This window comes from Podarcis liolepis, assembly GCF_965112155.1.
Source record: "Podarcis liolepis genome assembly, chromosome: 17".
Taxonomy (NCBI): domain Eukaryota; kingdom Metazoa; phylum Chordata; class Lepidosauria; order Squamata; family Lacertidae; genus Podarcis; species Podarcis liolepis.
Window position 1 is genome coordinate 14,295,928 of NC_139571.1, and position 71,405 is coordinate 14,367,332.

The 71,405-nt window shown below is 46.5% G+C and overlaps 2 protein-coding genes across 3 annotated transcripts in view; one reads left to right on the top strand and one right to left on the bottom strand.

The window, feature by feature from the left end:
- Positions 1 to 20,145, top strand: part of LOC310697118 (cyclin-dependent kinase 4 inhibitor B-like) — a 20,825-nt gene extending 680 nt beyond the window's left edge. Inside the window, exons 2-3 of one of the 2 annotated variants that reach the window (XM_083483451.1) lie at positions 1 to 1,173; positions 19,758 to 20,145. The exon at positions 1 to 1,173 is cut by the window's left edge and continues 359 nt beyond it. In XM_083483451.1, coding sequence (XP_083339577.1) covers positions 640 to 1,173; positions 19,758 to 20,030 — 807 coding nt within the window. In that variant the 5' untranslated portion in view covers positions 1 to 639 and the 3' untranslated portion in view covers positions 20,031 to 20,145. Of the gene's footprint in view, positions 1,174 to 14,320; positions 14,520 to 19,757 lie in introns of those variants that run through there. The other variant, XM_083483452.1, reaches the window with a different exon arrangement.
- Positions 20,146 to 35,158: 15,013 nt separating this feature from the next.
- MTAP (methylthioadenosine phosphorylase) lies at positions 35,159 to 60,646 on the bottom strand. Its single transcript, XM_083483436.1, has 8 exons — positions 60,531 to 60,646; positions 47,847 to 47,933; positions 47,515 to 47,573; positions 44,463 to 44,630; positions 43,305 to 43,407; positions 41,533 to 41,772; positions 39,199 to 39,321; positions 35,159 to 36,993 (listed from the first exon to the last, which is right to left on the bottom strand). Exons 1-8 carry the CDS (start codon positions 60,564 to 60,566, stop codon positions 36,955 to 36,957), a joined length of 855 nt encoding a protein of 284 aa, XP_083339562.1. The 5' UTR covers positions 60,567 to 60,646; the 3' UTR covers positions 35,159 to 36,954.
- Between the last annotated feature and the right edge of the window lie 10,759 nt (positions 60,647 to 71,405).

Genomic DNA, 71,405 nt, shown 5'->3' on the forward strand with positions numbered 1-71,405 from the left:
ACGTTTAATTCAAGTTGGCGCCCCTGCCCCCCACCACAAGAGATGATCTCACTCTTATCCGACCCGGGGAAGCGAAAGGGGGGCTGTTGCGCCGCGTCTGCCGATCGCCTGACAGCAGCAACGTCTCCCTTCCAAGCGCCGCCCTCAACGCGGAAATGCGCGCAGCGGATACGCGCAAGCGAGCTCTCCTGTTCAGGCTGCGCGCTACTCGCAGCCTTGCCCCGATAGGGCCGCTCTCGGCCCGCCTCCCTTCCCTCCCCTTCACCAGCGGAGACCGGTTTGGGCCGAAAAGAAGTCGCCCGCTCCCTCTGCGCCACGCGCGCCTGTTCCCCGGCAGCGCAGCGGGCCGAAAGCGAAGTGGCTTCAGCTGCAGCCCCGTTTAAAACAAACAAAAACGCCGAGCGGCTTCCTGATTGGCTGCACGGTCGGGTCAGATGGTGGTGCGTGTTTTCCACCTAGCAATTTCTTCTTTGACGTTTCGAATGGAAACAGAAGGGGAGGAGAGACAGTGGCTGGAGGAGGAGAAAAGGGGATGGCCGTGGGGTGTGATGATGATGATGATGATGGGGGGGGGAAGAGTGCAGAGCGATCTCCTTCTAAAGCTCTTTTTTTCCTCTTCCTCCTCCCCTTCACTGAAACATGGTGTGGTCCAAACGAACAGGAGGAGGACATCTACACGGGACGGGAGGGGAGGAACGGAAGGGGAGTAACTTTTTGCGCCTGTGGGGACGCGGGCAACGTGAAACCTCCTTGGCAGAGTGCCAGGGAGCTGAACCTGCTTACATTAGGCTCTGGAGAGAGGAGCTCCCCTCCTCCAGCCACCCTCCCTCTCCGCTCCCCCCCCCCTCGCCACACGCTGCTCTTCTCCCCCGGATGCCAGAGCCAGCCCAACCCCCGGGCGCCAAGGAGAATCCGCGTGCGCTCTCCCTTCCAACGGACCCCTCGCAGCTTCGCCCCCGGAGCGACGGGCCCGATGGGCACCCGCGTCAAATGCACCATCCGCTGCGCCAGGCCCAAGAAGCTGCCGCGTCTCCTCAAGCCCCTTCTGGTGAAGCTCATCCGAGATCTCCTGAGGAGCCCGGGCAGGAGAAGGCCGCTCCACCATTCCTTGGTGCTGATCGTGCGGAAGAAGCCATGCCAGCCCGCCGAGCCTGGAACCTCGGCCCGGAACAGGTAAGGGAATGGCGAAGCCCTTTTAGACGCCCGCCCGCCTGCCTCTCTCTCTCCCTCCCTCCCTCCCTCCCCCCCCCTCTCTCTCTCTGTGTGTGTGTGTGTGTGTGTGTGTTCTATCTATTCTATAGAACTCATTTTCCTAGTGAACAAAAGCCAGGAAAGTTCCATCGGCCAAGTCTCCCCTTCTTCCCCCAAGTGGGGAGCGCACTGTTAGAACTCCTGGAATCTGTTTACGCTGGTTAGGTTTAGAACTGCGGACATCTTTAATTCGAAAGTAACTTCATCATGTCCCTAGTCTGGAGTCCTGAAAGGAGCAGACAGCTCATCCGTAATCGTTCTGTCTTTTGTTGGAGGCTAATTTTACCTTGAAATGCCCCAGAGTATGTATGTATGTGCAGAAAGAGATCTGGAGTATGTTTATTTGTGTGCTTTATAAATGAGAGATTCCATGTGTTTTATGTATGGGGGGGGCTCATTTCGGTGAAAGATGAGACTCGCAGGTAAAACAAACGGCAGAAAGGTAGATGAATGGCATATATCTTTGTACATTAGAAGCAGAACAAATAATTAGTCGGCACATTCAACTGCATAGAAGGCTGCTTAAATGGGGACAAATCATTTTGAGAGAAGAATCTCACAAAAACACCACCAAACATTCATATCGAGAAATCTCCCTAGGGTTGACTAAGGAGTGAAATGAGATTACAGATAATTTGCATAATATTTCAATGCAAAATAAATAGATTGCATTAATAAATAAAAAATAAAAAATAGGCCTCGAAGATCCGGCCTGCTTCTTTGTTTTCTCTTCCTAGATTAGGTAGGCCTATGCACATTAAAGCAGCACTGCACCTTCTGAAATTGTCGGTGGTTGTGGACCACGACATTTAGTCTCTTGAAATAACCACAATCGTTTATATTCTAGGGGGCTCTTTGTAAATTTAGTACTTATTATTTGGCTGTGAGGGCACAAAACGGAGTTACTGAACTGTGCAAAGCTGAAAGTATGTATGTTGCAACTGGTGTGTGTGGAGAAATCTTTTCCAAAATCCAGTATCTATCTTAATTACATTTTATAGGTGCTCAGCTAGGAATAGATCTGAAAATGTCAACTCTTGTCACCCCCTCTGTTCAAATTTGTTGCTATTACGTACAATTGCATGTTTGTTTTCCAAAGAGCTCATTATATTGCATATTGACTTTCACTTTACAAAACTCCTTATTGTACGAAAAATAAAAACTCAATACTGTCCAATGTGGGGGACACTATATAATATTAGAAATGATTTTTTTTAATGGGGCAATATTTATTCCCAATGATATCTGGGCATTAGCTACGCGAATTAATTTCCTAGAAGAGAGCAAAACGTTATCCTCGCCTGGTGTGTGTGGGCTCCTTCGGAGCGTGGCTTCCTTCTGCGAAACAAAGAAACGTGCAATATTTTGAGGTTTATTTCGCTGAAAAGCCGATCTCCGACATTAATTGCCGAAAGCATGAAATTCTGGGATCAAAACAGAAAGGCAAATTGGGAAATGCAGCGGATGAACAGACGCCTTGGAGTCTAATTGACAAGAGTTTAGCACTAACACAGGATATTTTGAAAGGAAACTGTCACAGTTATTTTACACTGATTTTTTTTAATATTACTATTGTACAACTAATAAGTTCAAATATGCACCATAAATATTCCTTGCGCAATAGGAAGATTTATAGATAAGGCAGATGCATTTTACAGTCTCGACCCTCGTTTTTGAAGCCACACTCCTTTTGGGTAGTTTTTCAAGAACTTTCTTGAATTTCGTAAAGTAATGAATTCTCTATTCCACTTTTAATAAACTCTCTCTCTCTCGTGCTTTCACATTAAAAAAAATAGTTGTAATCATTACGATCATTTGCAGAGAATCTCTGGGCAGTTTTTATGGGCCCGAGCCTGCCAAAAGTATATCATGTCGAGCAACACCGTTGGGGCGAGGACAAGGCAAAATTAAGCACTTTGGCCCAGTTTGAATATTAAAAAATAAACGTAAAAATCAACAGGCACCTCCCACGGACTTCACTGTGCTAAAATTGCAAGCTAAAGAGCAAAGCGAAGAGGGAAATGGTTGAGCTAATAACTTGGAATAGCTGCATTGGTTCGTGGTTGCCTGGTTCGCCTTCTGGCAATTGCCGCTTTAGAACAGCAATGCGCATGGTCTGTCTTCAACCCACTCCCCTCTGCAAAATATTTTATTATAATGGAGAACCGTTATTTTCTCAACTCTGACTAGAATTAGAGGTCACCAAAGCAGCAAGTTTGCGGCACAATCCTACGCGCATCTACTCAGAAGTAAGTGGTACTGAATTCATTCGGGTTTTCCTGCGCGGATCATGCTACCAGGCGTTTATTGCACCCCCCCCCCGCACGCTTATGCTGTACCCTATGCATGCAATCCTATGTGCATTTACACGGGAGTAAGCGCTGCTGAATGCCATAGGCCTTCCTTCCGGTTAAGCACATAGGAGCGCAGTAAGCATTTTAGAGTGCTGCGAGATTCTTCGCTGCAGTAAAGGAATTGGGTTTCCCCGTTGGAATCTACTGGATTCCTGTTACAGTTATGTCTCTTCTCAGAATTCCGACGATGGTAACCTCCTCAGAAAAAAAGCTGGAATGCAAACCAGATGCGTTTGCATCCGCTGTAGCTCGGTGCGCTCTGGTCAGACCAGATCTCTACAGATTTAGGCCATCCTTAACGCCCCCCCCCAACTAGGATCTTCGGATCCCGCCCAGTTTGCCCGCCTTACAACGCAATCCTGAGCGACGATCCCAGAGTGTTCAGTGAGAATTACTCCCTCGTAAGCCTGGGTTGGGCCTTTGCAGTCCTGAGAAGTAAGGCTGCAATCTTACTCCCACGTAAATAGAGTTAAAACTGCAGCCTTAGCGCTGCTCACCCAAGAGTAAACCCGCTTTGACTTCAGTAGGACTTACTTCTGAGTAAACATACTTCTGAGCGCAGGACCGGGCTCCACACGCCTGCGTCCCGCAACAATTGAACCAACAGTATAGCTGCTGTTGATCAGCTGGAGCGGCTGGCCCGACGAGCCCTCCTAAGGGTTCCGATCCAAAGTGCGCGCCCAGAGCATCCCGGCACGGAGCGCAAGCGGCGCGTTTGGAGCAAACGCAGTGTCACCCCATTCACTTCTGTAGAGTGCTCTCTGGTGGGGAGGGGGCTCGAGGGGGTCTCGTTGCAGGTGGGAGAGAGGGCTGCGCGGCTCCCTTTGCCAGCCTCGGGAATCTGTCGGAATTTCGGGGAGCGGGGCCCAGCATTTGGGGTGTAGGGAGGCGAGGAGCAAGGACGCCGGCGGGTCTGCACGCAGAACGAGCCACAGGTAAAAGCAGCACGCCTGCGCGCATCCTTCTGGTCATTCCTCTCTAAGGCCTGTGAGAGGCGAAGAGCGGCGCGTGGCCTTGCAGGAGATATTCTGCAGGATCGCGCGCACCCAGGGGACTTAGCAGTCCCCGCCTATCCCCAACCAATCATTCTATGACACCTGTATGGGGAGATGCGGGATTGTTTGGGCACGCAGGCAACCGGCCCTGCCCCTGATTTTTAAGAGGGTTGCTCCTGTTAGCAGAGGAATTGAAAACAGGAACTTGGAGATTTCAGAAATGAAGTCGTTGCTGAACGAGGTAGGCGAGTGAGCTCCTGATAGAACAAACACCACTATCACATACTGTATGTATATATATTTTTCCCCCCAAAAAAGGAAGTTGCGCAATCCTCCCTTGCAAGCAAGATGTCCTCCCTCCTTGCCTTCAGGAGGATCAAAATGGAGCACAGCTCTTCTTTTATTAGAATGGTTTTAATATGAAAAATAAAAGCAAGGTTTTCCAGAGTGGGCCTGGAACAAATCTTGGGACAATAAACTATGAAAAGGCAGGAAAGGGTCCCTTCTTAAACGTACAGGGAGTGGATTATAATTAATTAATTTACTTATTTACTCCTAGAATGCATTAAGCTGTTTGTAGCGGTCTGCCTCAGTTTCCCCGTCTGTCAATGGCGAGAGAGGAAGAGGCCGTATTTCAACGGCGCCTGCGTGAGCTTAAGGAGATGGTCAGCGAAGCCGCCTTTGTCTCGGATCCTGCAATCTCCTCATACACTGAAAAGCAAAGGCTGCTTATTTTACTCTCAAGAGAAGGTGGCAGAGAACTCTGTTCTTGTGAAATTCTTCCCTCCCTGGCTCCCTTTCTCCAGAGTAGTCTCGATAAGGTGAATCGCGAGGTGTGGCTGGGAGAAACACCCTCTTTGAAACCCCGGAGATCTGCTGCCAGTCAGTGTTGGGCAATACTGACCTATATATTGACTACTGGCCTGACTCTGTATGAGGCAGTTTCTGCGTTCCCAGGTGTCTGTCCTCTTTAATTTAAAGCGCAATCCAGCACGGATGGGTAGGTCAGTGATCACTGTACCCTGTGCCCTGACTCTTTACACCCTGATTCAAACCGACACCAGCAGGGCGCTGGGCGACTTGGCTGCGAATGAAGGGCATTTTAAACCAGTGCCGTTCACTGCGGAGCGAACGTGGCCTGGATCCGGCTCTCAGAGTCTTTGCGTTCGCTCTGGTCTCAGCAGCCCCACTGATTTCAATAGGGCTCCTTCTTTTGACCGGCGCGCAGACGACAGATAAACTCTGCCGTCGGAGTAGCTTGACGCGCCAGGATCTCTCTATCTCTACAGTCGCTTTAAACACCATTTTTGTAGGCCCGGAAAGCCTAAACACTTGGCAGGAGTGTTCTTTGGGTGTTCATCCCATTTAATGATAATGATAATAAATTGATAGCAAGGTGGGGGGGGGACCTCAAAGTCACCGTCTTTCCCCCCCTCCCCTGAAGATAATATTTCTCTCTCTATTACAAATTGCATGCTCTTCCTTAAATTTATATACTGTTTTATAATAACAAGCTCTCAGAATATTCCACAATTAAAAAGACTTAATGAAATAAGAATATAAAACATCAAATAATCAAACAGCATTTAGAAAGCAGGCAGTAAATAAAGAACAGTTTGTTTTAAAACATTTCAACAGAGCCTCCACCGTCTTTAGCGCTGCTGTTGAACTTGACCAGGCTTAACGGGTTTGGGGCTCCTATTCCCCTGGCAATTGACAAGGCGGACCATTCTGAATGAAGGCACTTCGGTTGTTTCACATGGGATGCCAGAAGACTTTTCCTTTCCTCTCTCCAAAACCAAGGCTGTGTAGGGAAGCGCTTGTTTTTGCTTTCGTTTTCTTTTTGCCATTTTAATTTTAAGCTCTCAAACTCATTCGGCTTGAGAGAGGCCTACTGCTTCAACTCAAACCTTTCTCTCCAGGGAGGCCTAGGAGCTAAACTACATATCGCACCGCATCCCGGGAGGGCAGTGCCGCGCTCGTTCCCACAACCCCTTTTTGGAATTCGCTGCCAGGCGGTTGGGATGGCGGTTGGGTTAGAGGAAACGGACTGAGACTGGAAAGGCGCGAATTCGTAGGAGACGGGCCTCTTGGCCATGTTTATTTCAATGGCTCCTTTTAGAGAGTTCAAAGGCTGCCGGGCTGCCAGGGGTTGGGACACGCAAATGGCAAAGGATGGATGTTCTTCTTCTTTGGCAATCCCTCCTAGACGTGTTCCATGAACACGGTTTTAACAGTGTCAGTAGGTGACTGTGGAGGCCAGTTCTGGATCCACACGTCCTTCCACAGTGGGGACATATTAGTTTCCGGGCGGGAGTTGATCACGGTGTGGATTTGCCAAGCATGCCTTCCTCTTAGCACATTTTTCCCTTCTGTCCTGAATTCGAGTGTCTTCAAAGTCCATGACACCTTTGGTAAAGGCTGTTCTCCAGTTGGAGCCTTGGCAGGCCAGTGTTTCCCAATTGTTGGTGTTTATACTACTTTTTTTAAAAAAGTGCCTTGGGACAGTCTTTAAACGTCTTTTGTTGACCACCAGCATTACGCTTTCCATTTTTAAGTTTGGAATAGAGTAGTTGCTTTGGAAGATGATAATCAGGCATCCGAACAACATGACCAGTCCAACGAAGTTGAGGTTGAAGAATCATTGCTTCGACACTGGTGATCTTTGCTTCTTCCAGTACACTGACATTAGTTCTAAAGGGTGACTATCGCTTCCCTGACCTGTTGTTGTTTAGTCGTTTAGTCATATCCGACTCTTTGTGACCCCATGGACCACGCCAGGCACTCCTATCGTCCACTGCCTCCCGCAGCATGGTCAAACTCATGTTGGTCTCTTCCAGAACACTGTCCAACCATCTCGTCCTTTGTCGTCCCCTTCTCCTTGTGCCCTCAATCTTTCCCAACATTAGGGTCTTTTCCAGGGAGTCTTCTCATGAGGTGGCCAAAGTCTTGGAGTCTCAGCTTCGGGGTCTATCCTTCCAGTGAGCCTCCCTGACGTATTTGTGGGTTATTCGCTGTTGGAAGCGGATGCCTCTTACTTTAGAGACGCTAAACAGCTCTTCATATATAATTCTTCTTCCATTTGTTGATTGGTTTTTGTTTACTACAACTGCTGACGAAAGTGGGAGTCACCTCGAAATGTTGAAATATGAAATGCACCTCGTGTTCAGTGTGCCAGCTAGCCAGCCCTGCCCTTTTCTAAGGCACGCCATTCCGCCCCCGATCCAGCAATCCTTTTTGCCTTCCCTCGCCCGCCCTTAAAGAAGCGGAAGGCATTCCGTGGCCAATGAGCGTGCATTTTCTTCCTCGGTGTAGATTCCGCTTGAGGGTCCCCCTACAGTCAAAATATTATTTGATTGTTTGTAGCTGTACAAACTTTTGGGTCCCCCCAAGCTTGTTGCTTCCTCTGTCGTGTGTCTGGATGGTGCCCTTTTGGCTAGTGCTGGGAGAACTTGCCTGTTCTTCGTATGCAGGTATGGGCGTTGCCTGGCTTTATGTTGGGGTAGGTGGAGCAGACCCCTTCATGGATCACTGCCTTGTCGTGGCGAAGGGGCTTGAATAACTCAGAGAAGCTATGAGCTCTGCTGTGCAGGGACACCCAAGACGGACAGGTCATAGCCGAAAGTTTAGACTAAATGTGATCCACCTGGAGAAGGAACTGGCAAACCACTCCAGTATTTTGCCAAGAAAACTCCATGGACATAAAAAAGGAGAAGCTTTGAGAAAAAAGTGAGTTTCCAAGGCATGCTCTGGTTCATGGGGTCACGGGGAGTCGAACACGACTAAGACGACTAAACAACAACAACAACAGGTGGAGCAGAACCTCAGTTAAGTATTTTTATTGATTTGCTTGATTTACTTGCACCCCTCGGCTACGCCAAGTATGTTGGGTGATAAAGATCATCATATTCTGCCCACTTCCTCTGGGGAGCTGAAGAGACCTTTCAGGCCTCTCTCATTGGCAGATGAGCGTTTCAGATGCCTTAGGAAATTCCCCAGTAACTGCTGCTGCTTGAGGGTCCCGTCTCAGCTTTAACCATAGAAACCAATAAAATATTTGAGGGGGCCGGCCCACCCCTCTTGTTAATGGGCATTCCCATTCAAATAGTTTCCTTGTGCCATGAGATTGATTATGTGGGGCGCTGTTTACCCGCCCCCCCCCAATATTTTATTGAAGTTGGCACCCCTGGCTATAACTCTGCATTAGTGTGGGGTGTGGGAGTGTGGCTAGGGGGTTGCGAGCGAGGGGGGGTACTTTTTTTCTTTTTTCTTACTGTTGAAGCGCCCGTCTTAAGAACCAAGGTGAAGCGGTTTCAGAAAAGGCAATTGAGAGGTGTCATGGGAGAAGTTTTATGGAGTTCACCGTGGCATGGAAAAGGGGGAAAGAGGAAGGTTTTTTCCCCCTCCCTCTTTTCTTGACACCAGAACTCGTGGACATGAAGCTGAATTTTGGGCGTTTCGGGGCGCATACAGCGCGCGGTCCGACTAGGGAACTGGCTCCCGCAGGAGGCCGTGAGATCGCCACCAACTTTCAAAGACGATTGGGCAAGCCTAGGCAGGAGAGAGCGATGGGTGGCTAGCTGCCACGATGGCTCGGCTCTGCCTCCCTCGTCAGAGGCAACAAAGCTTCGGAAGACCAGTTGTTGGAAAACACAGGAGGGGAGAGGGCTCTGGTACTCAAAACCTGCTTGAGGGTTTCTCATTGGCTGGTCAATGGCCGGGGTGGGACATTGGTCTGATCTAGCCGGCTCTTATGGTGTGTGTGTGTGTGTGTGTGTGTGTGTGTGTGTGTGTGTGTGTTTGTAAGCTACAAGTACAGTGGTACCTCGGGTTAAGAACTTAATTCGTTCTGGAGGTCCATTCTTAACCTGAAACTGTTCTTAACCTGAGATACCACTTTAGCTAATGGGGCCTCCCGCTGCCGCCGCGCGATTTCTGTTCTCATCCTGAAGCAAAGTTCTTAACCCTGGGTACTATTTTCTAGGTTAGCGGAGTCTGTAACTTAAAGCGTCTGTAACCTGAAGCGTCTGTAACCCAAGCTACCACTATATCCCTTGGATAACCCAAGCCACAGGTCCAATGACATGGGCGTAGCCAGGATGTATTTTAAGGGGGCAGGCTTTATGTTGGGAGGGGGGCAGAACCGAGTTATCTGCGATGCAATCGGTCAGCCAGTTAAGTATTTTTATTTACTTACTTGATTTGGGGGAGGCGGGCAGCTTCCCCCTGCACCCCTGGTTATGCCCAAGACCTGTGATCCGCCTGCCAATGGATGTGACCCTCCTCGTCTCCCCTCACCCTACTCTCCACGTGGAGCCCCTGCAAAGTCCTGAAAGATTCCGCCTTCGAGACTGCAGCAGGAGGGTGGGAGCTGTCCGGACGCCGAAGGCGAGCACGATTTCGAAAGGTATTTTCTACTCTTAATATAGGCCTACTTGGAAAAAAAGCTGCAGGATCGTTCTGTCACAACAACACAGTTCTCTTGCAGACACACCATTGTGGGACAAACCAAGTTTGGGAATTACTGATTTAAGAGTATTAACAAAACGCGTGAACGCCACATTAGCCCGAAAGCGAACTCTAGATTCTTTTCCACAGAAGATCTTTGCTGCTGGTGGCAACGTATTTCTAATGCAACCTTTTGAGTAAAAAATGCTAAATTAACGAGGACAAATCATATTTTTTTTGTTGTTGGCTAAGGACTTTGCAAGTTTGCTTTAGGTTTGCATTCAGAACCCGCACCAAATATGTGTGGTAGAGTAGACAATTCATTTTACTTCGGGACAGTTTTGAGAAACTGCATGGTTTATAATTCATCACCTCCCTTCTCTTTCACCCTCGCCCAATCCCCAGAAATGTTCGCAAAGGAAAAATATTAATACGTAGGAGCTTCTCAGAGGTTAAAAAGTGTGATTTCTTCTATCACGCTTGAAATTTGCGTGTGAATTCACAGAACCAGAGAATTCTAAGGTTGGAAAGGACTCTGAGGGTCATATAACCCAACTATCTGAAATGCAGACGGCCGTCCAACCTCTGTTTAAAAACAATCCGATGAAGGAGAGTCCACCACCTTCGGAGGAAGTCCGTTCCGCTGTCCAACAGCTCTTACTGTCGAAAGGTTCTTCCAGATGTTTAGGTAGAATTGTTGTTGTTGTTTAGTCGTTTAGTCGTGTCCGACTCTTCGTTAACCCATGGACCAGAGCATGCCAGGCACTCCTGTCTTCCACTGCCTCCAGCAGTTTAGTCAAACTCATGCTGGTAGCTTCAAGAACACTGTCCAACCCTCTCGTCCTCTGTCGTCCCCTTCTCCTTGTGCCCTCTATCTTTCCCAACATCAGGGTCTTTTCCAGGGAGTCTTCTCTTCTCACGAGGTGGCCAAAGTCTTGGAGCCTCAGCTTCAGGATCTGTCCTTCCAGTGAGCACTCAGGGCTGATTTCCTTCAGAATGGATAGGTTTGATCTTCTTGCAGTCCATGGGACTCTCAAGAGTCTCCTCCAGCACCAGAATTCAAAAGCATCAATTCTTCGTGGATCAGCCTTCTTTATGGTCCAGCTCTCACTTTCATACATCACTACTGGGAAAACCATAGCTTTTACTATACAGACCTTTGTTGGCAAGGTGATGTCTCTGCTTTTTAAGATGCTGCCTAGGTTTGTCATTGCTTTTCTCCCAAGAAGCAGGCGTCTTTTTAATTTCGTGACTGCTGACACCAAATTAAAATTAGGTAGAATTACCTTTCTTGTAATTTGAATCCATTGCTACCCACCTGAGCAGCCGAAAACAAACTTTCTCCATCACCCACGATCTGACAGCCCTTCAGGTATTTGGAGATGGTTATCATATCACCCCTCAAAACGCTTCGAGGTGTGTTATGGAAAGCAATCCAAAATTTGGGATTAAATAAGTAAACACAAACAAAACCTTGAAATCCCCCCTCCAGCCTAAAGCTAAACAACGAAAAAGTCAGGCAATCAGATTTATTTTGGCAAAAATGCAAAAGGGTATTGAGGTACATTTCACCCTAATCGGTCTCTCGCACACGGGACCACATGTTGGGCGATGAAATCTTGTCTCATCCCTTGGGCTCCTGAAGCAAAGCCTGTGCTGGCTTGGTCTGTCCCCGCTCGTCAGCAAATGCCTCGGCTTTCCCTCTGCTCTTCAAGAAAGGAGCTCCAGCGAGTCCACCCTGCGCGATTTTATACACCTCTACTCAGAACTAAGCTCCACTGTGTTCAATGGGACTTACTCCCAGGTAAGTGCGTATAGCATTCAGCCTAAGGAAGTTGCTTTGAAATCACAGCGTGTGGAGAAGCCTGGAGATGCCTTTACCACAAGGAAGCCTTAGAGAGACATTTAAAAAAGAAAGAGAGAGAGAGAAAAAAAACTAGGGAAAGCCACTGAGTACTTGGGGACTTCTGATTCATTTTGTGAACCCTAATAATGGAGCTCTCTAGCAGTCGTCCTTGGTCTTTGCACCATTTCATCCGCAAATAACCCTGCGGGGTAGGCTAGGGTGAAAAGCAGCGGTCAAGCGGTACACACGAATACTGTACACATTAGTAGCAGTAGTCATTATATCCTGCCGTTCTCCGAAGCTGGGATTCAACGTGGTTTTGTGGAGTGGCTTCTTTTCCTCAACCTAGAAGCTCTCTACGCCCCCAGCCGTCAAGGAAAGGAGGGAGGAAAGCAAATGGGGACGCAGTGTGGAAAGAGTAGTGGGAGATTTAGAGAGAGGGGATAGGCACGCTCGTGGAGAGAGAGAAAAAACAGTCCCGTCGAGCTCCATGGAAACCTGAGCGGCCGCCGCCTGTGCGCATCAGGGCTTGGGTCCTGGGACACTGTTGCAGGCTGAAGTCTCCAGGATGAGGGACGGCGCCCTTCCAGATTTGTCTGGACTCATCCAGCATGACCAAGGGACTGGAGAGGGGGGGCGGTACACCTTCAGGATCAAAGGCTGCCCATCCTCGGCCTGCTAAGCAAGTTTACTTCGGAGTAAATATCGCCGAGTTCAGTTCAGGCGCCTTCCTATGGCTCTTAGGCCGTTGCCTTGCGTCTGGTTGATTGGAAAGCGAATCTCGCTGCCTGCTTCCGTGAGATTTCCTCCGACATCATCGCGCATAGAACTATAGCCATGCATATAGGATGTTCTGGACATTGATGCGTCTTTTTCTGAGGTTTCAGTTCTATGCATGGTGCTATTATTATTTAGATTTATAGTCCAGCCCTTCACCCAGAACTCCCCCAGGGTGGTAAACTACAATCCTTTAGAACAGAAGAAATCATTTGAACATAAAATCCTTATAAGGGGGGCGGGAGAGAAACTGACGGCAAAAGAATATGGCTCTTTATATCAGCTGCATAACCTGTACATGATCTGAGAGTAAGCCTCATTGAACTTGCTTCTGCGCAAGCAAACATAAAGATTTAGACCGCTGCTTCACATTGAGGGAGCTCTCCGGGGCAAGGACTCCCAGTTCTAAGACTTGGGTCCAAGTGCATGAGACTATAAGGTGTCTTGTGTCTAAAATGGCTTTGCTTTACCAATGAGCGACTAGAAGCAGGCTCAACACTTCTGGGGGGAGGAAGAGGAAGGGAGTAGAGGAGAATCTGACTTCCATTCATAACTTGATCCCCACCCCTTTCATATCTATATCTATCTATCTATCTATCTATCTATCTATCTATCTATCTATCTATCTATCTATCATCTATCTATCTATCATCTATCTATCTATCATCTATCTATCTATCTATAATCTACCTACATTGTGCAAATCTTTTTAAAAATTATATTTTATTACATTTTCAAAAGTTTAACATATGATCCTCTTGTTAGCTCAGTTGGTTAAAACGAGGTGCTGATGACGTCAAGTTTGCGGGTTCCATCCCCGTATGGGACAGCTGCATATTCCGGCCTTGCAGAGGCTTGGACTAGATGATCCTCAGGGTCCCTTCCTGCTCCACAAATCTATGATTCTGTGATATACACTCCAATACATAATAATTTTTCTTTCTCTTTCGTGGACTACCCACCCCGTTTCCCGTGGTGTTTCTTTTCTATCTTTTATAGCATGACAGCAATACTTTAATCTCTAATTCCTTCTGCTGCTCATAGTTCAAATCCTACTCGCGAGTCCATCCATACAGCCATTCCGCAGTTTCTTTACGGTCTGGAAGGGTTGCAGAAGGAGTGAGATGCCCTGTTCAGGGAGAATTAGGTATTTGCAAGTGAAAGGGCTCTGGGCAGAGAATGAATCGAGACTTCTCTTTTACCCACCGGAAAGGCCACGTGCGCTTTTCGAGCTGATCTCATCTAAGTCAACCCATATCCACAAAGCATTTTCCCCTCGCCTCAATGCATCTAGGCATCTAGAGACAGCAATCTAGGCGCGGCAATGCAAGGAGACTTTTAAAAAGGCTTGAAGCTACAGCTTGCCACTATAGTAAATCTAACGATCCGAACGCTCATGTAACGTGTGTTAACATTTAAGCTCAGGCGAGACGACCCAGTAACTCTCTCTACAAAAAAAACAGCTTGGCAATGCCGCCCGTCTCCCCCTTCCGCCCTCGAGCAGAGCTCTGCAGGCTTTGTGCGGGCCAAGCTGGGCCAAGAGCCACGCCCCCCTCTCGCTGAAAGTGCGCCTGTCATTTGCTGTCCGGGGCGGGGCGGGTGCTGGCATTAAGTTCCTGCACCCAATTGGATCAGCAGTGCGCGCACGGCAGCCGCGCGCGATCGAGGTGGGACCGCATCGCGTCGGCCTGCCTCGTGGACACGCGTGGCGCACTCGGAATGGGGACGCAGCAAGCCAACGCGCTCACTCGCGCGGCCGCCGAAGGGAATTTGGCACAAGCGCGCAGGCTGCTGGACGCGGGAGCGGACCCCAATGGCCTGAACTGCTTTGGCAGAAGCGCGATCCAGGTAGTGGTCAGGGCGGAACGGGCTGCCTGTTTGACAATGAAAGGAAAAAAAAGTGCTCAAACCGCGGCTTTCCGTCCCAAGTGCGGACACGCATCTGGTGCCCAAAGCGCGCTTGGAAACGTTGCAACGGAACCCCGGTGGATGGGTCGGTAATAGGAGAGCGGGAGAGTCGGGGGGGGGGGGGAATCTGCGAGCTTACCTCTGCTGCTGTCAAGAAAGATTTTGGAGAACAGGACAAATAAACTTTCCTTGTCGTTGTCAAGGGGACAGATTTAGGAAATTGCCCATAAAAGGATTTCTCTTCTCTTTCGCACCGTTTTTCTCCGTCTGCAGAAGGGTTTGCACACGCGCCCGCACGCACACTCCTATAACGTTTCTGAGTAGCCTAGCTCTGCTAAGCACCTTCTGAAATATATTTCCGCTTCAAGGGATTTCTCCCTTTTCAAAGTTATATATCTGCTTTCGTTTCTGACGAGAGATATCCTCTCCTCCTCAACGAATCCCCATATTAAATAGCAATTATCATCTTCTCTTAAGGAGTCGTTTAGGACGTGCGCTTTCTCTAACTTACATTGGTCTTCAGCACGTGGCTTTCCGGGGAGGGCACGTACCCAGGAAATAAATAGAATTTCTTAACTGCCGGCGTGAATGGAGCGTCAAACTCCGGTCGCAAACGCGAGGCGATCGCGCCTTTGATCAATCCGGGTTGCCTCGCAGCCGTCCCGACGGACCTCCATTTTAATCTGCATTATTCTACATCTCAGCAAAATGCTCTTGCCCACCTCCCAAAATGGCTGGCTTCTCTGTGGATGGCGACTGTTAGAAACACCCAGGAATTTGTGTGAAACCTATCTTTTTGCAAAGCTGATTTCTGTATTAATTTGTTGGAGGAGGAACAGACACTTTTGCAAAAATAAAATTGAAGGGTGGGGAGCCTCTGAGGCGCAAGACTGCCCGCGAGGTTTCAGCACTGGAGAAAAGTATATATTATATTTCCTTTATAATAATAATCAGAAACCGGAAATGCTCCTAAAAAACATTATAACCAGAAAGGGGAAGGGGGTGTCTAGCTCTCGATCAACGCTTTGCGCAGAAGAGCTGATTCTTAGGCTGCAATCCTGTGCGCACTTAGCTGGAAGTAGGACCCTACTGAATTCGGTAGCACTTGCTTCTGAGTAGACATGGATAGGCATGCGCTATGAATGATCTTTTTCTCGATTTTTTTTGTTTTGTTTTTGTTTTTTAAAAAGACACCTTTAACAACGCGAGTCCGTAGCTGGGAGTCAGCCCTATTGAATTTAATGGTACTTACTCGTGAGCAGGACAGTGCAGGTCAAATTATATGGAACTCAAGTATTTCTGAGAAGATATGGCTAGGCTTGGGCAGGGCTGTAAATTATTTTCCGATTTTTATTTTCATTTTTGCTCCTAACCGTTCTTGGAATTATATAGCTACCGGCGTTGCCGAATGTATCCCACAACTGTTTCCATCTTTCAAATCTGATAAAAGTTCGACCATATAGTCCCATCAGCACGTGTCTCAGTATGGAGAAAGAGTGTCCCTCGGTGGTACAGCACAATATTTGCGTGGCGGGGTTGACTGTCCTGGAGAAATCGCTGGCTCAAACCCTGGAGAGCCGACTCCAAATACACTGCGATCTGCTCACAGTACAGTGGTACCTCGGGTTACATACGCTTCAGGTTACAGACTCCGCTAACCCAGAAATAGTGCTTCAGGTTAAGAACTTTGCTTCAGGATGAGAACAGAAATCGCGCGGCGGCAGCGGGAGGTCCCATTAGCTAAAGTGGTGCTTCAGGTTAAGAACAGTTTCAGGTTAAGTACGGACCTCCGGAACGAATTAAGTACTTAACCCGAGGTACCACTGTATAAAAAACCTGACAGTGGACCAAAGTTGTTGAGCTTTTGTTAGGAAGCCCAAGTTCCCCCCTATTTTTATTGGTGGGGGGGAGATCACTGAGGGACCAAAGATCTACCAGGATCTACCGGTAGATCACGATCATGCCAGGTCAGTGTAAAGAAAGGGTTCGCTAGATGGACCAGAGGTTTGACGGAGGATGGACCAACGCCTAGGCGCGTTCCCAGCAGTGAGTAAGACCAGCACCCTCCGTTTCCTTCTCAAAACAGCGACCCTTGCAAGGCAAACTGCTCCCCCGCTCCTCATCACAATCCATCTGAATTCAGTTGTGGTTTTCAGTTCGATTCCTTTGCGGAGGAGGGTGTAAAACGGAGGCTTGACATCAATAAATCTACTCAATCTAACGTTGAGATTCTCGCGTTAATAAAGTCCCACTAACTGAAACCACTCCTAAGTCAATTATTTCGCATTATAAGTTTTTTTAAAAAATGTGTTACTTATTTAGAGGTACGGGGAAAGGGTCGGCAGGAGCTGCTCTACAGCTGAGCGATCTTAAGCCTCCTCGACTCCGACGGCAGTCGAATCGCCCATTGAGGTTTCCCCGATTGACACAACGGAGAGACAGCGGTGGATGGATGTTGTTTCTTGATTTCAGTTTGATTATCCAGTTAGTACAAGTGATATACCAAAATCACTACCGTAAGAGACACGCGGTGCTTTCAGAATTATCAAATGGAACTGGGCATTTGTTCTTTTTGACAGTGCTCAAGGGCAGAATCCATCTAAGGTTGCGCTAAAGTTGAGAGCCATAGCTGTCAACTTTCCCCCTTTTTAAAGGGAAATTCCCTTATTCCGAATAGGATTCCTCGCAAGAAAAGGGAAAAGTTGACAGCTACGTCCTGAGCCTGTCCACTTAGAAGTAAGACTCGCTAGGTCTCCATTCCCTCGTCCCCGAAATACCTATGCCAAAAGATTCAGGTAGGTAGCCGTGTTGGTCTGACGCAGTAGAAATATATATTTAAAATATTCTAAAATGTCAACAGGTCTACCACACCTATCAGCCAATCACCCATTCCCACCACCCTTCTGAGTAATACCTCTCCCCACCCTCTCACTATATATATTAAGGTCTGGTGACTTCTGTTTCAGTGTATCTGAAGAAGTGGGCATGCACACGAGAGCTCATACCAAGAACAAACTTAGTTGGTCTTTAAGGTGCTACTGGACAATTAAAAAATAAATAAATAAATTCTACGCCAAAAGATTAGTGAAATTTAAGGTTGCAATCCTGCCCTTACAGACCTGAGAATAAGTCCCACTAAATTTAATAGGATTCTGAGTAGAGCTGGTTAGGATTCTGCGGTAAATCTCATTGAACTAGTATGCACTTGCCTGGGAGTAAACACCTTTCTGCTTAATGAGGCTTATTTGGAGAGTGGTTTTCTATTATTATTATTATTATTATTATTATTATTATTATTATTATTATTATTCCACTCTTCATCCGTAGATCTCAGGGCAGTTCACAACATAAAATTACAATATTAAAAACCACAAAGTACAGAATAAAAATAAGAACAGAACATATCGACAATCCCCACTCCCACAATTTACATTTACACCCCAACTTTCCTCAAAGGACCTCAAGGGTGAAGTACATCTCCTCCCTGTGAGGTAGGTTAGGTTGAGAGGGAGTGACATATATGTATAGATATATGTATAGATATATGTATAGATATAGATATAGATATAGATATAGATATAGATATAGATATAGATATAGATATAGATATAGATATAGACACACACACACGTGTGTGTGTGTTCTATCGTGACCCAAGATAATCATTTAATAAAATCACACACACACACTCTGTATATGTGTGTGTGTGTGTGTGTGTATACATATATAAATAAATATATATAAATATATAAAATATATATTTATATTTTATACATATACATAAATACATATATAAAAACATATATATAAAATACGTTTTTATTAAATGGTTTTCTAGGGCCACAATAGAACATACACTTTGTTTTCAGAGACTGATTCAAACAAATCAGTCATATTCATAGTGAGACATTCCTGTTACAGGCAATATGGGCTTGAGGGAAAAGAGAAGAGGGGAGGAAAGAGGAAGGAATTAAAATTTCATTCCTGTACATAGTATATCAGGAAAGCTTTTGTGTCAGTATCACATAAACGCTAACTTTATTTATGGTTGGCTGGGGCGGCGGCGGGGAAACAAGAGGTCCCACGCGTGGTTGGTTTGCCGTGTGCTTTGTTTGGTGTAGGGGTTGCCTTAATGGGGATTTAAGGCCTCGTTTCCCGGATCCTAGCCTAGCACCCTAACCACTACACCACACTACCTCTCTTGCACTGTAGCATTGCACTGTCAATCTGCATCCAACCCCAAGGGCTGAATTATTATTTCACTCTCTCTGTGGCGCTGGGTGAGCTCCCTTCCACCTCTTCAGTCCTGTATTATTATCTCCTGCTATTATTTTGATGCCAAGTCTGGATCCATCCCTTAAGGAGATGAACCCGGAGTAGCTTACAGCAGCCCCTCGGTCGTGGGGGTGCTGTTGTTTTTCAGTCGTTTAGTCGTGTCCGACTCTTCGTTAACCCATGGACCAGAGCACGCCAGGCACTCCTGTCTTCCACTGTCTGCCGCAGTTTGGTCAAGCTCATGTTAGTAGCTTCGAGAACATTGTCCAACCATCTCGTCCTCTGTCGTCCCCTTCTCCTTGTGCCCTCAATCTTTCCCAACATCAGGGTCTTTTCCAGGGAGTCTTCTCTTCTCATGAGGTGGCCAAAGTCTTGGAGCCTCAGCTTCAGGATCTGTCCTTCCAGTGAGTACTCAGGGCTGATTTCCTTAAGAATGGATAGGTTTGATCTTCTTGCAGTCCATGGGACTCTCAAGAGTCTCCTCCAGCACCATAATTCAAAAGCATCAATTTTTCGGTGATCAGCCTTCTTTATGGTCCAGCTCTCACTTCCAGACATCGCTACTGGGAAAACCATAGCTTGAACTATACAGACCTTTGTTGGCAAGGTGATGTCTCCGCTTTTTAAGATGCTGTCTAGGTTTGTCATTGCTTTTCTCCCAAGAAGTAGGCGTCTTTTAATTTCGTGGCTGCTGTCACCATCTGCAGTGATCATGGAGCCCAAGAAAGTAAAATCTCACTGCCTCCATTTCTTCCCCTTCCCGGTCGTGGGGGTACTTCCGCTTTAATTCAGAACACCGAAAATGGAATACGTAGAATCGGACCACGCAGCTAGTGGCAATCCTAGGCGGAGCGCGGCGCTGGCGCCTGACTGACGACGCATCTTTTCTCCTTTGCCTTCCAGGTCATGAGGATGGGGGACCCGCGCGTGGCCGAGCTGCTGCTTCGATGGGGAGCGGATCCCAACGTGCCCGATCCCTCCACCGGCTCCTGCCCCGCGCACGACGCGGCCCGGGAAGGCTTCCTGGACACGCTGCGCGTGCTGCGCTCAGGTGGAGCGCGACTCGACCTGCCCGACCGCAGAGGGCGCCTCCCGGTCGACGTGGCTGAAGAGAATGGGCACCGCCACGTCGTGCGTTATCTGGCCCGGCTGGCGATCGGGGAATCCTGGAGATAATCCAGCAACGATCTAACGCTATGGTCAATGCTGCTTATGCTTATGGTAGCACTTATCCCTTGCATTATTTTGCATGGGTCTTCTTTGTCAAAAAATAAAGTTTTTTTTGCAGTAAGTTGCCTCTTCCTTCCTTCCTTCCTTCCTTCCTTCCTTCCTTCCTTCCTTCCTTCCTTCCTTTCTCAGCAACAGCCGGAGGGTCTACTGTTCCCAATGCTTGTTTCAGAGCAAGACACACATGTAGAGAGGACCCCCCCCCCCATTTAAACGCTGCAAAATATATTTTTGGGGAAAATATCAGGCTCACGCTGTTCATTTGCTCTCCTTTGTGCCTGCAGTTGCGATACAAGGCACACACACAAAAATGAGTTCCAGTTAAGGGGCAGGAAAAAGGAGGAGTTTATAATACTTAAAATAACTCAGTTGGAATATGACGTTTGTTCTCCACACCAAGCCTGACGCGGATTTGAATTGCAGAAAGTAGAGTTTGTAAAATTGCAACCGCATAAGCATTCAGGGGCGAGCAAACTCCTATTGGCAGTCGAAGCGAAGGGCCTTACTTGGGAGTAGACGTGTATAGGATCCAGCAGTGCAAAACACGCTTATCTGGGAATAAACATCTTAGTAGAGAGGATCTCATTGTCTGGCCTTCCAAGGTCCAGATCATGATTAAACGGAGAGGAAATCCAGGCGGTGGGGAATTCGACTCGAATTCCCTGGTGGGAGCATCTCCTTGTGGATTTCCTCTACAAATTTATCTGTGGACGGCTTAGAGAGCTCTTTGCACAAGCGGTTTAGAAATCATCTTAAGGACGTAAATAAAATTAGAGAGGATTTATTTAGAATACAGTATAGTTTCTCCCAGAAAGCCTTTCTTTAGGAGGCACCGCTGATCACGAGTAGAGTGATACATATTTAACACGTGTCGCTCTCCCCTCTCTACTCGCATGGGCCGAAGGCTGCTAACTGTGCTAACCGTAGTCAAAATAGAGGCCACATACAAAACTATGCGCACTTAAAATTTCTATTGAAATAAATGGTTTCAACGCGCATTTCTGAATTATGGCTGTGGCGTGCATGCTATTTCCTCTTTATTTAATTTTTTTAAAAAATGTCTGTACTATGCTATTTCCACTTGATTTACTTAAAAAAAAACCCTCTTTACTGCGTCTCAGGAGCGCAACGCAGAATAAGTGGAGGGGAACTGTCTAAGTATGCTGACATCCGATGTCCTTTTAAATTGAGGGTTGTTCTTGTTCTTATTTTGTATTAGGTATTTTTTATATTGTGAACCGCCCTGAGCTCTGGGGATATACAGCGTTATCTTAAATAATAATAATAATAATAATAATAATAATAATAATAATAATAATTTATTCTCTTAACAACAACAATGTCACACAACCCTCCACCCCGCCGCCTCCCACTCCTCCCTCCTATTGAGCATTCCCACGATATTATTAATTCTAGAGAAGTGCCGTGTAAGGCGAACCAGCAGCAGATGACAGTCGCTGGATGAGCCCCTTCACACGATCAAGGAAAGGAGGAATGATAATTTCACGCTAAGCAGCTAACGTAAACACACACTGTCAGTCTCTAGACTACGGTCAAGTGCAAGAGCGACAAACCGTTGTCGAGAATGAAGCTATTTTGTTACTTATTATCCTTTGGCAGGTGGACTAAAATTAAGTCAATAGCCCCGTCCCTTTTCCAGCCAAAGGACTATCAAGGAATGATTGTTCACGCGCAAGGATCGGGCAAGGGAAAGGATTGATGCCTTTGATCAGCCGGACTTTCAACCAGAGTGGAGTAAAAACAAAAAAGTGGGACTATGCATAGTTCTGATTGTTATGGAAATCTAAACCTCGTTAGGGGCGAAAAAGATAATTATGCCACCACGCTAATTAATTGATCCGGCTTCGAATGGGTTGAAAAAGAAAGAAAGAAAGAAAGAAAGAAAGAAAGAAAGAAAGAAAGAAAGAAAGAAAGAAAGAAAGAAAGAAAGACAGTCAACCGTTTCTTTAGGGAAATACACCTATCTATCATCTATATTATCTATCTATATCTACCTACCTACCATCTCTCTCTCTCTCTCTCTCTCTCTCTCTCTCTCTCGCCAGCCACACACAGATGCATCAGGCAAAAATATCTCACCAATTTTGTTTAACTAAGAAGGCTAACAAAGGCCTGCATTTTTGGCAAATGAATATATGTAGCTCTATAGGTTGACAGGTGTGTTTTGCTATAGGGTGTGAACAAACTAGATGTCTTATTCAGGCGCCTACTTTTCACTAAGCTTTTACCAGAAGACTTGAAAAGGATATTTGCATTCGGAAAGATTATTGGAAACAGAGAAAAAAAATGTCAAAATCTGGTTAAGAGTGTGGTGTTGATAGGGCCAAGGTCGCAGGTTTGATCCTCGTCTGGCACAGCTGCATATTTCTGCATTGCGGGGGGTTAGACTAGATGATTCTTAGGGTCCCTTCCAACTTTACAATTCTATGATCTTGCAGAGAGAGCTCTCATTTTCTCCGTGCTTGGTAAAGGCGTTAAGTTGTGGGTGAACATATCAGACGACACAGCGATTCTTCAAACAGCTCTTGTTTATTCACAGGCCAGAACTGAACTGAACTGAAGGGTTCAGCCAGCCTGCTTATATAGAGCTCCACTAGAACGCAACAGTAACCATTTTCTGTAACTATCCAATCACTGAACGTCACTTTCAATCCCTTATTTGCATATGTGGACCTGAGTGAAAACTATCTACAGTATCCCCCTGCTGGCCCAGGGTGAGAACTTCAGTACATAACAAAAGGAGAATTGATACACACACACACACACAAGCACACACAGGGCCACTGCAGATCTCAATCTTTCTTGTTATCACGCACAGATCTTGCTTCCCATATGTCGTTTCCACACTCATGGATTCCGAACGGAATTTTTAAAACCCCGCAGCCACCAATGACCGTTGTTTCGTTTTGCCTTTCCACCAAAAGGAGCGGCTGCGATTGCCAAGAGGAACGAGGAGGGCTTTGGCACAGACCCTGCGCCTCCTTCCTTCCCAGCCTTTGGGAGACCACGATTCTCTCCTCCTTACTTGGGAGATGCGCTTTTTTTTTAGGCGATACATGTAAACAACAACAACAAAGCAGTGTATGAGGAGGGGCTTCCACAGAGGCCCCGCCCCTTGCCTCTATCTGTGCTCTGGGCGCAAACGTCTGAATGGCGACAGGGCGTCTCCAGGAGGGTCCCTGTCATTGCAAGCGAAGGATCTCTTCCTACTTTGAGATGGCAAGCGGGGAGGGCGGCGGTTACAGGTGCGTCCCCGCCCTCCCGTTCATTTTAACGACACAGAAATAATACCAATAATACAATTGCTAATAATACACGCAAGTCTGAAGAGAGGAAGGCCGGGCTCAGTAGCAGAGGGGAAGGAGGGGGGGGGCTATTTGGCGTCCACTGCCGGGGAAAGGAGGTGGGGGATGCGGAAAAGGGATGCAGGGGCGCAGCCAGGGTGCAGGTGCGCAGCCAGGATTTAATTTGGGGGGGGGGGGGAGGCAGGACACCCTCCTTTCGCCATCATCTGTCTGGCTCTGTGTAGTGGATTTGAAATGAAATGTCTCAACTATAGTGGTTTTACATTACAGTGGTCCCTTGGTTCTCAAACTTAATCCGTTCCGGAAGTCCGTTCCAAAACCAAAGCGTGCCAAAACTCAGCAAAGAGCAGTTAAAAGAGCTGAACATAGCAGACCTAGTAAAAGAGGCACACATATTTTATCCCACCACAAAAAAAGTCTCTGCTGGCCTTTTGCTCAGACATGCACCACTTGTACCATACAGCAGTCATTACGCACCTTCCGGAGAGTAACAACCTGGCTAAGGCTTGACACCATCCAGGAGAAGGAAAACTCTACCCCATAACCTCTGATGCCTTGCAGCTATATTCCTTTGTGAGAAAGCCTTCAGGAGCAAACCCGGAAGAAAAAATTGTACCCCCTGCCTTGTGGGGCATCTTTGGGAGAAGAGGCTAAGGAGGAAACCCAAGACAAATCCCCAGTAGAGTTCCAGATGGTTGGATGGCGTCTTGTATGCCTCCTTCCAGCAACTTCTGCAGCCAAGCTGGTGCCACATGTATTGCTCTGCTTGAGGCTGGGAGGAGGGGCTGGCCAGTGTCAGGCAGTCCCAGATTTACGTATAAGCAGCGGCGTAATGTGGGTTGTCAGCACCCAGGGCAAGGCAAGTAATTTGCGCCCCCTAACCCCTAACCTGCTGCCGCTGCCAGCTTCTTGCTGCTGCCCGGGCTGGTCTGGTGTGGTTCTCTCCCGCGCTCAGTGCTGCGCTGGGCGGCCGCTGCACTGTCCCTCCCCCAGATAGTCCCTCGCTCTCTCTCCGCATTGCACGCCTGGCACCCACCCCCTCCACAGTGGGCGGCAACCCAGCGGCTCGGATCGGATTTGCACAGCCAGCACTGCAGTGAGAGTGAGTGAGTGAGCCAGGTAGGGGCAGAGAGCTGCGAGTGTGAGCGCGCCCCCCCAGATGTTGCACCCGGTGCGGCCGGCCCCCCCTGCACCCCCCCACGCTACGCCACTGCGTATAAGCTAAAGAAGCTATAGCTTAGGGCCCCACTCACTTGCCCCCCCAAATATACTTCTTCTTAATTGTATTTCACCATTAATATACTTCCTCTTAATTGTATTTCAGTTCAACAATTTCTTTGATAAAATACATATTTTGTTATGTGCAAATGGCTTGAGATACCTATGAGGTCCATAAATTACCATACAGCATATATTCAACACAAAAAAACAGTGACCATTTGTTGTTGACAAAGGACAGCTGGACCTATAAAGGGCCCCATTACTTTCAGGAGCTTAAAGGTAAAGGGACCCCTGACCATTAGGTCCAGTCATGGCCGACTCTGGGGTTGCGGCGCTCATCTTGCTTTACTGGCCAAGGGAGCCAGCGTACAGCTTCCGGGTCATGTGGCCAGCATGACTAAGCCGCTTCTGGCAAACCAGAGCAGTGCACGGAAACGCTGTTTACCTTCCCGCCAGAGCGGTACCTATTTATCTACTTGCACTTTGACGTGCTTTCAAACTGCTAGGTTGGCAGGAGCTGGGACCCAGCAATGGGAGCTCACCCCGTCGCGGGGATTCGAACCACTGACGTTCTGATCAGCAAGTCCTAGGCTCAGTGGTTTAACACACAGCACCACCCGCGTCCTCATCAAACCTAAATCCAGCCCTGGTGTCAGGCTTCATGGAATCTCCCTCCCTCACAGCAGGCTGCCAGTAATGGATGGACAAGGAGTTCTTACCAATGTCTTTTATTCAACATTCACAGAGAGAGGATTAGAAATGTCGTCTCTTGGGGTAATGGTGTTGCTCCAAGTAATCTCCTCCCCGCTTCCCTTCTCAGTCGTCAATAGCACCAGCCCCCCTACGAAGGCTGCTGAAGGCCAATTGCCTCTTAGCCCTCTGTTCTCCTTCTTTCACTGTTCACCATGTTCTGGTAGAAGGGAGGTCTGGAATGCTCTCTAGTGATAACATGCCAACCAGCTTCTCCAACTCTGCTCCTCCCCTCTCCTCTTCTCCCATTATTTCCCAGCTTTGCCCCTCTTCTGTCTCTGAGCTGTGACCCTCTGCAAACCAACGTTGTAAATCTATACTGTCCTCCTCTTCTCGGGAAGGTTTCCTTCTCCAATGTCCTGTCCCTGACAGGCAGCCTAGGACCTTTAGGCACACTGCCAGGCTTGCACTCTGGGGAGGTCCCTTCAGCGCAGCTAATGCAGCAGAAACAGGGCGGGAGGCAGTAGTTATGAGTTAGCAGTCTCTGCAGCCACAGCAGGTGCTGTGATTCTCTAGTTTGACTTCATGCCTGGATGCACACTCCATTCTCTCTCAAGACAGATAGATGCCAACAAACAACCTTTAGTACATTTATTTCCTCTTGTTTAGCAAAAATTGGCAGGTGGGTGAGAGATTTTACTTTCTTGGGCTCCATGATCACTGCAGACGGTGACAGCAGTCACGAAATTAAAAGACGCCTGCTTCTGGGGAGAAAAGCGACGACAAACCTAGACAGCATCTTAAAAAGCAGAGACATCACCTTGCCGACAAAGGTCCGTATTGTTAAAGCTATGGTTTTCCCAGTAGTGATGTATGGAAGTGAGAGCTGGACCATAAAGAAGGCTGATCCACGAAGAATTGATGCTTTTGAATTCTGGTGCTGGAGGAGACTCTTGAGAGTCCCATGGACTGCAAGAAGATCAAACCTATTCATTCTGAAGGAAATCAGCCCTGAGTGCTCACTGGAAGGACAGATCCTGAAGCTGAGGCTCCAGTACTTTGGCCACCTCATGAGAAGAGAAGACTCCCTGGAAAAGACCCTGATGTTGGGAAAGATGGAGGGCACAAGGAGAAGGGATAACAGATGACGAGATGGTTCGACAGTGTTCTCGAAGCTACCAGCATGAGTTTGACCAAGCTGCGGGAGGCAGTGGAAGACAGGAGTGCCTGGCGTGCTCTGGTCCATGGGGTCATGAAGAGGCAGACACGACTAAACAACTAAACAACAACAACAAGAGCCAGCCTACCTCCCCCAGACTCGCAACACTCCACCCCCTCCCGCAGAAGAAGACTAAGCAACAACAACAATCACACTGGACGATGAGGGTGAGGAGCCCCTGCTGTTGTGGGTTGCATTATTGGGTCCTATAAATGGTGATGCCAGAGAAGCACAGAGGCAGAGTTGGCACTTGTGTCTGCAAGTACAGCCCAACCCCAACCAAGGAGAAGGAAGTGCTGTGGGAGTTGGAACTTAACTGGTTAAGTTGTTCCCATGGTGCCTCAGCATTCTGACGTCAGCTTTCGAAGCTGGGAGGAGTTTGGGAGGAGTTAGTCAGTCCCACTCTGTACTCTGTGGGGAAAAGACGTAGCCTGTAATGGCGGAGAGGAGCCCAGGAAATCCCTGGGGGAATGTCGGAATAAAAAGCTGTAAATAGACAAACTGGATTCTGTGTGTTTGTCTGGAAGCTGAAACAAGCTGGTGACAGTTCTACACCGCTGTGCGAAACTCTGCTGAGCCGTGACTGAGTGGCGCAGCTGAGGGAAGCGCGCCGGACCGGGCAGCCATAAATCGCTAATCGAGGTTCGTAAATCAATTAGCGGGGGTCACGGCTAATAACCAAAAGTCACAGGTTATGGATCCTAAATCATCGCTTGTAAAACTGTCACGGAAGATACTGCCGGGAGCTTTGATCTGCGGTGTCGAGCAGGGGGCCGGCAGGAGGCGGAAGGACTTTTTGCCTGGTGTTAAGAGGCAAAGGAGCAGCTGCGGAGTTTGAAAGCAGCTGGCTGAAAAACGCAGAGGACTGCTGTGGAGCCAAGGAGCTGAGAGCAGCAGGGAATCGTTTCTCCGGACGGGTGCTGGATGAGCTGGTGATCTTGTGAGTACAGCTTGGGGCCCCTTGGGAGAACGGAAGAGGATGGCAGGCTGCCAGGTCTTGGAGGACTGTGGGAGGCTCACTTTAAGAAGTTGGGCAACCTGGCTGCTGATCTGAAGTCTACTGTTCTGGGTGCCAGGAAGCCAGAGGCCGTTCAGCGCTCCAGGGTGTTTGTGAGGCTGGAGGCGGAAAGCAAGGGCCGGGAGATGGCTGCTTCAGAACAGAAAGGCAAGATGGCGCTGATCACCTACGTGAGAGCCGGTGCACAGCTGGGAAAGGCTGTGGGCCCCAGAGGGGGGGCAAAGGGACTATTGGCACTTGGAAATGTACTGCTGTGTTTGCTGTGAAGCTTCAGCAGGAGGCCAGAGCCCTGGAGAAGGAATACAAAAGCCTAAAGATGGCTGGAGCCCCTGTCCCTGATGCTTTAGCCACAAGGAGTGCTGCTGAGCAGGTCGGGGGGGCGGAAGGTTTCCAAAGGCACGTTTAAAGTTTTCCACTGTACGTGCTGGAATGAAGTGGAGGTTCAGAGGGGGCGGAGCTGGCAAGGAGTGCTTTTCCGGAAGAAGGAGAAGGAGGCCAGCTGGGAGGAGCCCCGGAGCAGTGTTTTTCCACTGGAGTTCGTCATTGCTACAGGCTTCAAGGCCAGCCATCTGCTGCAGCGGGAGATACGTGCTGCAGAGTTGTCTGGGAACTCTGAGATAAGTCCAGTCTCCAGAGCAACGCAGGATGTTGCGGTTTTCGGACGCTGCCAAGGACAGAGGCAGCAGGACGTTTGTTGCTTCTATGGCGACTGTGAAAAACAACTCCAGTCAGGACACGATGACACGCTGGGTGTTTTGGTTTCTGCTATCAGGCAGCACCTGATAGGCAAGCTGCGGAACTGCAGGGCTGTTTTCAACAGGAACAATTGTTTTATTCACAGACGGAGCACAAAAAAGCAGTCTGTGGTGCGGCTAACGTGTTTTTTCTCTCCTTCACAGGAGGAGCTAGAGATCTGCGTTGTGCCGGGACTGAATAGTTGTCAGTTATCTGTATCTGCTCTAACGAAGCAGGGGTTCAAAAATGTGCTTTGAAAATGACACCTGTTCCATTTTCAGAGGGGGGCGACAACGGGTCAACATGGCGAAGAGCAAGAACAACGTCTTTGTTCTGGAGTCACCTATGGAGGGTGGTGGGAATGCTGAAAAAGCACAGGCGCAGTGTGCTAAGGTTCCCAAAGATGTGCAAAAGTTGCACAGGTGCACAAAAGGGTGTAAAATCACACAATGTGGGAGGTCCCAAGGGTGCAGGGCATGCAAAGATGCAAAGGTGCTTGGTTTTCCCGGGTTTGGGAGAGTAACCAAAGAGCCCTTTGAGCTGGTTCACACAGATCTGTCAGGACCCAAGAGGTCTGAGAGTCTGGGTGGGGCCAGGTATGTGCTGTCGCTGACAGGTGACCACAGCCAGGTTGGCTGGTGTTTCTCTCTCAAATCACAGGGGGAGGTGGCGCAACTGTTCCAGGATTGGGTTGCGGAGGTGGAACTAAGGTTCTCCACCAGGGTGCAAGGGGTCAAGAGCGACCAAGGGTCACAGTTTACTGGGTCTGCTCTGGAGGAATTTTTCAAGGAAAAGGGAATACGTCACCAGGTGACGGGTGCAAAGTCTTCTCAAGGGAGAAGGGAGGCTGTGGCTGAACCCAGTGATGGGGATCAGGTCCAGAATCAGGGTTCAGAACCCGGTGATGGGGACCAAGTCCAGGGTCAGGGTTCAGGGCAGGTTTGGGCATCTCCAAGGGTTGTGAAAGGAGTGTCCAGGTGTGAGGCTTCATCTCCGGTAATGGAGAAAGCTCACGGAAGGGTTGTCAAGTCAGAGGGGGAAGAGTCTGACGGAGAAGACACAACTGCTGGCCCTAATGGGTCAGTAGGGTATCAGGTCACAGGTGCGTGGAAAAGTGTCGCACAGTGTGATTCTGGGAGTGTTGAAGGGGTTCAACAGGTGCCTGGGAAAGATGCCGGGAAGGGGCACAAGGCAAAGGGGAAGGTGTTGAACTCAGAGGGTCTTGTCAGAATGTGATGCAAGAGGGGGTGTGGGAGTTGGAACTTAACTGGTTAAGTTGTTCCCATGGTGCCTCAGCATTCTGACGTCAGCTTTCGAAGCTGGGAGGAGTTTGGGAGGAGTTAGTCAGTCCCACTCTGTACTCTGTGGGGAAAAGACGTAGCCTGTAATGGCGGAGAGGAGCCCAGGAAATCCCTGGGGGAATGTCGGAATAAAAAGCTGTAAATAGACAAACTGGATTCTGTGTGTTTGTCTGGAAGCTGAAACAAGCTGGTGACAGTTCTACACCGCTGTGCGAAACTCTGCTGAGCCGTGACTGAGTGGCGCAGCTGAGGGAAGCGCGCCGGACCGGGCAGCCATAAATCGCTAATCGAGGTTCGTAAATCAATTAGCGGGGGTCACGGCTAATAACCAAAAGTCACAAGTGCCTGAAGGTCCAGAATGGTTTGCAGTAGGCTACGGTTTAGTGGCTTTTTTCTGCCACCGACGACTCAGTGAATATTTCTCTTATGATGAGTGCATCAGCCCTAAATTCTACAGCTACTATCTTGCCAGCACACTTTTGGAGAGTGCACAGACACACCTCAAAGGTTGCTTCTACCTACACGTAACATCATTTGCCAGAAGTAAAAAAAATAATAATTATGCAAACACTGGAAGTCCTCCAAGCCTGTTAAGGCCTCTCTTTCATACACGGATTTCCCCTTTTATTTTCTCTTGGTCACACAAGGATTGGCACCCACTCCTGAACTCAACAAACAAAGGAAATTACAGATGTTTCAACTTTTGAAAACCTTGCTTGTCCCTCAATAGCCCTGTTTTGTCTACGCAGACGTATTAAATCAGCACCTTCAATCAGTACAGAGAGAATGGTTTTAGAACTACTTCCACCAGAGTAAATAAGACTTAAACACAATGCTTTAAAACAGTGATTTTTAAACCTTTTCCACATTAGCTTGTATGTCCTAGAACAGGGGTCAGCAAACTTTTTCAGCAGGGGGCCGGTCCCCTGTCCCTCAGACCTTGTGGGGGCCGGACTAGATTTTGGAAAATAATAATGAATGAATTCCTATGCCCCACAAATAACCCAGAGATGTATTTTAAATAAATGGACACATTATACTCATGTAAAAACATGCTGATTCCTGGACCGTCTGCAGGCTGGATTTAGAAGGCGATTGGGCTGGATCCAGTCCCCTAGCCTTAGTTTGCGCACCCATGTCCTAAAACTCTTGCCACTGTAGAGGATTCTGAGGAATGAAATAGGCACTGAGTTTGTGCCGGGCACTGGTGAAGCCAAACAGGTCTCACTTTTGCCCCAGCCGAGCAGATCGGTTCCAAAAGCACAGCTGAAGTTTGTTCCGCAGCTGCTGCTTCTTCTTTGGCGATCACTCGTAGCCGAGTAAAATTGTCTTCCATAAACACGGTTTTAACAATGAGTCCGTAAGGGACTGTAGAGGCCAATTCTGGATCTACACGTCCTTCCACAGTGGGGACATAGGTTTCTGGATGGGAGTTGATCATGGTGAGGGTTTGCCAAACGTGCTCTCCTCTTAGCTCATTTCTCCCATTTGTCCTGAGTTTGTGCTTCTTCAAAGTCCATGACACCTTTGGTGAAGGCTGTTCTCCAACTGGAGCACTCGCAGCCCAGTGCTTCCCAGGTGTCAGTGTTTATAACACTTTTTAAAAAAAAGATTTGCCTTGAGAGCACCTTTAAACCTCTTTTATTGTCCACTGGTATTTTGCTTTCCATTCTTAAGTTAGGAATAGAGTAGTTGCTTTGGAAGATGATAATCAGGCATCCAAACATGACCAGTCCAATTAAGTTGATGTTGAAGAATCATTGCTTCAACACTGATATTTGCTTTTTCCAGTACACTGAGTGTTGCACTCAGTCAAGTTTGACTGGACTTAACCCTCCAGGGGTCCTTTACCTTTTACTGGAATAAGCAAAGATCACCGCAGCTACACACTACAGGGGAAGGTTAGTAGTGACGGGTAAGCTGTGCTTCAGAAGAGGTTGCACACCATTATTTATCTAGTCTATCAACGGTGTCTCTGAAAAAAAATGACACATCACTTGGGAAGACAGGTGAACTAATACAAGTGTACAGGAAGAAGCAAAGATCACCAGTGTTGAAGCAATGATTCTTCAACACCAACTTTGTTGGACTGGTCACGTTGTTTGGATGTCTGATCATAGTCTTCCAAAGCAACCATTCTGTTCTGAACTTAAAAATGGAAAGCGTAATGCTGGTGGTCAACAAAAGAGGTTTAAAGACTGTCTCAAGGCAATTTTTTTTTTAAAGTAGTATGAATACCAACAATTGGGAAACACTGGCCTGCGAGCGCTCCAATTGGAGAGCAGCCTTTACGAAAGGTGTCATGGGCTTTGAAGACGCTCAAACTCAGGACGAAAGGAAGAAATGTGCTAAGAAGAGAAGTTTGGATTTGATATCCCGCTTTATCACTACCCGAAGGAGTCTCAAAGCGGCTAACATTCTCCTTTCCCTTCCTCCCCCACAAGAAACACTCTGTGAGGTGAGTGCGGCTGAGAGACTTCAGAGAAGTGTGACCAGCCCAAGGTCACCCAGCAGCTGCATGTGGAGGAGCGGAGACATGAACCCGGTTCCCCAGATTACGAGTCTACCGCTCTTAACCACTACACCACACTGGAAGGCACGCTTGGCAACCCCTCGCCGGGATCAACTCCTGCTTGGAAACCAATGTCCCCACTGTGGAAGGATGTGCGGATCCAGAATTGGCGTCCACAGTCACTTAGGGACTCATTGTTAAAACCGTGTTTATGGAAGACAATCTTACTCGACTACAAGGGATCGCCAAAGAAGAAGAAGTCTTTGAAGGACCTCTAGGAAGTATCAATGCTGCAGAGTTCCACAGAATATCCTTTTGAAAACCTCTGCGTTAGAGTCACCCATTTTTTTATTTGTGCAGAATGAAGTTGCTGCTGGCCATGAGGCCAGCGAAGCTCAGAGGAAGTATGCCTCTGAATGCCCATTGCTTGGGAATACAAGCAAGAAGACTAATGCCCTGCTCCCCTTCTGGTGAGCTTCCCCAAAACATCTGCTTGGGCACTGGCAGGGGGGAAAACACACAGGGCTGTTGTCGTTTAGTCGTGTCCAACTCTTCGTGACCCCATGGACCAGAGCACGCCAGGCACTCCTGTCTTCCACTGCCTCCCGCAGTTTGGTCAAACTCATGTTAGTAGCTTCGAGAACACTGTCCAACCATCTCGTCCTCTGTCATCCCCTTCTCCTTGTGCCCTCCATCTTTCCCAGCATCAGGGTCTTTTCCACGGAGTCTTCTTTTCTCATGAGGTGGCCAAAGTATTGGAGTCTTGGCTTCAGGATCTGTCCTTCCAGTGAGCACTCAGGGCTGATTTCCTTCAGAATGGATAGGTTTGATCTTCTTGCAGTCCATGGGACTCTCAAGAGTCTCCTCCAGCACCAGAATTCAAAAGCATCAATTCTTTGGCGATGAGCCTTCTTTATGGTCCAGCTCTCACTTCCATACATCACTACTGGGAAAACCATAGCTTTAACTATACGGACCTTTGCATGGATCACTGCCTTGTCGTGGCAAAGGGGCTTGAATAACTCATGAAGCTATGAGCTGTGCCGTGCAAGATGGACAGGTCATAGTGGAGAGTTTTGACCAAACATGATCCACCTGGAGCAGGAACCGGCAAGCCACTCCAGTATCCCTGCCAAGAAAACTCCATGGACAAAGACAACAGGCACACAGGGCTAGATAAGGCTTTTGTCTGATTCGTCAGGTCTCTTTTTAATAATCAGTAAAGGCAACTGACAAGAGAATCTTTCCTATTTGTGGACAAGGGTGGCACCAAAAATGTTGGCTTTTGGAACTTCAAACCTGAGCATTCAGCCTTGTACTTGTTTCCCAGGCCAAGTGAAATGTTTGGATTTATAGGAATTAGGTCAGAAGGGGATTCACAACCAACAGTCAGAAGCCTTCGTTGCCCAAGCATGCAGTGTATTAAGCAACTTTCCTTCCGCCAAACAAATTAGGGAAAACCCAGAGAGCCGGCTGCATCAACAAAAACAGTTCCTGCAGTCTGCAAAGAGCAATCCAGGTATAATGCTGGCATTCGTTTATCTTCCTATATATGTAGAAACGCAAGACTGTCGTCGCACAGGCCTCATTGGAAGATTTGTAGTGCCACCCCACGCCCCTTGGATTTGCATGAAGGCAGGGAAGGGCAGAGGGTCAAAGGAGAAGGCAGGTTTTAAAATGGCAGATTAAACGAATAAAAGAGGTCTGAATAAAGGTACACATGTGCTGTAAGGATACTGGAGGGGGGCTCTTGGAGGAGCTGGAAGGTTATGGGGATCTTGGAGGAGCTGAGAGGATGTGGGGCTGGAAGGGGCTGTGAGAATATGGGGCCTTGGAGAAGCTGTGTGGGGGGGATTGAAGATGTGAGGGAATGGCGGGTTGGGGTTTGGTGGGGGTAGGCAAGGTTGGTGAGCAACAGAAACAGCGGTAGCAGTTCCTAGGTGCTGTGATGAAAGCAAGGTGGGGTGTTGTTTTTTTGGTCTCAGAGCAATTAGGAGAGAATACTAATTAAATAACTTTCGCCACAAAGACAGGTATCCATTCTAACATTTATGAACTGGATTTTAAAGAGCTATGTGTTCTTTATTTCCAAGAAGAAGAAAAATATTTGTAAATATAAGCTGAATATTTGGTGGGCGTAGGGCGGGGGCGGGAAGCCTCAGGCCTGAAGGTCAAACATACTTTTGCATATGGTTACACCCACCTCTGCTACATGGCCCCTCAGAAAGCTGCTCACGAGGAAATATGGTCCCTGGACACACACAAAAATTAGGTTCCTCATCCTGAATAGCTCAGGTGGTTAGAGCATGGTGCTGATAATGCCAAGGTTGCAGCTTCGATCCCTGTAGGAGACAGCTGTCTCGGCCGAGTAGACCTGAAGGAGCGTCTCCACCCCCATCATCCAGCCCAGACACAGAGGTCCAGCGCCGAGGGTCTTCTGGCGGTTCCCTCCCTGCAAAAAGCGAAGTTACTGGGAACCAGGCAGAGGGCCTTCTCAGTGGTGGCACCTGCCCTGTGGAACGCCCTCTCATCAGATGTCAAGGAAACAGAAAACTATCTGACTTTGAGAAGGCACCTGAAGGCTGCCCTGTTTAGGGAAGTTTTTAATATTTGAAGTTCTATTCTGTTTTAAGTGTTCTGTATGTAGCCACACAGAGTGGCTGGGGAAACCCAGCCAGATGGGCGGGGTATAAATAATAAAAGTATTTATATTATTATTATTATTGCATGGGGTTGGACTGGATCGACTCTTCCAACTCCACAATCCTGTGATTCTATCCCTGCTCCAAAATATGCCATGTTGGAATAAAGTGTTAAAACTATCTGTAGGAATTGTGCTTGGCAAAGCAAAACAAGCCATATTTTTTTTTACCGCCCAGTAATATGGCTGATAGTATCCAAGTTGCCATCATCTTAAAGCAGCCATAGTCCACATTTCTTTTTATGGTGAGTGAAATCTCTCTTCATTTTATCTGACCTCTCACTTGCACATGAAAAACCATTCAGTTTGAATTCTTTCTAACCCCCCCCCCCCAAGAAGTCTCGCTTACACACAGGAGGTTACGTTTGGTTTTATTAGATAGAAGAAGCACATTCTTTTTCTTAAAGGCAAGTGTGGGCGTTAAAACAAACACAGTGTAGAAATAAACCGCAGGGATATTATCTGTGCGTATCGCGTACATTCACCGACGCCACTCTAACGAACCGGAATGGAGCCAACGCATTCTTCGGAGGAATAGAGCAGATCGTCACAACACAGCAAGGCAGGTGAAATGGTTTGGTACAGAATTCTCTTAGCGCAGGCCAACGTCTTCCCAAACACGACGCCTGTGCAATCCCAATGGTCCCCTTAGAAGCCAGCATACCCTTCCCTTCTCTCGCGACGCCACCCTTGGCAGCTAACCAATGCGACTCTTTCCGCATGCTCAGCCATGGCGCAACATGCTCACTTCAAGGAGAAACTCTGGCCCTTTGCGGGGGGGGGGGCATCTAACAGGAGGCCCCCACCAAGGTCCCTGGAACGCAGTGTTTTTGCTGACCTGGATACAGTCACACCTCATGTTATGGATGTTCCAGGTTACGTATTTTTCGCTCTATAAGACGCATCAGACCATAAGACGCACCTAGTTTTTGGAGGAGGGAAACAAGAAAAAAAACATTCTGAATCTCAGAAGCCAGAACAATGAGAAGGATCGCTGCGCAGTGAAAGCAGCGCTCCCTCTTGCTGTTCTGGCTTCTGGGAAAGCTGCGCAGCCTGCATTCACTCCATAAGATGCACACACATTTCCCCTTACTTTTTAGGATGGAAAAAGTGAGTCATATAGAGAAAAAAATATGATACGTCTTTTCAGGTTGCGTCCTGCGGCGACCCGGAAGTACCGGAAAGGGTTACTTCCGGGTTTCACCGCTCGCACATGTGCAGAACTGCTAAATCACGCTATGCGCATGCGCACAAGCGCTAAATCGCGCCGCACACCTGCGCAGATATGCTGCTTCAGGTTGCACTCTTTTCAGGTTGCGCACAGGCCTCCAGAACGGATCCCGTTCGCAACCAGAGGTACCACTGTAGAAGAGAACAGCTGAGAAGGGTCGGAAGGATTTCCGGTTGAAGTGAGCATACTTGGGACATGGAGCATGCGCAGAGAGCAGCGGCAGCATGTTGCTGGTGGCCTGCACTAGAATGTCTAACCGAGTTATTCCATGACCCACTGTCAGCACCGGGTTGGGGGGGGGTTAGCAACACGTTCATCAGATACCATTCAAACGCTCCCATCTAGAAGGCAACCACTTTTGTAAAAACGTAAATAAATTTATATTAAAAAAGTCTGAAAAGGTCTTAAAAAATATAAAAAACACAAAAGAACCACAGTTCAAAAAAACCGTTTCTTTGCATTTTAAAAAATGCCACTGAACAAAGACATATCAATTCCACTGATTTACAAGATTTTGGGTTTTGGTTTCTGGGTTGTTTTCCTCCCTGTCTGGAGTAGTTAAAGAGTATAGGCTGTCATCTCGCCTATGCCTTGACATCTTTGAGATGGGTGATGAGCCAAGAACTTGTCAGAACTGCATACCATGACATCTTATTTTCTTGTTCCATGTCTATAAACAAGATTATTAAATGTTTGCTAATAATTCCTATTGGGTGGTAGTCAGTTCCCGCAATTAATTAAATTCCCAGTCTGGTGGGCATGTTCCACTCCTTAACCTCTACACGTTTTGTGCCGAAACGAAAAGTATTAGCAGATAGAATGAAAATGCTGCGTATTTTAACCATATAATTTGAGGGCATTGCTATGCTCTCAAAAGATGTATCTTCTCAAACCAGCTTCAGAGCATCTTGCCATGCTTTTAATGTTTTGGTAGCATAACTGACAGCTGCAGAGTATTCTGAAACACAAAAATGAAAAAAGAAAAAGAAAATAGAGGATTACTTTTCAATACAGTTTAAAGCTTTTAATTGTTCAAAGGTATAAATGCTTTATACAAACTTGTTCTAAATTTTGGACAGCTAACTTCCCCCAAAAATTTCCTCCAAGGCAAAATAAACGAGTTCCCTTGAATTGTAAAGGAGCAAAATATTGGTTAAAAGGTAAATCAAGTCATGGAAGTAATTTTAGGATTTAGAGTCACAATAATGAAGCTGGCATTTATTACCACTTTTAAAAGTTCAAGTCACCAGGGACCTTTATGGACCTCAACCCACACTCACACAGAAGATCCTCAGTCCCGAGGGATTTATTTGGGCTTTAGCTCTTACTTTACTACATACTCCGTTTTTTGTTCTACATCTGGAATGCCATGACCTATAGTGAATACATGAAGCAAAGAAGGACAGGGATCCAAGGAAGGCAGGACACATTTTCTCTGTATCAAACGCCATTTCTTGGGAGCTGCAGAATTCCTTCCCACTAAAGGCAAAGGAAGTTCATAAAGTATAAATTTGCCATGCTAATTGCATGGACCATAAAGAAGGCTGATCGCCGAAGAATTGATGCTTTTGAATTATGGTACTGGAGGAGACTCTTGAGAGTCCCATGGATTGCAAGAAGATCAAACCTATCCATTCTGAAGGAAATCAGCCCTGAGTGCTCACTGGAAGGACAGATCGTGAAGCTGAGGCTCCAAGACTTTGGCCACCTCATGAGAAGAGAAGACTCCCTGGAAAAGACCCTGATGTTGGGAAAGATGGAAGACACAAGGAGAAGGGGATGACAGAAGATGAGATGGTTGGACAGTGTTCTCGAAGCTACCAGCATGAGTTTGACAAAACTGTGGGAGGCAGTGGAAGACAGGAGGGCCTGGCGTGCTCTGGTCCATGGGGTCAGGAAGAGTCGGACACGACTAATCGACTAAACAGCAACAACAAATTTCTTACAGTGAAAGGTGTGTCCTCCCAGGTCTCACCTGGGAGCACCCTCCTCTTCTCTCAGCGAAAATGAGCAATTCTAGATTTACCAGGAGTTAACCAACTCTCTACACACACACATATATATTCAGTTTTCCTCCATGTGTGGATGCTTAATTTATATTATTCTATGTTGCCCATACAAGGAAAGGACACATTTATGTGGAACAAAGGTAACGTGTTTTAATATAGTTTTGCCTGTTTCCTATGTATATGCCCGGGTTATCTCCCGCTTGGACTACTGCAATGAGCTCTACATGGGGCTACCTTTGAAGGTGACCCGGAAACTGCAACTAACCCAGAATGCAGCAGCTAGACTGGTGACTGGGAGTGGCTGCTGGAACCACATAACACTGGTCTTGAAAGACCTACATTGGCTACTAGTACGTTTCCGAGCACAATTCAAAGTGTTGGTGCTGACCTTTAAAGCCCTAAACGGCCTCAGCCCAGTATACCTGAAGGAGTATTGTCCACCCCCATCGTCCAGCCTGGACACGGAGGTCCAGCTCCGAGGGCCTTCTGGCGGTTCCCTTGCTGCGAGAAGCAAAGCTACAGGGAACCAGGCAGAGGGCCTTCTCGGTGTGGCGCCTGCCCTGTGGAACGCCCTCCCACCAGATGTCAAAGAGAAAAACAACTACCTGACATTTAGAAGACATCTGAAGGCAGCCCTGTTCAGGGAATTTTAAATGTGTGACATTTTAATGTATTCTTAATCTTTGTTGGAAGCCGCCCAGAGTGGCTGGGAAAACCCAGCCAGATGGGCGGGGTACAAATATTATTATTATTATTATTATTATTATTATTATTATTATTATTATTATTTCTGCAGCGGCACCCACATCAATAGGTAAGAGGAGAATAACTTCTCTGGGTCAGTGTCTCTTCTGCCGAATGCAATCTCTTGGTCTATCTATCACGAGCTTCCGGCACCAGTAAAAATGTCAGGCAAAGGAAAAACAGAGGTCAACTCAGTATTCTGTTTTCCCTTTCCTGCTTTGAAATTCTGCAGCTTTCTTTGGGGCCTTTTTGTCCAGCTAGCCTTCTTTTAATTTGCTGGTTTTTAGTTTTCAAACACACATTAAGCATACACATATATCTGTTGCTCTCCTTTCGCTACACACTAACTTTTGAAGCACGTTTAAAGAGTTCAGACACAAAGATATTGGGAGGAATTCAAAATATATTACTTTCAAGTTCTGCTGGGTTTCTGCCCAGTCCATGGAACCGATCAGGGGTATAGTAGTCAGGAGCAAGCTTGTTGCTTTATTGGCGTTTTCCTTCAATGTCTTCAACACTTTATCCACCGAAACCTGGAAGTACAACAACAATGAAAGCAAATTCCACTGAATTAAAAAAAAACCACACACCACCCATATACTTATGAGTTGATATGTATAGGATTGCATACTGGAGAAGTTTAAAACAATATTTAAATGTCTCAGGCATGGGTAGGCAAACTAAGACCCAGCCCAATCGCCTTCTCAATCTGGCCTGCAGACGGTCCGAGAATCAGTGTGTTTTTACATGAGTAGAATGCTTGCTTTTATTTAAAATGCATCTCTGGATTATTTGTGGGGCATAGGAATTTGTCCATTTCCCCCCAAAAAAACTATAGTCCGGCCCACTAGGTCTGATGGACAGGGGACCGGCCCCCTGCTGAAAGAGTTTGCTGACCCCTGGTCTCAGGTAAACTTTGTGATGCATTGAATTCAAAAATTTGAGTTTGCAGCTGACTGTTGAGAGGAAGGGGGGAGGAAGAGAGAGATGCTGGCAAACTTCATGGTATATCAAATGCATTACAGTGGAACCTGGGAAGCCAAACGCCTTTGAACTTGAATGTTTTGGCTCCCGAATAATCAAAAACCGGAAGTGATTGTTCTGGTTTTCAAACGCTCTTTGGAACCCAAACGTCTGATGTGACTTCCGCGGCTCCCGATTGGCTGCAGGAGCTTCCTGCAGCCAATCGGAAGCCGCGCCTTGGTTTCCGAATGTTTTGGAAGTCGAATGGAATTCCAGAACAGATTCCACTCAACTTCCAAGGTACCACTGTACTGCTAAAATATACGCAGGGGGACATGAGAAATCTTCCTCCATGTTTCCCCAAAATACTCCTCCCCCTGAAAACAGGGGGCAACTATGTTGATTTTTAGTGGTGAAAGGAAAGAAAGAAAATAAGCAGAACTGGGAAGAAGATGAAACACAAATGAAAGAAGAATGGATCTTAGAATGGGTTTTGCAAAACTGGTGAAACTAACAGCAAAATTATGAAACTGACATGTGGGACGATTCCTGGAAGAATGGAAGTCCTTTTGGGAATATCTGAAAAAATGCCATGATCAGATGAAATCGCAAGCAGGATTTGAAATATAAGCAGTGGAAGGAAAATGATAATACACTGGTACCTTGGTTTTTGAACGGCTTGGCTCCTGAACAAATCAGCTCCTGAACACCACAAACCCAGAAGTAAGTGTTCCGGTTTGCAAATGTTTTTTGGAAGCCGAACAGACTCCCGGAACGGATTAAGTTCGTCAACCAAGGTACCACTGTATTTGAAATGGAAGAATATGTTGTAGGTGAAATTTTCTCAAGGTGCAGTATGTAAATAGGATGGGATTAAGAACAGCGTGGAAGGAAAGGCGGGAAGTCAAAAGTTTAAAGAGAAATGTAAAACAAATTTGAAATCTGGAATTTATATGTAAAGATTTAAAAGTGTAGTAAAAATTTCATCTCTGCCAAAAAGGGGGGGGGGTCCCTTCTGAATATTTTTCGTATCTCCGTAAAACTGGGGTGTCACCACAAACCTGCCAGCGCCTCCCCCCTTCTTCTTTTTTCCCCAATTTTTTTATTGGTTTTCACAACATTATAAACAAACAAACACATAAGACAAACAAACATAAATCATAGCCTTATTGAAAATTACTCTTATTAATATTGTTAAGTGACTTCCTTGCTTCCCCTTGGTTGAATTTCATTGCATATCCTTTTAACGGTTTTCCAAATTGCAGTTCTTATAAAATTTAACTTAGACATTAACATCCTTAGATCTTCACATTATGAAATTAAACATATTAATTCATCACTTAACATATTAATTCATCACTTAACATAAATAAAATCCTAAGCCAATTAAGTATCTGCAAGCTGTTTTCAGTTAATTTAACTTAACATTTTTAACTAAGTAATCATTAATTTTTGTCCATTCTTCCTGATACTCCTCCTCCTTCTGCTAGCGGACTCTTCCGTCAGGTCGGCTAGCTCTGAAAAATCCATCATCTTCACCTGCCATTCTTCTATCGTTGGTAATTCTTGGGTTTTCCACTTTTTAGCTAACAAAATACGAGCAGCAGTTGTGGCATGCAAAAATAATTTAACATCTTTCTTGGGCAATTCCAAACCTGTTATTCCAAGAAGAAAGGCCTCTGGTAGCGCCTCGCCCCTTCTGCATGTATGGCGCCATTTTAGCTACCTAAGGATCCCCGCTTGGCAACCAAACCTAGAAGCGAGAAGCAGCTGTCACTCACGGTTTCTTCGTGTTCCTTCCAGCAGTCGTAGTCTGTGGCCATGGCAATGCTTGCATAGCAGAGACCAGCTTCCCTGGCAAGAACCACTTCGGGGACCGTAGTCATGTTGATGACGTCGCCTCCCCAGCTGCGAAACATGAGGCTCTCAGCTCGGGAACTGAAACGCGGCCCTTCGATGGTGATCATGGTCCCTTTGGAGTGGGACTTGATGCCAAGCTTCTTGGCCACATCCATAAGGACCTGGACACACAGAGACAGGACCATCTTTAGCATATGTGCCGCTAGGGTGCAAAGATCCGCCCAGCCCCCCAAATTTAGTTTAGCAGTCTTGTTAAAATCTATTTTGGTAAAGGGAGGGACGCGGGTGGCGCTGTGGTCTAAACCAAAAGAGCCTAGGACTTGCTGATCAGAAGGTCGGCAGTTCGAATCTCCGTGACGGGCTGAGCTCCTGTTGCTCAGTCCCTGCTCCTGACAACCTAGCAGTTCAAAAGCACGTCAAAGTGCAAGTAGATAAATAGGTACCGCTCTGGCGAGAAGGTAAACGGCATTTCCGTGCACTGCTCTGGTTCGCCAGAAGCAGCTTAGTCTTGCTGGCCACATGACCCGCAAGGTGTATGCCGGCTCCCTCGGCCAATAAAGCGAGATGAGAGCCGCAACCCCAGAGTCATCCGTGACGGGACCTAATGGTCAGGGGTCCCTTTACCTTTACCTAAAAGGTAAAGGACCCCTGACAGTTAAGTCCAGTCGCAGACGACTCTGGGGTTGCGGCGCTCATCTTGCTTTCAGGCCGAGGCAGCCAGCGTTTGTCCACAGTTTTTCCAGGTCATGTGGCCAGCAGGACTAAACCACTTCTGGCACAACAGGACACAGAAACCAGAGCAGCGCACAGAAACGCTGTTTACCTTCCTGCTGGAGTGGTACCTATTTATCTACTTGCATTTTGACGTGCTTCCGAACTGCTAGGTTGGCAGGAGCAGGGACCTAGCAGACGTTTCAGGCCGAGGGAGCTGACGTTTGTCTGCAGAAAGCTTTCTGAGTCATGTGGCCAGCATGACTAAACCGCTTCTGGTGCAATGGAACACCGTGATGGAAACCAGGGTGCACAGAAACACCGTTTACCTTCCAGCCACAGTGATACCTATTTATCTACTTGCCCTGGCATGCTTTCGAACTGCTAGGTTGGCAGGAGCAGGGACAGAGCAGCGGGAATTCACCCCATCGCGGGGATTCGAACCGCCCACCTTATATATATGATCTGTTTACAAAGAATTACGACAGAAGCAGCAGCAAGGCACCAGCCCTTTAATGCACCTCTTTAAAAAGTAATATGCAGGTTAACCACAATAACAAGTCCTCCCCCCATCCTTTTTTTTGTAATGTACAAATTACCACTGGGGGAGTGGTAATTCTGCATTGATTTGTTTTGGATGTTTGTATGTGATGCCAATAAAAGGTTTGATGATGATGATATGGGTACTATCTTATATTACTCTGTGTACTTTTGTAATTTTATAATTATTTTTCTAATAATTATAATGATAAAGTAATCTGCAGGAAGAACAGGGAAGTGGCTCAGCATTTATCAAGTGGCAACCCCCCCCCCCCCATATCAACATTAAATGAAACAGGAGGGGATAAAACTGGAAAGGAAAACCAGCAACATGTTTCTCTTTCACCCCCTTCCTATACATTCATAAGCACTTTCTGCTGATGTACAGGCTGTTGAGATTCCAGCCGCAGACGACGGACTCAACAAGCGAAGATCCACAAACCTCTCTAGTTTTGGCGCAGAAAGGTTCTGCCATAGGGATGTGGCAGACTCCCGGGAGGCTGGGACAGCTCCCATCATAAAAGGTGAGATGCCTTTTGTTGGTCCTGTGGGTGGGGAAAAAAATTGATTAGAAATTTTAAAAAACACCTGATTGGCAAGGAAAGGTCAGCATGTTCAGTCACTGTAGTATCAATGCCACCCATTTGCCTCTTTTTTCCATCTTGCGAGCCGACAGAAGATCAGTAGAGTAGGGGTCAGCAAGGTTTACCTCGCCTGGCCTGGTTCACTGCAGCAGAGATTCCTCCAGCAGAGATTTCTGGAGTCTGCGCACCTGCAATTTCCGGTGTCTGCATCTGTGTGCCTGCAATTTTTGCTGTCTGCGCAGATGTGATTTCTGGCGCCGTGGAAGCGAGTCCCCATGCTGCGCAGGTTTAGTGCAGCACATAGGGACTCGCCGAGCGGGAGCCTTGGTTCGGGGGCGGCTCGTGGGCCGGCTAAACAACCCCCATGGGCTGTCTGTCCTACATTCCTAAACATTCCCACACTTAGGTTTCCCCTGAATCAAGTATGTGTAGTGTGATCTGAGAACCGAAGAATTGATGCTTTTGAATTATGGTGCTGGAAGAGACTCTTGAGAGTTCCATGGACTGCAAGAAGATCAAACCTATCGCTTCTTAAGGAAATCAGCCTTGAGTGCTCACTGGAAGGACAGATTGTGAAGCTGAGGCTCCAATACTTTGGCCACCTCATGAGAAGAGAAGACTCCATGGAAAAGACCCTGATGTTGGGAAAGATGGAGGGCACAAGGAGAAGGGGATGACAGAGGATGAGATGGTTGGACAGTGTTCTCAAAGCTACAAACATGAGTTTGACTAAACTGCGGGAGGCAGTGGAAGACAGGAGTGCCTGGAGTGCTCTGGTCCATGGGGTCACAAAGAGTCGGACACAACTAAACGACTAAACAACAACAACAACGAGTTGTCTTTGGTTCCAGATTCACAAATCAGTATTTTCATTACAACCCCTCACCACCCCATTAATATAATCCATATATGAAAAGCAGGGATGCTTTGGGAATAAAGCTTCTGCTCCAGCCCAAGATCTAATTCAATGATTGCCCAGCCTAGCTCCTCATATAAGATCTCCATCTTTTTTTTACCTGTCTATGAACTGATCTATTATGACAACGTCTCCAGGCTGAATCTCTTCTCTCAAAGAACCACAGGCTGTGGTCACCAGCAGATGAGTGCAGCCCTCTTCCTTCAGAGCCCACAGATTGGCACGGTAATTGACATGTGTCGGAATGATGGTGTGATGCCTTCCATGCCTACGTAGAGAAAGAGGGGAGGGGAAAAACAGCAAAGCTAAAATTCAAGACGGGGTTGGGGGAAGCAAACAACTCAGGGAAAGATGCGTTTGCTGTTGCGGTTAGGAATGAATTCACCAAACAGTGGTTTTATTCTGTTCCACCACCTCTTTAAAAGCAATTTACTTATGTAAGAATGGTGTGAGGAGAGTAGCTGGGGATCAGGACCAATAGATCTGGCCAATCCAGAGGCTTCAACTTGCTTTCCCATTTCAGGGACAAATGTCATACACCTTGTGTGCCAGAAGCTATGAGGGTTTAGTACATATAGTTTCTAAGGGAGCGGGTGGTGCTGTGGTCTAAACCATGGAGCCTCTTGGGCTTGCTGATCGGAAGGTCGGTGGTTCAAATCCCCGCGATGGGGTGAGCTCCCATTGCTCTGTCCCTGCTCCTTCTAACTTAGCAGTTGGAAAGCACGCCAGTGTAAGTAGATAAATAGGTACTGCTGCGTTGGGAAGGTAAACGGCGTTTCCGTGCACTCTGGTTTCCATCATGGTATCAGTATGCCGATGACACCCAACTCTATCTGTTGATGGATGGCCATCCTGACTCGGCCCCAGACACACTGACCAGATGTTTGGAAGCTGTGGCTGGATGGTTACGTGGGAGCCGGTTGAAGCTAAATCCTTCGAAGACAGAGGTCCTGTGGCTAGGGCGGGGCGATATGGGATTGGGGGGGCAACTCCCATCTCTTGCGGGGGCGCAATTAGTGCCAGCACCGTCTGTTAAGAGTTTGGGTGTAATCTTCGACGCCTCCCTTTCCATGGAGGTGCAGATTGCAGCTATAACAAAGGCGGCATTTTTCCATCTCCGCCAAGCTAAGCAGTTGGCTCCTTACCTCTCTCGCCCTGACCTGGCCACTGTGATCCACGCGACGGTCACCTCCAGATTGGATTATTGTAACTCGCTCTACGTGGGGCTGCCCTTGAGACTGACCCAGAAACTCCAGCGGGTGCAGAATGCCGCAGCGAGACTCCTTATGGGGTCTTCGCTGCGAGATCACATTCATCCGGTGCTACACCAGCTGCACTGGCTCCCGGTGGAGTACAGGATCAGATTTAAGGTGCTGGTTTTAACCTTTAAAGCCCTATACGGCCTAGGACCCTCGTACCTACGGGACCGCCTCTCCTGGTATGCCCCACAGAGAAACTTACGGTCTTCAAATAAAAACATCTTGAAGGTCCCAGGCCACAGAGAAGTTAGGCTGGCCTCAACTAGAGCCAGGGCTTTTTCGGCTGTGGCTCCGATCTGGTGGAACACTCTGTCACAAGAGACCAGGGCCCTGCGGGACTTGACATCTTTCCGCAGGGCCTGCAAGACAGAGTTGTTCCGCCAGGCCTTTGGCCAGGGCACAGCCTGACTCCCTCCCTCGGCAATCTTCGCGGAGCTCTGGCCCAATGGTTGCCAGTGGCCTGAATTAATTAATTTTACAATGAATGATTTTAGAGTGTTGTTTATGTTATACTTTTATACTGTTTTATTGTTGTTAGCCGCCCTGAGCCCGGCTTCGGCTGGGGAGGGCGGGATATAAATAAAATTTATTATTATTATTATTATTATTATGGTGTCCCGTTGTGCCAGAAGCGGTTTAGTTCTGCTGGCCACATGAAAGCTGTCTGTGGACAAACGCTGGCTCCCTCAGTCTGAAAGAGAGATGAGCGCCGCAACCCCAAAGTTGACTTTGACTGGACTTAACTGTCCAGGGGTCCATTACCTTTTTTACCTATCCATTAGTCCTTCCATGTAGAATAGTTCTCGATCTCATTCATTAATTTTCTTTTGTTTTATGAGTGTTTTATCTTTTTGTCTGTCTTAGGTGATTTTTTATAAGCAGTTTATAGGCTGATTATATTAAATCAAGGGAGCGGGTGGTGCTGTGGTCTAAACCACTGAGCCGCTTGGGCTTGCCAATTGGAAGGTTGGCGGTTCGAATTCCCATGACGGAGTGAGCTCCCATTGCTCTGTCTCAGCTTTTGCCAACCTAGTAGGTCAAAAGCACACCAGTGCAAGTAGATAACTAGGTACCGCTGCGGCGAGAAGGTAAACAGCATTTCCGTGTGCTCTGGTTTCCGTCATGGTCCTCCATGTGCCAGAAGTGGTTTAGTCCTGCTGGCCACATGACCCGGAAATCTGTCTGTGGACAAACGTCAGCTCCCTCGGCCTGAAAGCGAGATGAGCGCCACAACCCCATAGTCGCCTTTGACTGGACTTAACCATTCAGGGGTCCTTTCACTTTCCCTTTCTACATATAGTTTCTGGTTCAAATCCTCAGCCCTGGGATTCAAGGCCTGGGATTTTAAGGTTTTTAGGACAGGTAGATTTTATAATTTTTTATGTCTCTGTATTCTTCTGTCCCAAACTCTCAGGAAAGTTTACATTTAATTTGCACCTATCTGTTAAATTTATATCCCAACCTTCCTTACAGGGAAGCAAAAACTTCTGTGATTAAAAACAAAACTCCACAATTTAAAAAAGAATAAAAACATATTCAAAACATTTAAAAATCCGTTAAAAACAATAAAACAAACTGAAGTACAGATGAAACAAAATAATGTGTCTGCACAGGCCAGCTGAAACAGGTAAGTTTTCAGCAAGCATATGTGTTGTCCAACACAATTAACTGAACTTGGAAGTTCTAAAGAAAGAGGAACAATTTTTAAGGCAGAGAACTCAATAAAGCCAATCAAGAACTATAAACCAATTAAAATTTACTGAAATGCTGGCGATAATTCTCAGCATTTAGCGTGCATCTTTAGCAGGTTAGATGCCTTGATTTAATACATTTACGGCAAACCTTAATTTTTCAGTAGAAGAGAAATACAAGTGATGCTTAAGGAATTCTTACCTGGCTAGAAGCACACAGTCAACGTTTTTTATCTTCCCCAAAATCAGAGCATCTGATGGCTAGAGTTAAAAACAGAAATAACACAAGACAGGGATGGAAGACAACACATTACAGAATGCCAACTGTGAATTTTAAACAATCTTAATTGCTATTTAGGCATGATTAAGGGGGCGGGGGGGGGGGGGAGATTCTTTTTATTTATTTATTTATTTATTTATTTATTTATTTATTTATTTTCATTTAAAACAATCCAATAAAAGCCACATTAATACAATACCAAATTAAAACTGAATTAAAAAAAGCCAATTATCCAAAAGGCTATTGGTACCTACCTTTCCATAAGGCGTATCAACGTATTTTTCTGTTCGTCCTTCTAATATGTCTGGGTCGTCCAGACCGGTCCCTCCGATAATTCCAATCTTGAGCACAAGAAACACGCATTAGTTTGGAAGACAATTGAAACTATTACTAAATGCTACACCACAATAGTGTTTGGTTGTCACCTGCCCCCACCCCACTCGGCATTCCCCCCTTCCCTCTCCCCCTTTCTTCTTCTTCTTCCTCCTAATTGTTTAAACCAATTCATGAATCAAGAACTAATACACTGACCACTAATAATGAAACATATGTTGTAGATATTTTTCCACATTTATTATGCTATTTTTGTGATATACAAATAACATGAGAAAACTTTCTGCTGTACTTTATTGGAAGGAGAAAAACAACCATTTCCTTAATAACAATTTATTTACCTGAAACAATAACACTATAGCATATGTATCCATGTTTGTTAACTGATGCGGTTAAACATTTTTTTTTAAAAAAAACCCCAACTTAGACTGAGTTTTAGCACACATGAAAAACGTAAAACAAATCCTTATTCCTGATGAATAAGTCTTTGGATTATAATTTAACTTGAATAGGAAACTATCGTTAGAAAGATTTTCCCTCCAAAAGCATTTTATTTTAAAAATCCGATGTATATATATATAAAAATGTGACTTTTCAAATTATTTTTTTAATAAATAATTGATTTTTATCCACCCTGATTCCTGCAGAAATCCCTGTGCCAGCGATGGGAAACCGGTGGGACTTCAACCATCCTTGACCACTGGGCACTCTGCCTGGGAGAGAGGTGAGCGAAGGCTGCAAAACCATCAGGAGGGGCTTTGTGCAGAGATGACCTTGGAGAAATCCAACGTGGTTCGAAGTTTAGTAGGATTGTTGGTGGCCAAATGAAGTTGTTTGCTGGGGTGTAGCAAGAGCGGGTGATGATTTTATTTTTTTCCAAAAAATTTATTGGTTTTCATAATATTATAAACAAACAAACAAACACACAAGACAAACAAACATAAATCATAGCCTTATTGAAAATTACACTTATTAACTTTGTTAAGTGACTTCCTCGCTTCCCCTTGGTTGAATTTCACTGCATGTCCTTTCAACGGTTTTCCAAATCCCAATTCTTATGAAATTTAACTTAAACATTAACATCCTTAAAACTTCACCTTATGGAATTAAATATATTAATTCACCACTTAACATAAATAAAATCCTAAGCCAATTAAGTATCTGCAAGCTATTTTCAATTAATTTAACTTAACAAACTTAACTAGATAATCATTAAATTTATTCCACTCTTCCTGGTACTCCTCCTCCTTCTGGTCGCAGACTCTTCTGGTTAGGTCGGCTAGCTCTGAAAAATCTATCATCTTCATCTGCCATTCTTCTATTGTTGGTAATTCTTGGGTTTTCCACTTTTTAGCTAACAAAATAGGAGCAGCAGCTGTGGCATACAAAAATAATTTTACATAGAATCATAGAGTTGGAAGAGACCACAAGGGCCATCGAGTCCAACCCCCTGCCAAGCAGGAAACACCATCAGAGCACTCCTGACATATGGTTGTCAAGCCTCTGCTTAAAGACCTCCAAAAAAGAAGACTCCACCACACTCCTTGGCAGCAAATTCCACTGTCAGGAAGTTCTTCCTCATGTTTAGGTGGAATCTTCTTTCTTGTAGTTTGGATCCATTGCTCTGTGTCCGCTTCTCTGGAGCAGCAGAAAACAACCTTTCTCCCTCCTCTATGTGACATCCTTTTATATATTTGAACATGGCTATCATATCACCCCTTAACCTCCTCTTCTCCAGGCTAAACATGCCCAGCTCCCTTAGCCGTTCCTCATAAGGCATCGTTTCCAGGCCTTTGACCATTTTGGTTGCCCTCCTCTGGACACGTTCCAGTTTGTCAGTGTCCTTCTTGAACTGTGGTGCCCAGAACTGGACACAGTACTCCAGGTGAGGTCTGACCAGAGCAGAATACAGTGGCACTATTACTTCCCTTGATCTAGATGCTATACTCCTATTGATGCAGCCCAGAATTGCATTGGCTTTTTTAGCCCATCTTTTGCCCATATTTCTTGGGCAATTCCAAAGCTGTTATTCCAAGAGTGGGTGATGATTTTAAGGTGTCCAGCGAGCGCATGGTTAGGACTCGGCTTGCGGGCAGATAGCGTCACTTTAGGATGGAGCCTGACAACTTGTGACTGAGCCAGTTTACGTCATTCAAATGAACTGCCAGACCCAGGGAGGATGATTCCTCAAGAGTTTGGGCATCCCTGCTACAACAATGAAACCATTCTTGTGCTGGGTTGTGGTTTTTTTTAAGGTCAGGAATGGAAAAAACCAATCACCCTATTTTTAGTCCTAAGCAGCTTCCTTACAGCTGGCTGGGATAGGGAAGGGAAAACTCTGCCACCCACACGCATTTCCTCCTTCCGCAGAGGGCAGCCAGTGTGCCAGTCCGGGGCTTTCCGCCTCAACCAGATGAGAACAGCAAATAGGTATGAATGGAACTGATGGAAAACCAACCAACCCCCCCATCCCCTGCCCCCAGCCTCAGTAATTGGCTCTAGGTCAGGAGTCAGCAAACTTTTTCAGCAGGGGGCCGGTCCCCTGTCCCTCAGACCTTTTGGGGGGCCAGACTATTTTTTTTGGGGGGGGGGAGAACGAATTCCTATGGCCCACAAATAACCCAGAGATACATTTTAAATAAAAGCACACATTCTGCTCATGTCAAAACACCAGGCAAGCCCCACAAAGACCCCATAGGTGCATTTTAAATAAAAGGAAACATTCTACTCATGTAAAAACATGCTGATTCCTGGGCCGACTGCGGGACGGATTTATAAGGCGATTGGGCCAGATCCAGCCCCCGGGCCTTAGTTTGCCCAGCCATGTCCTAGAACTCTTGCCACTGTAGAGGATTCTTTATATTTTTTGTTTTTTTAAAAAAATCATTTTTCATTTTTGTTCATTACATACCGTATTTTTCGCCCTATAGGACGCACCTGGTTTTTTTTTGGGGGGGGGGGAATAAAGAAAAAATAATTATTCCCCCCCCGCCCGCGGCTTCAGCACGCCCCGCGCTCCGGGCAGCAGGCTGCGGATATCTGCCCGAAGCGCGGGGCGCTCTGCTTCAGCGTGCCCCGCGCTCTGGGCAGCAGGCTGCTATCTGCAGCCTAGGGAGCCCTGCGGGAACTCCCACCGGGCTCCCAGGGCTTGCAGATAGCTTCCTGAAGCCTGGAGAGCGAGAGGGGTTGGTGCGCACCAACCCCTCTCACTCTCCAAGCTTCAGCGAAAGCCTGCATTCGCCCCATAGGACACACACAGATTTCCCCTTCATTTTTGGTGGGGGAAAAGTGTGTCCTATGGGGCGAAAAATACGGTATATATTCCTCCCTCCCTCCCCTCCAAGACTTCCCCCAAATTGCGTTTCTGGTTTGTTTCTATTTTCACCCGCTTTGCTATCTCTCAACAGAAAAAGTTATTAATAACATAGCATCAAACCTTAAAAACATAAAAACAAAATTAAATACATCATCTTATTTCACTATCTTCCAAACATTTTCTGATGCTAATAATGTGGATGTTTATTTAAATCCTGCCATCAAGTCTACTGCCTTTCTTTGTTTCTGCAAATATAATATGAATGGTTCCCAATCTTTTTCAAAGTCTCTGTTGTCTTTTTCTAAATAAAAAAATTCCTTCTAGTAGCAACTTAAAGACCAACTAAGTTAGTTCTTGGTATGAGCTTTCGTGTGCATGCACACTTCTTCAGATACACTGAAACAGAAGTTGCCAGATCCTTCTATATAGTGAGAAGGTGGGGAGGGGTATTACTCAGAAGGGTGGTGGGAATGGGTGATTGGCAGATAGCTGAGATGAGCCTGTTGACGACTCTTAACGACTGCAATAGGTCTTACAGGAGAAGGCAAGGGGTGAGAAGGTGAAAAATGGCTTAGTCATGTATAATGAGATAAGAATCCAATGTCTTTGTTCAGACCAGGTCTCTCCATGGTTTTAAGTTTGGTAATGAGTTGCAATTCAGCAGCTTCTCTTTCCAGTCTATTTCTGAAATTCCTTTGTAGTAAAACAGCTACTTTGAGATCTTGTATAGAATGTCCTGGGAGATTGAAGTGTTCTCCTACTGGTTTCTCTGTTTTGTGATTCTTGATGTCAGATTTATGTCCGTTTATTCTTTGGCGTAAGGTTTGGCCCCACCTTCTCACTATATAGAAGGATCTGGCAACTTCTGTTTCAGTGTATCTGAAGAAGTGTGCATGCACATGAAAGCTCATACCAAGAACTAACTTAGTTGGTCTTTAAGGTGCTACTAGAAGGAATTTTTTTATTTTGACTATGGCAGACCAACACGGCTACCTATCTGTAACTTGTCTTTTTCTCTTCGTCTTTCTGTCATTTTTGCCACTGTAGAGGAGTCTGAGGAATGAAACAGGCACTCAGTTTGTGCTGGGCATTGGTGAAGCCAGACAGGTCTCACTTTTGCCCTAGCTGAGCAGATCTGTTCCTAGAGCACAGCTGATGTTTGTTCTGCAGCTGCTGCTGTTGCTTCTTTGGCGATCCCTCGTAGCCGAGTAAGATTGTCTTCCATGAATGTGATCTTTACAATGTGTACGTAAGTGACTGTGGAGGCCAATTATGGATGCTCACATCCTTCCACAGTGAGGGTTTGCCAAGCGTGCCTTCCTCTTGGCACGTTTCTCCCTTGCGTCCCAAGTTCGAGTGTCTTCAAAGTCCATGACACCTTTGGTGAAGGCGGTTCTCCAACTGGAGCACTTGCAGGCCAGTGATTCTCAGGTGTCGGCGGGCCGGATTTAGAAGGTGATTGGGGCGGATCCGACCCTCGGGCCTTAGGTTGCCTACCCATGCTCTAGGTAATAAGGTTTAAGTCTTCCATTAGCGAGTGGAACAACTCCAGTACAGTGGTACCTTGGTTCTCAAACTTAATCCATTCCGGAAGTCCGTTCCAAAACCAAGATGCGCTTTCCCATAGAACAGGGGTCTGCAACCTGTGGCTCCGGAGCCGCATGTGGCTCTTTTACACCTTTGCCACAGCTCCGGGGCGGATACTAGCGAGGGGAGGAGGTGCATTGTGCACCCCGAAACTCCCCACTGTGGCGGGCGCTGTACTGGCTGTGACGTTGCATGGGGGCGGTGCGTGCATTAGTCATGCACTGTCCCGACGTCACCTTCCCGGTTTTGCGGCTCCCAGTTTTTTTTCCTTTGGAAAAAGGGTCCAAGTGGCTCTTTTTGTCTTAAAGGTTGCAGATCCCTGCCATAGAAAGTCATGCAAAATGGATTAACCCGTTCCAGACTTTTAAAAACAACCCCTAAAACAGCAGTGTAACATGAAATTTACTAACAAAATGAAAGCAACAAACAATGTACTGCAGTCACACAATCAATCAATCAATCAATCAATCAATCAGTAGCTGAAAGAAATTCACGATATATCTGAAAGACAATTGCAATCAATTGACATCGCTTGTAGGGTTACAAGACGTTTTGTAAGGAGAACTATCTGAATTATTGCGAAAGAGGACTAAGAAGGAGTTTGTTTAGGATTTGGATTTCATAGCAATAACTGTTAAAATAAAATGCAAAATTAGAAAGGAAGTTAGAAAACCGCCAGTCGAGGTTGATGGAAGTCCTAGGCGGTGATAGCCAAAGGTCTGTTATGTTTTCTAAGATGGGATGTAATGTTTGGAAGACATGTATAAAAACGAATAAAAAATATATTTTAAAAAAATCAGTAGCTGAACTGGGTTCCACCCAGTCACAAAAACAAAAAAAGCCACAAAAACGCAAAATAAATAGCAAAAACAGACAGACCTCAGCATAACACTCAAAACGGAAGTGTGTCACTCAAAACGGAGCACGTTTGACTTCCGAAAAAAGTTTGCAAACTGGAAGTTACTTCTGGGTTTGCAGTGTTTGAGTACCAAGGTGTTTGAGAACCAAGGTACGACTGTAAAGTCAAAAAATGAAGTTCCCCTGTAACTATCAAAAATTAAAGCACCGTAGGGGTGGCTTTAAACATCTAATAGCTTTCTACTTGCAGAGAACTCTTTCCACATCAATTTGTCTACCGTGGAATCCCCACGTTGCAGGAATTTCTGGGAGGAAATCCCCAGAATTTGCAAAAGTTACATGTCAGGCCTGTTGGACCTGCCTTAAAATAACCACCTCAGGTAAAGTTTAAGAACATCGAATGAGTTGTCTCTTAAGCAAGCTTGGCTGTTGATGCTGGTTTCACTTAGGAACTTAAATAGAAAACTATCTTAAAAAGCAGAGACATCACCTTGCCGACAAAGGTCCTTATTGTTAAAGCTATGGTTTTCCCAGTAGTGAGGTATGGATTTGAGAGCTGGACCATAAAGAAGGCTCATCACCAAAGAATTGATGCTTTTGAATTCTGGTGCTGCAGAGACTCTTGAGAGTCCCATGGACTTCAAGAAGATCAAACCTATCCATTCTGAAGGAAATCAGCCCTGAGTGCTCACTGGAAGGACAGATCGTGAAGCTGAGGCTCCAAGACTTTGGCCACCTCATGAGAAGAGAAGACTCCCTGGAAAAGACTCTGATGTTGGGAAAGATGGAGGGCACAAGGAGAAGGGGACGACAGAGGACAAGATGGTTGGATAGTGTTCTCGAAGCTACCAACATGAATTTGACCAAACTGCGGGAGGCAGTGGAAGACGGGAGTGCCTGGCGTGTTCTGGTCCAGGGGGTCACGAAGAGTCGGACACGACTAAACAACAACAACAATATTTAAAAAGATTTTTCCTCCAAAAGCATTTTATTTTAAAAATAAATAACTGGGAGATTTCGAGGAACCCCGAGTTTTCCTGAGACGCAGCTCGAAAACCACTGGATTAAGTAAACCATTGTGGGGGATAAATATCTGTGTTGCCAGATACTTACAATAAATAAACAGCAACAGACATAAAACACTCCCTCCCATGCCTACTTCTTTAAGACGGACCTCTTTTTTATTTAAAAAGATCTTTCTTCACTTTCAATTATAATAGGAACATTTATTTCATTAGGCTAAGGCTATGTGGTTCTTGTGATCAGTCCAAATCTCTGGTTGAAGTTCATGCCATAGCTTGGAAGAACCTGCCAAGTACCAGCGAACAGAAACACACATTCTTTGTGATTTGCTGCCATCCTGTGGCATGGAAGTGGTAGTGCAGGCAAACTGGGTGCAACATAAGTGAAGAGACATTTGCAATTTCCAGTGTGCTCCTAAAAGCAGGGTGGATAAAAATCAATGCTTAAAAAAAATAAATTTAAAAAATTGGATTTGTTTAAATTTAAATCGGATTTTTAAAATAAAATGCTTTTTGAGGGAAAATCTTTCTAAAGATAGTTTTCTATTTAAGTTACATTATAGTCCAACGGCTAATCATCAGGAAATAAGGATTTGTTTTAAGTTTTTCATCAGTCTAAGGTTGTTTTTTATCATTTAACCACCTCAGTTAACAAACATGGATACATATGCTATAATGTTATTGTTTCAGTTAAATAAATTGTTTAAATTGTTATTAAGGAAATGGTTGTTTTTCTCCTTCCAATAAAGTACAGCAGAAAAGTTGTCCAGATACAAACAATAATTTCATAATTGCCTGTCTTTGTATTTCTAATAGTATAACCAAATCAGTAATTTTTTATATAACTGTAAAAACCACTCTGAAAATTTATTATTCCAAAAATGAAACCTTCATCTGGTTGTAAATGTTAAGATTATACCAGCAAGAACGAGTCTTTCTGTAAAGAAATGATTTAAATTGATTTGATTTAAATCAAATCCACCCTGCGTAAAAGCATCAAAGAAGGCTGGAATAATATTGCCTGAATGTTACCATCAAAAGGTTCCTGTGTCACGCAACTGAAGCTACCATTCCACATTACAAATACAGTGGTACCTCGGGTTAAGTACTTAATTTGTTCCAGAGGTCCGTTCTTAACCTGAAACTGTTCTTAACCTGAAGCACCACTTTAGCTAATGGGGCCTCCTGCTGCTGCCAAGCTGCCAGAGCATGAATATCTGTTCTCACCCTGAAGCAAAGTTCTTAACCCGATGTACTATTTCTGGGTTAGCAGAGTCTGTAACCTGAAGCGTATGTAACCTGAAGCGTATGTAACTTGAGGTACCACTGTACCCAGCTGGCAACCAAATCCCTTCCACATAGAATTATAGAGCTGGAACGGACCTTGAAGTTTATCTGGCAACCCTCGCTGTTACGCAAGAGCCAGAGCTACCAACTTGGGCTTCTGAGTTTGGCTGCTTTTGGGTTTCAATTACATTATGTTCTGCTGTGATCAGCTGGATCCCATTTTGCTGCAAAAGCAATCTATCTATGTGCTCGCTCCAACTGCTTAGTAATGAATGTTACACCTATGCAAAACGGAGAGAGGCTTTCTTCAGGCAAGGATAAAATGCACAGGCCTCAAGTTTTCTGAATCTGTAGGCAGCACCGAGTTCGTACTGTTAAGCCAGTTGAAGTCAATGGGATTAAATGAGCCTAACGTTGTGATGTATGGAAGTGAGAGCTGGACCATAAAGAAGGTTGATCGCCGAAGAATGGATGCTTTTGAATCGTGGTGCTGGAGGAGACTCTTGAGAGTCCCGTGGACTGCAAGAAGATCAAACACATCCATTCTTAAGGAAATTAGCCCTGAGTGCTCACTGGAAGGACAGATCCTGAAGCTGAGGCTCCAATACTTTGGCCACCTCATGAGAAGAGAAGACTCCCTGGAAAAGACCCTGATGTTGGGAAAGATGGAGGACACAAGGAGAAGGGGATGACCGAGGACGAGGTGGTTGGACAGTGTTCTCGAAGCTACCAGCATGAGCTTGGCCAAACTGCGGGAAGCAGTGGAAGACAGAAGTGCCTGGCGTGCTCTGGTCCATGGGGTCACGAAGAGTCGGACATGACTAAACGACTAAACAACAACAACGTTGTGCTGAAGACTGGCCAGAGGGAAGATAAGTGCTTGAGATGAAGGAAGGGAAAAGAAGAGGAGCAATTTGACCACTGTAGCAATTGCCTCCCATCAGTGGGGGTCTTTGCCACTTCTCAGGAGGGGAGGGGTGATGCAGCAGAGAGGCCAGAGTTGTGCGGATGCCCCACGCAGAAACACCAGATAAGCTCTATCAGGGCACCTGCGCAGCCATTATCTCACCACCACCTGGCTAGTACCGCCCCCCTACCAAAGTGGTAGCAACTCCATTGCAGGGAAGCTACAGCTGCAACTCTATTCCCACTGGCCAGTGTTTGAAATTAGCCAGGAGCCAGACACATTTTGTCCCTGATTACTGGCCACTTGTGGTCACAAGTGAAGATACCTTCACTCGGTGGAACGTCTCCACCCCATTGATCTGCCCGGACACTGAGGTCCAGCACTGAGGGCCTTCTGGCGGTTCCCTCACCGCAAGAAGCAAAGTTACAGGGAATCAGGCAGAGGGCCTTCTTGGTGGTGGCACCCGCCTCCTGTCAGATGTCAAGGAGCTTCACAATATTCCAATATACCTGAAGGAGCTTCTCCACCCCCATCGTTCAGCCCAGACACAGAGGTCCAGCACCGAGGGCCTTCTGGCGGTTTCCTCATTGCAAGAAGCCATGTTACAGGGAATCAGGCAGAGGGCCTTCTTGGTGGTGACACCCGCCCTGTGGAACGCCCTCCCATCAGATGTCAAGGAAATAAACAACTACCTGGATTTTAGAAGATGTCTGAAGGCAGCTCTGTTTAGGGAAGTTTTTAATGACTGATGTTTTAATGTATTTTTAATCTTTTGTTGGAAGCCACCCAGAGTGGCTGGGGAAACCCAGCCAGATGGGCGGGGTATAAATAATACATTATTATTATTATTATTATTATTATCTGGGTAGAGTGTTAGGAACTCTCATACATAAGCTAGGTGCCAAATGGCTCCTTAAACCAAGGTTACAGTCACCAAAATGGAATGTCTAGTTGCCATTTTGGGGCAAGACGGCTCTAAAGTCTTATTTTTCGAAAGATGGACTCAATGTGGCTGACCCTCAGTTGAACATCTGGCTAGTTCAGATGTCAACCTTGAGCTGGGTTGAGAGATCTGAGAACTTAAAGAAGAAATGTCACCTGACCCAGGGACAGTCCACATATATACAGTGGTACCTCGGGTTAAGTACTTAATTCGTTCCGGGGGTCCGTTCTTAACCTGAAACTGTTCTTAACCTCAAGCACCACTTTAGCTAATGGGGCCTTCTGTTGCTGCCGCACCGCCGGAGCACGATTTCTGTTCTCATCCTGAAGCAAATTTCTTAACCCGAGGTAATATTTCTGGGTTAGAGGAGTCTGTAACCTGAAGCATATGTAACCCGAGGTACCACTGTATTGGCCTCTTTTTCTTAATGGTGGCACGGGCCATTAAGAATGTAAGAATATTCTTCACAACTTTGAGCAGGGCATTGGGGTGGGAGAAGTGAAGACAAGCAACAACAAAATTGCTGTAAGTTTCTTCACAACTCCTGCTAAGGTTGCACCAAAAATGTATTTTGGTTCCAGAAATCCATTCTGATGGGGCAGATAAAATGCAACGGATGTGTGTCATTAGTGTGTGAAAACAGTCAAGCTCCAAGGATCCCCAGGCATGTACCCCCAGATGGTAGATACCATCCTGGCATTCCCTCTAGGCCGCGAGTAGCCAATATCCCGGTGCAAAATGCGCCTGGTGAATTTTGAACATGAATGCCAGCCATTGTGACTTCAGGAATATCCCCCGCCTCTGCCAATTTTCTTCCTAATTTCACATTCAGAATGAAGACTAGGGAAAAGTCTTGGAAGCCCAGTGCAGTTCCAGAGGGGATCCCTCCCCCCAGCTTTTCAGAAAGAACTGGGATTCTCATGTGCAGCAGAACAGTGACCAGCTCCAGCCCTTCTCTCTGAGCTTGGAGGTCAGGAGAAAAGGCAAGGTTTCGCCCTGATCCCATCCACCCCCTGGCGCAATCACCTATCACAAGCCTGAATGACTTTATAGGTTTCCCCATGAAGTCGGAAACGGTTTGTACTTATAGCTTCAACAAACCCTAACTCCTGTCGGCTACGTGTGACACATTCAAACTTTGTGGACACACAGAATAATTTTTTTAAAAAGGGACAACTCAAGATAGGTTAAAAATAATACATACAATGAAGGCATGAAAGAGACGAGATCAAATTCAGCAAGATCTCACTGTTTCCTCACTGTACAGTGGTACTTCGGGTTAAGTACTTAATTCGTTCCGGAGGTCCGTTCTTAACCTGAAGCACCACTTTAGCTAATGGGGCCTCCTGCTGCTGCCGCGCCGCCGGAGCCCGATTTCTGCTCTCATCCTGAAGCAAAGTTCTTAACCTGAAGCACTATTTCTGGGTTAGCGGAGTCTGTAACCTGAAGCGTATGTAACCCGAGGTATCACTGTGATAGGAAACATTCTACCTCTACAGCTCTTCTCAAGAGGAGCGGCTGCTGTGTGTGTATCTAAGTGCATTCATTCTGTCAAATCAACAGATACAATCACTTTCAGAAATGGCAAACTAGGGAATATCAATCACGTGGATTGGAACTATCCAAAGAATGCAAACAGGCCGCTCATGGTATTTCAGCGTGCCCTAAAAACCAATGTGGTATCCTGTATAAGGAACAGGTTGTGTGACTCACAGCTCAGTTGGTTAGAACTTGGGGCTGATAACGCCGAGGTTGCAGGTTCAGTCCCCTTATGGGACAGATGCATATCCCTGCCTTGCAGGGGGTTGGAATAGATGACCCCCAGGGGTCCCTTTCAACTCTACTATTCTAGGATTGTATGATACAGGTGTCTAAATGCACGACAGTTCACCAGATTTCTAAAAGCCGTTGATTAGCTATATTTGAGCGGCACATGGTGGAAAAACCCTCTGTGACTAATAGAGGAAACTCATCTGAATAATTAAGAAATAGAGGGTGAGAACTCAGCACATGTCTCAGACTCCAGATCACTTACAGCAGATCCATTACTCTGGATGGTCCTATGGGGCAGCAAACAAGGGGAGTGGAGGCAGGGGTAAAAGCGCATTCACAGGGCAACTGTTTTCTTTGCCGCACAAATCTGGGGGGTATTCATTCCGGGATTCTTAATACTGTAGTGTGCGGTATTTCTAAACCACTGTGCTTTCCAAGAAAGAAGAAGAAGAAAACCCCGAAGGCAAAATCCTCGGTTTAACAAAAGCCAGGGACACTTGGCCAAGCGTCCCCGAGCATGTTTGCAGAAACCCACCGTCGCCTGTGCACAAAGCCCGGCGTGTCGCCAGGCACTCCTCGCGCTCAAGCGGGGTTTACTCTCGGGTAAGTGCACCCAGGGGACTGCGCGCGCGCACACACACACCCTCCAGGCTCCAGCACTGCTGGGGAAGGCGCCTTTACGCGCGCCAAAGGCGCCTAGGCGCACGACTTGTGCAGGCCGACGGAGATCCCCAAGGGCTCCCGGCCCACACCAACGCCGCCGCGCCCGCGCGCTCAGGCCCCGCGCACGCCCAGGCCCCCTTCCCGTTCCCCGGGAGCCCAAGGGAGCCGCCCCTTCGGGGAAAGGGAGCCGCCGAGCTGCGTCCCCAGCCGGGAGAGGCGGCAGCAGCAGCAGGGAGGCGCCTCGCTTACCTTCACGGGCGGGCAGGCGGCGGCGGCTGCAGCCATGTTGCTCGGGGAGGAGAAGCGGCGGAGAGGAGGGCGGTCCCTGGCCAGGCGCGCCCACCGGCTCTCCGCCCCCGGCAGGAGGCGAAGCGCAAAGCGCGGGGATCCCGCCCAGCCAGCCAAGGGGTTCCCGTTTGTCGCTCCAGTTCCCTTCCCTTTTTTATTTCAATTAATACATTTATTTAGTTAGTTCGTTCTTCAAATTAGAATTTTACAACCGCATATCCAACATACAACTTAAAAACAAGATTCCAGAGAATCTCCTGGATTTCCCCTCTCCCTTTGTGGGTCCTGTTATCAATCATTTCCTCCTAAACATCCAAATCCTTTACGTCTCCAAAATTCGCCCTTAAACTACAAGTGTCATTTGTCGCTGCAGTTTCCTAGGCAGTACACGGAATCTAGGTGGAAACCTTGGGAAGAAGCCAGGTTAAAAAAAACACACCCGAGCAAGCCGACCGCAGCGATCATTGCTGGCCATGATCGTGATCCCCACAATAGATCCGGCTGTGCCGCGTTAATTGCGCAAAGCGCGGCGGGGCCACCCCAAGTCAGCCATTTATTCTTTGATTGGTATGTTCTCTCTCTGTCTCTTCCTCTCTCTCACACAGACAAACTGCATCATGCTGGAAGCAGCTTGCAATTCAGATAAACGGGGGGCACTTCCAGCAAACACCACAGAAGCGTAATAAGTGAGCGAAACAAGAAAACAACAAGTTCATAATAACATATCAAAACTTTAGCAAATATAAGAACAGGAGAAAAAAACCCCAGCATATTCCAATGCTATAAATATAGCAAGATTATATGCAGCATCCATAGCAAAAAATAACAAGGGAGCTGATAACAAGGTGCTGAAAACGCCAAGGATTGGGACCCCGTAGGGGCCACCTGCATATTCCTGCATTGCAGGGGATTGGGCTACGTGACCCCAGAGGCAGGGCCGTCTTTAGCGTAGCCGGGGTGCAAAGATCTGCCCAGTGCCCCCCAATTTAGTTTAAAGGTAAAGGGACCCCTGACCATTAGGTCCAGTTGTGGCTGACTCTGGGGTTGGGGCGCTCATCTCGCTTTACTGGCCGAGGGAGCCGGCGTACAGCTTCCGGGTCATGTGGCCAGCATGACAAAGCCGCTTCTGGCGAACCAGAGCAGCGCATCGAAACGCCGTTTACCTTCCCGCCGGAGTGGTACCTATTTATCTACTTGCACTTTGACGTGCTTTCGAACTGCTAGGTTGGCAGGAGTAGGGACCGAGCAACGGGAGCTCACCCCTTTGCAGGGATTCGAACCGCCGACCTTCTGATTGGCAAGTCCTAGGCTCTGTGGTTTAACCCACAGCGCCACCCGCGTCCCTTAAAATTTTAGTTTAGCTGCCCCCAAATTATTGAGGTTTTTTTTGGGGGGGGGGGATCACTGACATGTAACAAGGAAGCAGCGAAAAAAAACTGCTTTTGTTTCCTGACTCTTTGGGAATATTTGACGCTACAGAGTAAAAGAGCGACAGAGGAGGGGGGCGGGGACCTTCGCTCCATTGCTTTTCACAGCCACCAATCGAGAGGGACCAGTATACAGTAGGTATACATTTGGCTCCCCCCAGAATTTGGCGGCCAGGTGCCTTGCACCCCCGGGTAAAGACGACCCTGCCCGGACGTCCCTTCCAATTCTAGGATTCTCAGTTTCACTTTAATCCTAGAAACATCTCTCCCATGATGTTGCTCACAGTCTCCCTGGGGCAACAGCTTCTTACAAGGCTTCCATGGGCGGCGGCAATGGGGGGGGGGTGTAAGCTGGAAACACCCCTCCAGGATGAACAGCAGCCCATAATGACAATAATAAACAGTTTACAGTTATGCCAAAATTTAAATAACTGCCAACCCCAATTAAGCATTTAACTAACACCAACCTGACAAAAACAAAACAGAGGAACCAAAATTAGAAGCGTTTAAAACATTTTAGCCAGTTGCCCCAACCCAAAAGTTGTTCCAGCAATGTCCCTCTGGCCTCCCAGGTGCCTTTTATCTGTTCAGGGTGAGTGTGGGCCTGCCCCCTAGGACAGGTGGAAGGGGGCATTGCAACAGGGAGCAGGGATTCCTTCCAGCAGCAAATTGTGATCGCATGTAATTCTTTTCAGTAGTAGTAATAGCAATAGTGTGTGGATCCGGTGCAAATGCTTAAAAACACAATGCACAAGGCTAAAGTTGGTTCCTGGTAGGTGGGAATCGTAGCTCTGTGAAGAATAAACTACGGTTCCGAGGATTCTTTGGTAGAAGCAATGTAAAGTGGTACCTTGGTTTGCAACCGTTTTGGATTACAACTGTTTTGGATTACAACCACGTCAAGCCCAGAAGTGTGTGTCCCTTTTTTTGGATTACAACCCTTTTTTTTGGGGGGGGGAGGCCCCATTGGCGAAAACGCGCCTTGGGTTACAACCTCTTTTGGTTTACAACCAGACCCCTGGAACAGATTATGGTTGTAAACCAAGGTACCACCACCACCACCACCACCACAACAACAATTTATTATTTATACCCCGCCCATCTGGCTGAGTTTCCCCAGCCACTCTGGGCGGCTCCCAATCAAGTGTTAAAAACAGTACAGCACTAAATATTAAAAACTTCCCTGAACAGGACTGCCTTCAGATGTCTTTTAAAGATAGGAAAGCTGCTTATTTCCTTCACATCTGAAGGGAGGGTGTTCCACAGCGTGGGCGCCACTGCTGAGAAGGCCCTCTGTCTGGTTCCCTGTAACCTCATTTCTCGCAATGAGGGAACCACCAGAAGGCCCTCGGCGCTGGATCTCAGTGTCCGGGCAGAACGGTGGGGGTGAAGACGCTCCTTCAGGTATACAGGACTGAGGCCGTTTAGGGCTTTAAAGGTCAGCACCAACACTTTGAATTGTGCTTGGAAACGTACTGGGAGCCAATTCAGATCTCTCAGGACTGGTGTTATGTGGTCCCAGTGGCCACTCCCAGTCACCAGTCTAGTTGCCGCATTCTGGATTAATTGCAGTTTCCGGGTCACCTTCAAAGGTAGCCCCACGTAGAGCGCGTTGCAGTAGTCCAAGCGGGAGATAACTAGAGCACTGTACTTTAAACATATAAAGTTTTGGGACACCCTAAATGTCACATCCAGGCCATTGGGAGACTAAGAGATGTGTTGTGTTGCCATGCCACCTGTTGTACACACAAACACATTAGAAGGGGGGGGGGGCTACGTATCCCCAAATAACCTGTGGGCTTTCACACATACACTGCTACCCCTGGGACACTCACCTAAAATTGTATCTGGCTTAATGCTTCATTTTACATTAGTCCCTGTCTAGTGTGCTGAGCTCATGCCAAGGATTGGCAAGACATGTACAAATGAATAAAGGACTGCAGGTTTGCACCCCCTCCTCTCTCTCTCTCTCTCTAAATAATAATAACAATAGTAATAATAATATATTTATACCCTGCCTAACTGGCTGGGTTTCCCCAGCTACTCTTGGTGGCTTCCTACAGAATATTAAAAACATGATAAAACATCAAACTTCCCTAAACAGGGCTGCCTTCAGATGTCTTCTAAATGTCAGGTAGTTGTTTATTTCCTTGACATCTGGTGGGAGGGCGTTCCACAGGGCAGGTGGCACCACCAAGAAGGCCCTCTGCCTGGTTCCCTGTAACTTGGCTTCTTGCAGCGAGGGAACTGCCACAAGGCCCTCAGCACTGGATCTCAATGTCCGAGCTGAACAATGGGATTGGAGACGCTTCTTCAGGTCTACTGGGCTGAGGTCGTTTAGGGCTCCCTCAAATAGATACCGTATTTTTCGCCCTGTAGGACGCACTTTTTCCCCTCCAAAAATGAAGGGGAAATGTGGGTGCGTCCTATGGGGTCAAATACATGCTTTCGCTGAGGCCGGGAGAGCGAGAGGCTCTCGCTCTCCAGGCTTCAGGAAGCTCTGCGCAACCCTCCGGAGCCCGGCGCCAAGCCGCGCCAGCCTCCGGAGGGTCGCGCAGAGCTGCCTCCCCCACGCCAGCCCCTAGGTGTGTCCTATAGGGCGGTGCGTCCTATGGGGCGAAAAATACGGTACATTTATAGATACAAATGAGATGGTCCAAACTCTCTCGTTGGTTTCAGTATTGTTTACAAGGCTTCCCTGACAGTTGATGCTTGCAGTGGAGATAGCATTCCATTTGCACACCTCTTCCTCGAAGGGGCCTCAAAATGCACCCCCAATCACTAAGGTACTTCCAGACCAGTCAGAAAGTTGAGAGGCACAATCTTATTTACAACAGCTATAAATTAACACCAATGAATATCCTGCAGGGGGCAGCACATTCACATGTTACCAGGCTTCTAAACGAAAGCCCGGCAGCTATTTGCCATAAAATTTGTTAGCTGCATCTTAGCTTGCATATTAGTCAATACTATCTCCTCCCCAAATAAAAAAAACTTGTAAAAAAATCCTATCTTTGCCCAGTTATAATGCTATAATGTTAAGTCCTCTATACTTTTTTGGGATATGTAAGATTTATATTTTGACAGTAAGGAACCAGATGTAACTACAGTGGTACCTCAGGTTAAGTACTTAATTTGTTCCGGAGGTCCGTACTTAACCTGAAACTGTTCTTAACCTGAAGCACCACTTTAGCTAATGGGGCCTCCTGCTGCTGCTGCGCCGCTGGAGCACAATTTCTGTTCTCATCCTGAAGCAAAGTTCTTAACCTGAAGCACTATTTCTGGGTTAGCGGAGTTTGTAACCTGAAGCGTATGTAACCCAAGGTACCACTGTACTTTACTTTTTTATTTGTTCAATCTCTTTCCTCTGTATGGCCACGGCATATAGGATAATATCTGCCAAGACTTCTAGCCTCCTCCCCTTTCAAAGGACATTTTGTGTTAAATGATCCTGTGCATATTGCTTTGAACTAAGTTCCATTGTCTCCTTTTCAGGTAGGTTTGCCAGGTGCAACAGCTGGGGATTAAGATCATGGCAGAACCTATGGTTGCAATCTGTACACACCACACTTAGCCCAGAACTGCAATTCCTCAAGGACCGGCTCTTCCCATATGAAACTACCCAGACCCTGAGATCTTCTGAGGCCCTCCTTCGTGTGCCTCCTCGAGATATTCGGAAGGTCTGGCAACACGAGAACGGGGCCTTCTCTGTGGTGGCTCCCCGTTTGTGGAATGCTCTCCCCAGGGAAGTTTGCCTGGCGCCTTCATTATACACCTTTAGGCACCAGGCAAAAACATTCCTTTTTAACCAGGCCTTTGGTTGACCTTACCGACACCCAACACCTTTTAAGAATGTGCTTCTTTTTTTGTTTGTTTTTAATTGGGTTAATGTTTTTGGTTTGATTTTATATGTTGTCGTCTTGTTTGTGAACCACCCTGAGACCTCCGGGTATAGGGTGGTGTAAAAATTGAATAAATACTACTACTAATAATAATAATAATAATTACTTTGAACAATTAAAGACAGGAGGACTGAGTAAACACACATAGTTTTAAGCTAAGAGGAAACTCATCTCAGTAAAATCTAGGTGCTTTATTTATACCAGGGGAGAATGTGGCAAAAGGGAGATTCTATCCAAACTAATATGGGAGAGGGCATATCTTAAACAGTGCCAATGTGACGTTGAGCTTAGAGTGGGCGCTTTGGATGTGGTTCTACAGGTATTTATCACAGCTTTATTTTTATTGTACTTTTGTAATTTCAGCTGTGTCAACGTCCCATCCCTTCCCCCTCAGTTTTGTATTGTTGCTTCATTGATGATTAGCCACCCTCTGCTCCAGAATGGAGGATGGGAAGAATAGGACAATAATGAATTATGTGCAGTGGTACCTTGGTTCTCAAACACCTTGGTATTCAAACAACTTGGAACACAAACACTGCGAACCTGGAAGTAAGTGTTCTGGTTTGCAAACATTTTTCGGAAGCTGAACATTCTCCATTTTGAATGCCATGCTTCTGTTTTGACTTACGCTGAGGTCTGTCTGATTTTGCTATTTATTTTGTGTTTTTGTTTCTGCGGTTCTTTTTTGTTTTGTTTTTGTGATTGTGTGGAACCCAGTTCAGCTACTGATTTATTGATTGTGTGACTGCAGTACATTGTCTATTGCTTTCATTTTATGGATCAATGGTCTCGTTAGAGAGTAAAGTTCATGTTAAATTGCTGTTTCAGGGGTTGTTTTTAAAAATCTGGAACGGATTAATCCATTTTGCATTACTTTCTATGGGGAAGTGCACCTTGGTTTTGGAACGCTTTGGTTTTGGAACGGACTTCCGGAACGGATTAAGTTTGAGAACTGTAAATAAATATGGGTGGAATGGAAGAGGTGCACTAAGAGAACCGCCAGGCAGGAAACATAATCTATTTTTTGGGTGAATATTCAGAAATTATTTTAGGTAGATAATTGAGATTAACTAAGAATAACATAGGGACGCGGGTGGCTCTGTGGTCTAAACCACAGAGCCCAGGGATTGCCAACCAGAAGGTCGGCGGTTTGAATCCCCGTGACAGGGTGAGCTCCCGTTGTTTGGTCTCTGCTCCTGCCCACCTAGCAGTTCGAAAGCACGTCAAAGTGCAAGTAGATAAATAGGTACCGCTCCGGTGGGAAGGTAAATGGCGTTTCTGTGCGCTGCTCTGGTTTGCCAGAAGTGGCTTAGTCATGCTGGCCACATGACCCGGAAGCTGTACGCCGGCTCCCTCAGCCAATAAAGCGAGATGAGCACCGCAACCCCAGAGTCAGTCACGACTAGACCTAATGGTCAGGGGTCCCTTTACCTTGAAGAATAACATACATGTGATGTAAAAATCATGCTATAGGCATACTGGCATTCTGGTCATAATATAGATTAGTTCTTCAGCATATGCCTTTAAGGAACTTCAATCTCAGCTTTCAGAATTGTGGTTGCTCAATTCCCCCCCCCCCCCCACAGTTGCATTTTATAGCTTTACTCAGCACTTTGTCACAACCCGGATTTCTCATGAGCTGCAAATTGGCAGTTAAAACTACTGACGCAGCAGAATTTGCTGAGATGATGACTGTATAGTCTCAGATGGTTTGTTATGAGATTAACAGAGATAATCTTTTTCTTTAATTTTTTTTTGGTAGATTTATAATATCACAAGCCCCATAAAGAGAAGACATATGTTTTGTACTTGGAACCTGAGTGCAAAATTCATTGATCAGAATAATTTTTAAAAAAACACATGCTAAATGTTAGAATACATGTATATTATAGAAAACGAGAGAGAAAACTACAAATTATTCCTAGATCTGCCAAACATTGTATAGCATTCCAGTTTTTATAAATGATATCTGTGAAATCCATTCAGTGCCATGAACGCATTTCCAATGTTAAATATTATTGTAGATTGTAATTTGTAAAGTCTGTTCTCTGGCAAATGTGCTGGGAAGTTAAAGGAGCACGTAAAGGAACCGTGAGGGGAGAGACTTCACCAGGCAAGGCTTTCTTCCACCAGTCTTGCTCCACCCTCCAGTTTCTGCTTCTCAATTTGTATTATATTATTTTTATGCACTGTGGATAGCCGTTGTTTTATTGATTGTAGTTTAGAAATTATTTACTGTAATTGTTAAGCGTGGATTTCTGTTTAATTTTTATATGCTGATATTATTACCGTAGATTACGGCGTATTAGGTGACTGGGCATATTAGACGACCCCCCCCCCCCAAATTGGCAGCTGCCAATTTGAGGGGTCGCCTTATACGCGTCGGCAGCTTTGCTGGGCAGCAGCAGTGGGCGGCGGACTCTGCGCCGGGAGAAAGCTGCCCAGCGAAACTGGCTTAGCATCACTGGGCGGCTTCCTTCCGGCGCAGAGCGGAGCCCGCCGCCCACTACAGCGATACCCGGCGTATAAGATGACCCCCGACTTTTTAACTTCTTTTCCGGGGTTAAAAAGTCGTCTTATACGCGGGAATCTACGGTATTCTATATACTACAGTGTTACCTCGGGTTAAGTACTTAATTCGTTCCAGAGGTCCGTTCTTAACCTGAAACTGTTCTTAACCTGAAGCACCACTTTAGCTAATGGGGCCTCGTGCTGCTACCACGCCGCCGGAGCACGATTTCTGTTCTCATCCTGAAGCAAAGTTCTTAACCTGAAGCACTATTTCCGGGTTAGCGGAGTCTGTAACGTGAAGCGTATGTAACCCAAGGTACCACTGTATTCTAATGGTTGTCGAATGTTACTTTATTTGATGTAGGTTGCTTATTTTAAAGCTATGTTGTATTATCACGTTTTTGTATTGCATTAGATTGTTGTAAGGTGTACATTCTTTGTTTCTTCAGCTTGTAAACCGCCTTAGGTATTGTATGATAGAAAGACAGTATGCAAATTAAAAGTGGTGATGATGATGATGAAAATGTCTTATTGGATATTTGCCGTTCAGGACATTAGGGGTGGTGTTCAACTAGATATTTGTACAACTGCAAGAATTAGCACCAGCAAAGCAAGACTTTCAGTCTCTCTCCTTCTTGCATGTATTCCAATCTGTCCCCAGTTCTGCTCTGGAGGGTTCGGGGAAAACCCATAGAAAATATTTAGGGGGCATTCAGGGGGAGAAGGGAAAGAACATTCTGTTCCAGAACATTCTCCCCAGTACTTAGTTGAATACAACTAACACAGACCCTCCAAGTGTCCCTATCTTCCAGGGACAGTCCCAGATTTACAGAAGCCATCCTGGTTTCTGATTTGATCCCAGAATACCCTGCTTTTCCTTAGGATGTCCCTATTTTCATCAGTCATGGAGTTATGCATACCTTGAGCCAAGGAGATACAACCTTTAGAAGATACAGTGGTACCTCGGGTTAAGTACTTAATTCGTTCTGGAGGCCCGTACTTAACCTGAAAATGTTCTTAACCTGAAGCACCACTTTAGCTAATGGGGCCTCGTGCTGCTACCACGCCGCCGGAGCACGATTTCTGTTCTCATCCTGAAGCAAAGTTCTTAACCTGAAGCACTATTTCTGGGTTAGTGGAGTCTGTAACCTGAAGCGTATGTAACCCGAGGTACCACTGTATCTGAAGACAGCCCTGTACAGGGAAGTTTTTGAATGATGGAGTTATTCCACCCCCAAGTTAAGGAGATAAGTAATTATGCAACCTTTATAAGATATCTTAAAGGCAGCTCTGTCCAGGGAGCTTAAAAAAAAGAGAGTTGAATGTTTTATTAAATTATTTATTAGGGTTTTATTCTACCAGATAGGCAGGGTATAAATAATAATTAGTATTATGGAATGGGATGTCCCTATTTCCATTGGAGAAATATTGGAGAGAATGCTCTTAGAATTGTAACTTGATTTAAAGCATCAGGTAGGTAGCCGTGTTGGTCTGACGCAGTCAAAATAAATTTAAAAAAATAAAGAATTGTCCAGTAGCACCTTAGAGACCAACTACGTTTGTTCGGGGTATAAGCTTTTGTGTGCATGGTATCTGAAGAAGTGTGCATGCACACGAAAGCTTATACAGTGGTACCTCGGGTTACATATGCTTCAGGCTACATACGCTTCAGGTTACAGACTCTGCTAACCCAAAAATAGTACCTCGGGTTAAGAACTTTGCTTCAGGATGAGAACAGAAATCGTGCTCCGGCGGCATGGCGGCAGCGGGAGGCCCCCATTAGCTAAAGTGGTGCTCCAGGTTAAGAACAGTTTCAGGTTAAGAACAAACCTCCAGAACGAATTAAGTACTTAACCCGAGGTACCACTGTACCTAGAACAAACTTAGTTGGCCTCTAAGGTGCTACTGGACAATTCTTTTATTTATTTTGATTTAAAGCAGTAATTGGAAGCCTCTGTCCCTCCAGCTATTTGCTGGACTACAGCTTCCATCACCCCCTGGAAATTGGCCATGCCAGCATGGGCTGATGGGATTTGGAGTCCGACAACATTCCCGCTTGGCAGGGGGTTGGACTCGATGGCCCTTGTGGTCTCTTCCAACTCTATGATTCTATGATTCTATGAACATCTGCTTGCCTGCTCCTCATTCACAACTGTAGCCCGTTGCCCACAGGTGTAGTGGAGTTCATTGTCTTGTTGTGAGTGTTTAAGTAAGAGACAGCAGCCAGTGGGGCTGGGTACTATACGTGAAATCCAGAGGCGGGTAGCAGTCACCAGCAAAATGCCTTGGACCGCTCCTGGTCCCTCTTGCTATTGAAGAGACGCATCCAACTCCTTCCTAGTCTCTGCACTAGGTTTGCACAACTTCTGTGCCACCAAGGCAAATATAATGACCCATTCATGGCAACATGCAGTCACTGTCTTATTTTGGGGAGACTGCCAGAGCTGAGTGGTTGTCAAGTCTTGCAGACAAGACACAAAAGATGGCTGCTGAGCTGTGCTTGGCTTAGTAGATGTCAAGTGCTGGATGGTGGGGGTCACTCTCCCCTTCTCCTGAACCTTCCTGAGAACAGGAGGACAGTATAGATTTAGAACAGTGGTTTGCAGAAGGGTATAGTTCAGAGGCTGCAGAGGGGAGAAGCTGGGAAATATTGGAAGAGGAACAGCAGGTAGATGAAGCACCAGGGGAGCGACAGCTGAAAGACCCAGTGTCTTTGGAAAGCATTCCTGACCACCCCCCAGGACCAGGCGAGCATTGAGGGGAGTAGAACAGAAAGCTCAGAGGCAGAAAGCCCAGATTAGCCAACACAGGGGCGATGTAGAATAGGAGAGAGATAGGGAGTGGGATTTTATTTGGAGCAACGCCGTTGTCTTTGGGACACCGCATTCCTTCCTCTCTCTTTCTGTGAACATTGAATAAATCACTTGGTAAGAACTCCTTTGTTTCCTCTGCTTCTTGGTTGCCACCGTGGGAGGAATAGGATTCCCTGAAGCCTT

Excerpts from the sequence above, each read along its gene's own strand:
- MTAP (XM_083483436.1), bottom strand. The coding sequence starts at position 60,566 with ATGGCTGCAGCCGCCGCCGCCTGCCCGCCCGTGAAG. Across the intron at positions 47,574-47,846 it reads TTGATACGCCTTATGGAAAG|CCATCAGATGCTCTGATTTT; the intron begins GTAGGTACCAAT and ends TTTTAACTCTAG. Across the intron at positions 39,322-41,532 it reads GGAAGGAACACGAAGAAACC|GTTTCGGTGGATAAAGTGTT; the intron begins GTGAGTGACAGC and ends TTGTACTTCCAG.